At 45.7% G+C, this 71859-nt stretch overlaps 1 protein-coding gene across 3 annotated transcripts; it reads left to right on the top strand.

Moving 5' to 3' along the window:
• The first annotated feature begins 17952 nt into the window (after positions 1–17952).
• HEPH (hephaestin) lies at positions 17953–65535 on the top strand. Of its 3 annotated transcripts, none has more exons than XM_083484995.1 (21): positions 17953–18059; positions 23421–23625; positions 27527–27771; positions 28955–29170; positions 29768–29947; positions 31120–31374; positions 33392–33560; positions 37537–37676; positions 39242–39373; positions 41737–41822; positions 42723–42867; positions 45420–45632; positions 46692–46905; positions 49016–49164; positions 53363–53497; positions 54767–54873; positions 56082–56307; positions 59719–59858; positions 61676–61838; positions 62939–62971; positions 64415–65535. In XM_083484995.1, the coding sequence occupies exons 2-21, from the start codon at positions 23456–23458 to the stop codon at positions 64651–64653; spliced, it is 3357 nt and encodes a 1118-aa protein (XP_083341121.1). In that variant the 5' UTR covers positions 17953–18059; positions 23421–23455; the 3' UTR covers positions 64654–65535. The 3 variants fall into 3 exon arrangements, with proteins under 3 accessions (XP_083341121.1, XP_083341120.1, XP_083341119.1); XM_083484994.1 differs by having other exon boundaries at positions 41611–41822; positions 49025–49164; XM_083484993.1 differs by having other exon boundaries at positions 41611–41822.
• Positions 65536–71859: the final 6324 nt, after the last annotated feature.

The following is a 71859-nucleotide window of genomic DNA, read 5'->3' as shown; positions in this document are numbered from 1 at the left end:
ATGGAGAGGGAGAAGTTCCAGAATGAAACAGGTTTGACAGTGGTTAAGAAGGTGAAATACCTAGGGGTTCATTTGACATCTAAAAATTTGAACTTGTATAAAGATAACTATGAAAAATGTTGGTTAGAAATTAAAAAAGATCTAGAAATATGGTCAAATTTGAAATTGTCAATGTTAGGCCGAATTGCAGTTATTAAGATGAATGTATTGCCCAGAATGCTATTTTTGTTTCAAACATTGCAAATTCTTGACAAGATGGACTGTTTCAAGAGGTGGCAGAAGGACATTTCGAAATTTGTCTGGCAGGGCAAAAAGCCCAGAATAAAATTTAAAATACTGACGGATGCAAAAGAAAGAGGGGGATTTGCCCTGCTGGAGTTAAAATTGTACTATGAAGCAGCAGCGTTTTGCTGGCTGAAAGAGTGGATGCTCCTCGAGAATACAGATATCTTGGACTTAGAAGGTTTTAATAATACATTTGGTTGGCATGCATATCTATGGTATGACAAAATTAAGGTGCATAGGGCCTTCAAAAACCATATTGTTAGAAAAGCACTATGTAATGTTTGGATAAGATATAAAGATCTGTTGGAAAACAAAACCCCTAGGTGGTTGTCACCCTTGGAGGCTAAGGCGTTGAAAAAACTTAATATGGAAGCCGAATGGCCAAAGTATTGGGAAATTTTGGAACAAGATGGAGATAAGTTGAAGTTACAGAGGCATGAGAAATTGAAACCCAAAGTACGAGATTGGCTCCATTATTATCAAATAATGGAGGTGTATAAACAAGACAGGAAAATTGGCTTCCAGGTGGAGAAATCAAAATTAGAAACTGAACTGTTAGAACCCATTACTAAGAATTTGTCAAGAATGTATAATTTGCTGCTGAAATGGAATACACAAGATGAAACAGTTAAATCAGCTATGATTAAGTGGGCACAGGACATTGGTCATAACATTATGTTTGCTGACTGGGAATGGTTGTGGAACACCGGGATAAAATTTACGGCATGTAATGCCTTAAAGGAAAATATTATGAAAATGATTTATAGGTGGTACATGACCCCAGTCAAGCTAGCAAAAATCTATCATTTGCCTGATAATAAGTGTTGGAATTATAAAGAAACTGAAGGTACTTTCTACCACCTTTGGTGGACGTGCCCGAAGATTAAGGCTTTCTGGGAAATGATATATAATGAAATGAAAAAGGTACTTAAATGTACCTTCCCTAAGAAACCAGAGGCCTTTCTCTTGGGCATTGTCGGCCAATTGGTGTTAAAGAAAGATAGAACTTTTTTCATGTATGCTATGACAGCAGCAAGAATACTCATCGCAAAGTATTGGAAGACACAAGATCTACCCACCCTGGAAGAGTGGCAGATGAAGGTGATGGACTATATGACACTGGCTGAGATGACTGGCAGAATCCGTGATCAGGGGAAAGAGACGGCGGAAGAAGATTGGAAGAAATTTAAAATTTATCTTAAGAACTATTATAAAATTGATGAATGCTAAAATGTTGAGGTTTTGAGAAAGAAAAGGAGATTACAGCGACATAAGCTTAAGTTGAAGAAAAGAATAAGAAGAAACATATTTGTTAAAATTATTTAGAATTTGCTGAAATAATTTTGGAAATTGGGATGTAGGAAGGGGAGGTTTGGGGGAGTCCGAGAAGCGAGGGATATGAAAAAAAGGTTATGAAATTATACATGTATCTATGTCTTTTTATTTGTTTGTATTGTTTAAAAAACTTTGTAAAACTAATAAAAAAATTATAAAAAAAACAAAAATTGAGAAAGATGGAAAGAATTTGCTGAAACAATTAATTGAACTAGAATACAAAGAAGGGAGGTGCGAGGAGGTCGATGAAACAAGCAAATGAAAGGTAAAGATAGGGAATATTGGATCTGTGCTTTAGTGTTATTGTTTCTTTTTGTTGTATTGTTGTATTGTTTTTCTTTTTATGTATTGTAATGTATGTCCTGTTAAATTTTTTGTTGTCTTTTTTGTAATTTTTAAACTTTTAATAAATATCATTTAAAAAACAAAACACAAAATCACCAAGATCCACTTGGGGGCACTAAATAGCGGCTTTCCAGAGGCGGCCATTTTACCAAAGATCACAAGAGTGCCTCCATTTCATTTGGCTTTTGGAGGGTGGTGCAAAGGCTCTGGGATGTCAGAGCCCTGGCACCGCCTTTCCAATGATGGAAGCACAGAAAGTGCTTCCCATCTTTGGGAAGGAGGGAAAGTCTTTAGGACCATGCCAGAACCCTGGATCTTCCTTCCCAGAGCCAGATGCCCTGCTAGGTGCAGGACTGAGTTGCTGTTGCACAGCTAAAATGCCACAAAATTGAGATGATCCACTCCCCTAAGCTGGAAGTCTGGCAGTTTTTCTGAACAGGGAGCAGAGCAGAGGTGTAGTACCAAAGTCCGTCTGTCTCATTTATCTTTGGGATGTTGCTGCCTTCCCAAAGCTGGCTAAACCTGATAAATTCACAATTTGCGCAGGTATGTCCACTTGGGATAGGGTGGGAATGAAAAAAAATGGAGAGTAGATTTCTTCCACTCTCCATTTGTTCATTCCTTCCCACCTGGTCCTCCCAACACCCTTGAAGGAATAGGAAGCCGCCTCCCAAATTGCAGCCCATGTTGCTGCCCAACTCTCCCCAACATACAGATTTGTGCCTATGACTTCCTCTTGTCTATTAAGGAGCATTCTCTAACCTTACCTGTGATAGAAATGTGCTAATAAAAAATGTAATGGGTTTGGAAATGCTGGTCAGAGGTGAAAAAAGATTTAGAAATTTGGACGAACTTGAAGCTTTCCTTGCTGGGTCGAATTGCTGTTATTAAGATGAATGTATTGCTGAGGATGCTATTTTTATTCCAATCATTGCAAATTATTGATGAGATGGATTGTTTCAAGAAGTGGCAAAGAGACATATCTAGATTTGTCTGGCAGGGCAAAAAGCCCAGAATAAAACTTAAAATTCTTACTGATTCTTACTGATTCTTACTGCCGGACTTAAAACTTTACTACGAGTCAGCAGCCTTTTGCTGGCTGAAGGAATGGCTGCTTCTTGAGAACACTGATGTTTTGGATCTTGAAGGGTATGACAATGTATTTGGGTGGCATGCATATCTATGGTACGGCAAGATAAAAGCACATAAGGCATTTAAAAACCATATTGTCAGAAAAGCATTGTTTAATGTCTGGATAAGGTATAAAGACTTTTTGGAGAGCAAAACTCCAAGGTGGCTATCACCTATGGAGGCGAAGGCCTTGAAAAAACTCAACATGGAAGCTAATTGGCCAAAATACTGGGAAATTTTAGAACAGGAAGGTGACAAATTGAAATTGCAGAGTTATGACAAACTCAAAGAGAAGGTGCGAGACTGGTTACACTATTTTCAAATAAGAGAGGTTTATAACTTGGATAAAAAAAATTGTTTCCAGGTGGAAAAATCAAAGTTGGAAACAGAACTGTTAGAACCCAATGTAAAGATACTTTCGAGAATGTATAAACTGCTGCTGAAATGGGATACTGAGGAAGAAACAGTAAAATCGGCAATGATAAAATGGGCACAAGACATAGGCCATAACATCATGTTCGCTGACTGGGAGAAGTTGTGGACCACCGGGATTAAATGTACGGCATGTAATGCCTTAAGAGAGAATATTATGAAAATGATGTATAGGTGGTACATGACCCCAGTCAAGCTTACAAAAATATATCATTTGCCCGATAACAAATGTTGGAAATGCAAAGAGATTGAAGGTACATTCTTTCACCTTTGGTGGACGTGCCCAAGGATCAAGGCCTTCTGGGAAATGATATATAATGAACTGAAAAAGGTATTTAAATATACTTTCCCGAAGAAACCAGAGGCCTTCCTCCTGGGCATAGTCGACCAATCGGTGTTAAAGAAGGATAGAACTTTTTTATGTATGCTACAGCAGCAGCAAGAATTCTCATCGCAAAGCATTGGAAGACACAAGATTTACCCACCTTGGAAGATTGGCAGGTGCAACTAATGGACTATATGGAGATGGCGGAAATGACTGGCAGAATCCGAGACCAGGGAGAGGAGACGGTGGAGGAAGATTGGAAGAAATTTAAAATTTAGTTGCAGAAATATTGTAAAATTTATGAATGTTAAGGACATTGAAATGAATCGCAGGGGCTTTAGCAACAAAGTAAAATGTAAGATTGGATTAGCAACAGATAAATTAACAGGATATGAATTCACTGAATTAATTTTTTTAAAAAAAGGGATACAAGAACGGGAGACGTGAGGAAGTCCGGAAAATAAGCTAATTGAAGATGAGAAATTAAGAAAGAGGGAATTTTTGTTTGTTGTTATTATATGTGTTTTTATCTCTTTTTTCTTTTTCTTTTGATGTGTTTAATGTTTGTATTTTTGTATTGTATTGTTTTTTGTGATTTTGTATTTTCTTTGTTTTTTATTGTGAAAACTCAATAAAATATTTATAAAAAAATAAAAATAAAAAATGTAATGGGTTTGAGTTACTCGTGCGTAAACTGCCGCCGTTCTAGGCTTAATTGCCTTGGTTAAACAGTTCTGACTGCACAGCCCATCTCAGCGTGGCTGCCTCAGTCGCTAGCAGAATCTGTCTGTGGGCATTTCTTAAACCTTTTCCAGCATAGAAGCTGTCTGACTCCCAGTCTCCTCCTCCTCTCACTGCACGGGAGTCTTCTGCGCAGGGAGGGTGTGGGTAGTGGAGGACCTGTGCTCTCCTCACTGATGTCCAGAGAAGAATCCTGGAGCTCTCCCTCCGCTTCCCCCATTTGCCCCCCTTTATCCCTGGTGATGCGCTGATTTCCTTCCTCCTCTACCGAGCTGCTTCTCCCCCTGGTGCTGGGTCCTTCGCCTGCAGAATCTGGGAGCCTCCCCTTCGCCTCTCACTCTGATGTCAGTTCCCTGACATCCACCTCCCCTCCAGGACCCCCTCCACCCCCGGCCCGACCTGTGGAACCAATTTCTCCCTCTTCTTCGGCCGACGAGGCAGGGAAACCCCGGAAGGAACTGTCACCGTCCTCAGTGGATTTGAAACCCGCTTTCCACCTGCTCTGATTCCTATTAACGGAGTGGCCCTCCCAGTCCGATTCTTCTTCCTCCCAAGCCTCTCCTCCTTCTCCCTCATATTCCGAAAACCCCTCGAAACTCTCCTCGTCGTCTGTGGTTCCAAATTGCTCCTCCCAGAATCTCTCTAGGGGTTTGGGCTTGTCCGGGAACTGGCGGTGGAATACCTCCACCAGATACCTGTCATCTAGAGCTTCCGCTGGAACCCACGTGTTTTCCGACCCGGGCTCCCGTTCCCAAGCCACCAAGTACTCCACCTGGCGCCCTCGCCACCTTGAATCGAGTATTTCCGTGGCCGAGTGTTGGTGTTCCCTTTCTTCTACCTGCGGTTGTGTGGTGACTTCTCCCTCTCGCCCCGGGAATTCCCACCCCTCCCTGTGTGGTGAGAGTAGGGACCTGTGGAACACCGGGTGTATTTTCATGCTGTCAGGCAACTTGAGCTTAAATGCCACGGCGTTTACCTGCTGTGTTACCTCAAATGGCCCCAGCCGTCTGGGCTGCAACTTCTTGCACCCCCCTTTGAAGGGTAACCCTTGGGTGGACAACCACACCCAGTCCCCCACCCGTATGGTCTCCCCTTCCCTGTGGTGCTTATCTGCCTGCCTCTTGTAAACTTCCTTGGCCCGCTCCAAGTTCATCTTAAGTTGCTGGTGCAGGGCCTCCATTTCTTCCACAAACTGCTCCGCCGCGGGTACACTCCCGTTTCCCTCCTCACTCCCTGGGAAGGCCCTGGGATGGCACCCATAATTGGCCATGAATGGGCTCATTCCCGTGGACACGTGTTCAGCATTATTGTACACAAATTCAGCCAGCGCTAGTTTTTCTACCCAATCGTTCTGCCTCTCGCTGACGTAGCAGCATAGGTATTGCTGGAGTATACTGTTTGCTCTTTCCGCTTGCCCATTGGTTTCTGGGTGCCTCGCCGTCGAGAACCCCACCTCGACTTGCAGCAAGCTCATGAGCTTCCTCCAGAACCGGGAAGTAAATTGTTTACCGCGGTTGGAGATAACCGTCAAGGGGGCGCCATGCAGCCGGAATATGTGTTCCACAAACACACGTGCCGTCTCCTCCGCCGTCACCGCATGTGAGCAGGCTATAAAATGGCACATTTTTGTCAGTAAGTCAACCACTACCATGACCGCTGTCTTTCCCCGGGATTTGGGCAAATCGGTCATAAAATCAATGGACACCACCTCCCAGGGTTTACCCGGTGTGGGTAAGGGTTCCAGTAAGCCTGCGGGGACCGCCCGCTCCTCCTTTGCCCTTTGGCAGTGGTCACACCCCCGTACATATTCCCGTACATCCTCCCTCACCCTGGGCCACCAGAACTGTCTGGTGACCAGCACCATGGTTTTGTGCTGTCCAAAGTGCCCAGCGGTGGGGTTGTCGTGAAGTTGTTTGAGTACCTTTCCCCTCAGGGTCTCCCCCGGTACATACAGCGCCCCTTTATAGTACAGCACCCCTTCTTTCTCCTCAAACCCTTCTTGGACCCCTCTTCTGTTTCGGAGTTCCCGGATTTTAGTTTGTGTGAACACGTCGTTTCTAGTAAGCCCAGCTAGTTCTCGTTTCCCCCACACACCCATCGGTCCTCGGGGATAACGTGTCGTGTCTCCGGTGGCCCCTCTCCTTCGAAGTACTCCGGCTTCCGTGAGAGAGCGTCTGCTCTCACGTTTTCCTCTCCTGGCACATACCGGATTTCGAAAGAAAATTTGGAGAACTCCTGTGCCCATCGCATCTGTCTCTGGTTGAGTACTCGTGCAGTCCTCCAGTACTCTAAGTTCTTGTGATCGGTGCAAACCTGGATTCCGTGTTGCGCTCCTATCAGTAGATGATGTCAACGACGAAAGGCAGCGTAGATCGCGAGCAGTTCTCGGTCATACATGGTATAGTTTTGCTCCGACTTGCTCAGCTTCCTCAAGAAAAAGGCACACGGTTTCCATTCCTGCTTGCTCCTCCCTGGCTGCAAGAGGACCGCCTCTATGGCCCGGTCGGACGCATCGGTCTCTAGCCTCATGGGTTTCTCCAAATCTACGTGCAGGAGTTGCTCTTCCAACACGAATGCCTTCTTCAGTCTTTCAAAGGATTGCTGGGCTTCTTCTGTCCACACGAACTTCTTTTTGCTACTGAGACAATCTGTGATGGGTGCTGTCAAGTGGGCAAAGTTCTTCATGAACTTCCTGTAGAAGTTGCTGAAACCTAGGAACCTTTGCACATCCTTCCGTGTTTTTGGGGCCTTCCATTGCAACACTGCTTGCACCTTGCTTGGGTCCATCACTAGGCCTTTGTCAGATAACTTGTAGCCCAAGAACTCGACTTCTCTGGCGTGAAACTGACATTTTTCTAGCTTGACCCACAACTGGTGTTTCTGCAATTGTTGTAGCACTTCCCTAACGTCTTGGACATGTTGCTCCTCATTGTCCGAATAAATCAAGACGTCGTCCAAGAAGGCTACACAGTTCTTGTAAAGCAGAGACCCCAACACGTGGTGCATGAAAGCTTGAAAACAGGCAGAGCCTGACTGTAATCCAAAAGGCATAACCCCTAGGGGGGGTGAACATTGTGGTCTTTCATTCATCCCCCTCCCTCATCCTGATCAAGTTGTATGCCCCCCTGAGGTCCAGCTTGGTAAAGATTTTTCCTTTCCTCACTCTCGTCAAAATGTCGTCGATTCTGGGCATTGGGAAGGTCACGGGTTCCGACACCAAATTTACGGCTCTAAAGTCCACCAACAGCCTGGGTTTATTAGTGCCATTTTGTCCACAAAAAACACCGGACTGCCTCCCACTGCCTTTGATTCTCTTATGAATCCTCTTTTTAGGTTCTTGTCAATAAACTCCCGCAGGTCCTTCATCTCCCTGTCTGACATGGCATACAGCTTACCCACCAGCAGCTGCGCCCCCAGGAGCAAGTTGATTTGACAGTCAAAGGGCCTATGGGGTGGTAGTCTATCTGCCTCCTTCTCACTGAAGACCTCCCGCAGATCAGCATATTGCGGCGGCACCACCCCCTTCCGCTCCACCGCCATCCCAGCCACCCTGGCCACACTCATCCTTGGGTTTCCCCTCCTAGACAGTGTTCCAGGCAGTAGGCTGACCCAAAGCTGACTGTCCTCTGATGCCACGCCACCACTGGATCATGTTGTGCTAGCCAGCTCATCCCTAATATTATTGGAGGCCCCACTAGTGAGGCAACGTGAAAGGCGATGGTCTCCGAGTGCCTGGACACCCTCATTCTCATTGGTGGGGTCTGGTGTGTCACTTCTCCTCCTAGAAGCTCCCTGCCATCAATAGTGGTTACTTGCAAGGGAAAATCCAAAGGCAATAAGTGAAGCTGGTGCTCTAATGCGAAGTCTTTGCTGAAGAAATTGCAGGAGCTGCCCGAATCCAGCATCCCCTTCACCTTGACTGGGTGCCCATTCGGGAGTTCTAGCACCACTTCGATGGCTATAGCTGCCTTAGGGGGGTCTGGTTGGGGCACTCTTACTGGTTGCTGGCCTGGCTGCTGTGCCCGCTGAGTGGCAGCCAAGCACTCCCGTTTCCCTGTTCCTGTGTCTTCTCCACCTCCTCCTCACCCCCTGCGGCTCCCACCATTCCTTGCCAGGCTTTTCTTTGAGGGCAAGCCCTGGCAAAATGTCCTGGCCGCTGGCAGAGGAAACACTTCTTGGTTGTTTTTCCATCCTTTCCCTCTCTCTTGCGACTTTCACTGGAACTTGAAACCTCCCCCGCGCGCGCCCCATCTATTTCCATTGGCTCCACCGGCGGGGAAGGCTGCCTTGGTATTTCAGGAATGCGGTAGTCATGGCAACGCTGCTCTCTCCCTTCCCGCCTCTCCTGAGCCCGCGCTTCCTGCCTCACGCCAATCGCAAGCACAGCCTTGGTCAGCTGGTCTATGGACTGTGGGCGGGGTGCATGCGAAAGCTCATCCTTGAACGTTGGGGACAACCCCTCCTCAAATAACATTTGTATGGGTTCAGAGTCCAGCTGCCACCCGAGACGGTGAACTATCATTGCAAAGCGTGACCAGCAGTCTCTAACTGACTGGTTCCCCTGTTTACAGTTCATCAGTTCCCGTTTTGTCACACTTTGTTGTACATCACTGGAAAACATCGCGTCCATTGCCTGAAAAAATTTCCGCCGGTCCTGCATGGCAGCATTCTGCGTCGCCATAAAGGGCCTGATCCACTCTCTGGCCCTATCCTGCAGGTGCCCCACAATATAGGCCACTCGCGCCCCATCATCTTCAAAATCGTCATGCTGCAATTTCAATGCGTATTCTATTTCTGTTCTGAACGCGCTGTAATCCTGAGGCCTCCCCCCAAACTTGTGCACCAGTCCCGGTACCTTCCTTGCTATGGGGGTGGGCCTGACCTGGGCATCTTGAGACCGCCTTTCATCCAGCCGCGCCGTCAGGAGGGCCACATGCTGTTCCAACTTGCGGTTCCTCTCCACCAGCGATTGCCCTCCAGCAGCCCCTTCCGTGGCTTTCACTTCTCCTGTCTTACTCATGATACCGTCTGCTTGTTGCGCACGAGCAACTTTCAGGGACAGACAGATTGCTGTAATGGGTTTGAGTTACTCGTGCGTAAACTGCCGCCGTTCTAGGCTTAATTGCCTTGGTTAAACCGTTCTGACTGCACAGCCCATCTCAGCGTGGCTGCCTCAGTCGCTAGCAGAATCTGTCTGTGGGCGTTTCTTAAACCTTTTCCAGCATAGAAGCTGTCTGACTCCCAGTCTCCTCCTCCTCTCACTGCGCGGGAGTCTTCTGCGCAGGGAGGGCATGGGTAGTGGAGGACCTGTGCTCTCCTCACTGATGTCCAGAGAAGAATCCCGGAGCTCTCCCTCCACTTCCCCCATTTGCCCCCCTTTATCCCTGGTGTTGCGCTGATTTCCTTCCTCCTCTACTGAGCTGCTTCTCCCCCTGGTGCTGGGTCCTTAGCCTGCAGAATCTGGGAGCCTCCCCTTCGCCTCTCGCTCTGATGTCAGTTCCCTGACAAAAAATTACCTGTACTAAAGAATCACAGTTGTAGCAGTATGTAAAACATAATTAAAAATCTATCAGTTTTATGCCACTAACTACTAGCAGTTACCAGGACATCACCCGTTCTCCTCTACATACAATGTTTAGCTCCTGGTATATCACAATCTTGAGAACCACACATCACCCAGCCATACCTGCAACCCTTTTAATTTCTGGCCTGTGTTCATGTAGGATGCTCATTTCTGCTGGTCAGTTCCCTTGCCTTTTGACATAGCAGAACCGCATCTAAAATCTAATACCGGGCATGTAGGACCTGCTTTTCTTATAGGGTATATTCTTCCCGAGATATTTCCCATTTCAATTCCATTATTGCTGTTCTCATTTTTACATAGTGCTATGCTATCTTATATTTCATTGAACAAAAAGATAAAAATGTGGTTTTGTCAGGGCAGGACGGTGTGCTGAGGAATAAAGTCTGAGACAAATGTGAGACACCCAAAACTTCCTGGGGCCCTTGAAAGAGCAAGAAGCCATTTCCGCTTCGCCTCCCCAATCATGTCTATTAGGGAACATTAACTCACCTTACCTTTGATTGCTGTGGTACTTATTACTTCTAGAGCTTTAACTTTGGAGAAAAAGTGTTAATAAAAAATTATATGTACTACAGAATCACAGTTATAGTAATATGCGAAAGGCAAGGAAAAATCTATTGGTACTAGCAGTTACCAGGTGATAAGCACAGAACTACGTACAGGTGAATGGAGTTATTTTGGACGCTGTGCGATAGAGGTATATTGCAATGTTTAGCTGTTGGTATACCATGATCTTGATAATCAGACATTGTCTAGTGCTAGGCTATTTGTCATTCTAAAACCCTAAATGACCTCTGGTGGTGGAACCCCAGAACTGCAGAGATACTCCATTCAACAAAAAAGTACCTATAGTCATTTGTTTGGTTCAGGGCAAGATCCTGGGGGGCAAAATCTGAGGCCCCACTGAGCTGAATGTGCCCCACCCTACCACCTGCCATCATGGCTGAATAGTCAGGCTCCAAATAAAATTAAGGTATGCTTTGATTGCTGTGAGAGAGCCAGTGTGGTGTAGTGGTTAAGAGCGGTAGTCGCGTAATCTGGGAAACCGGGTTCATGTCTCCGCTCCTCCACATGCAGCTGCTGGGTGACCTTGGGCCAGTCACACTTCTGTGAAGTCTCTCAGCCTCACTCATCTCACAGAGTGTTTGTTGTGGGGGAGGAAGGGAAAGGAGAATGTGAGCCGCTTTGAGACTCCTGAAGGGGAGTGAAAGGCGGGGTATCAAATCCAAACTCTTCTTCTTCTTCTTCTTTTTAAATGTTGTAAAACATTATTTACCAAGAAATGAAATAAACCAAAGATAGAAAACTTACAGAAATACAGTTACAGCAAGTTGAAAGCAGCATACGTTTGGGCATTATCTCTGAACTGCCAAGCCTCTTCAGGGCAGGGGGAGCATTCCTCCTGTTGCCCTGAAGAGGCTTCACAGGGCTATTCCAAAAGCAGAACAGCAAGTGGGATCGCTGCTTTCGCTGCGCAGCAATCCCTCTTGCTGTTCTGGCTTCTGGGATAGCTGTGCAGCCTTCATTCGCTCCATAAGACGCACTCACATTTCCCCTTACTTTTTAGGAGGGAAAAAGTGAGTCTTACAGAGTGAAAAATACGGTAACTTTTGGAAGACATCTGAAGGCAGCCCTGTATAGGGAAGCTTTTTAAGGTTTTAGGTTTTTCTATGTTTTAATATATGCCGGAAGCCGCCTAGAGTGGCTGGGGCAACCCAATCAGTATTATTATTATTTATTATTATTATTATTAATTGCATCTGTGGACCCAGGTGTATGAACTGAAAACTTACAAACTTAGAAAATACGTAGCTGCAATTTCATTGTACCGTGTTGCATGGCCATATTATAAGCAAAAGTACAGTACAGTGGTACCTCGGGTTACATACGCTTCAGGTTACATATGCTTCAGGTTACAGACTCCGCTAACCCAGAAATAGTGCTTCAGGTTAAGAACTTTGCTTCAGGATGAGAACAGAAATTGTGCTCCGGTGGCGTGGCAGCAGCAGGAGGCCCCATTAGCTAAAGTGGTGCTTCAGGTTAAGAACAGTTAACCTGTACAGACCTCCGGAACGAATTAAGTACTTAACCCAAGGTACCACTGTATCCTAGCTAAAAAAGCAAACATGCATTTTCTGCATTCTTTGCCATTCTCTAAGGCACACATGCAACTTGGCTATGCATCATGAAAGGGCTCAGTCTCCCTATGTAGGTATATATCACACCATTCAACTGTTTCTGATTCTCTCACTACATGGGCAAATTATAAGTGTTCAGTCAGCTAGTTTCCAATGCTGGCATTTACCTGCCCACTGCACCAAAGTTACAGCATATCTTGACCTATTAAAAAACTAAACAATGCAAAAAGTAGAATTTTACAGGCTAGGACCAGTTTACCCTCATTAGAGCAATTAAAAATATGCATTAGAAACATCATGAAAACATGCACTTTTCATATTACAGTAATAATATTTCAGACCAGTGGACCCAATGAAATTGGATTTGGCATGTTCACTACTGCACAATTCTCCAGTTTGCAAATTGCAGTGCAAATATGCCTAGTTTGCTTTGATCAAGTATTAGGGGAGCAGGACAATACAGACAGATACAACCAGGCAAGATGTGCCACACTGAGATTTATGCAAACTTCTGCAACTCAGATGATATGCCTTCATATGAACATACATGGGCACGCACACGTACGGAATGTATTCATGCATTCCAGAAAAGAAACGTGTACACATCAGGTTACACTCACATCAAGGACAACAAATTAACTATTAGAAAACTAGAAGAAATAAAACAAAACTACTACCATAATCCTAAATGCAAGGGAGTACGTTTTGGATACATAAATACACGTATGTGACCACGGCTGCGCAGATGCTATTGGCCAGAAATGGAAAGTAGATAAAGTCCCTAACAGAGAAGAATGGCAGATTAAGTTGGTAGATTATGTTGAAATGGCTAAAATGACTGGAAGAATCAGAAAAGAGGAAGACCAAAATTTTAATAAGGAATGGGGAAAATTTATAATTTATTTTAAAAACCATTGTAAACAGCTAAAATCGTTGATAGGATTCAGAGTGGATAAAAAAAAATCAATGTTTTTTTTAAAAAATAAAAATATCAGATTTTTTATTTAAATCAGATTTTTTTAAAATCAGATATTTTTTATTTAAATCAGATATTTTTTTAATTTAAATTGGATTTTTAAAATAAAATACTTTTGGAGGAAAAATCTTTCTAAATATAGTCTTTTATTTAAGTTTCATTATAGTCCAAAGGCTATTCATCAGGAAATAAAAATTTGTTTAAGTTTTTCATGTGTGCTAAAACTCAGTCTAAGTTTTTTTTAATAGTTTAACCACATCAACAAACATGGATACACATGCTAAAATGTTATTTAGTTAAATAAATTGTTTTAATTGTTATTAAGGAAATGATTATTTTTCTCCTTCCAATAAAGTACAGCAGAATAGTTGTCCAAATATAAAATTAACTTATTAAACTTCACAATAATTTCATAATTATTGTTCTATGTATTTCTAATATTATAATCATATCAGTAATTTTTTATATAACTGTAAAAACTACTTTGAAAATTTATTATTCCAAAAATGAAACCTTCAGCTGGTTGTAAATATTAAGATTATACCAGCAAAAATGAATCTTTCTGTAAAAAATAAATAAAAACGATTTAAATCAAGTCTTACTGACTAGTGATTTAAATCAAATCCACCCTGGTAGGACTGGAATAACACTTGTAGTTTAATGGTGAATTTTGGACACAATGTAGAGGTGAAAGATTTGGATTATCATAAAAGAAGCAGGAGGAAATGTTTAACAATAGGACCCAGAAAGTGGAGGAGAGAAGTCCAGGAGATTCTGTGGAAACTTGTTTTTATGTTGTGTATTGGATATGTGATTGTAAAATGTTAATATAAAAAACCAGTTAAATATTTCTTTTATTTTTTAAAAAGAGGAATAGCTTTTGGATAGACATGCACAAGGTCACAAATTCAGCCTCCAGCAGCCTCTGCCAGTAAACAACACAGAGCTTAGACGAGCCAAGGTTATCAGAACACAGAGGAGGCTGCCTATTACATCTCTGCATGAGTTCCTGCTATGGTGTTCCTAACTTCCCTACATGAAGCCTTCTGGTGCGTTGGGGAAGGAAGCAGGCAGCTCTGCCCTGGGTCTGCAAGGGGCATGGCTGAAGTAACCCCACCATTCTAGAACTTTAGACACTTGGTGAAGGGATGGCATCTTGAAAAAGCACTTGGATAACAAATTAAATTTCTTTGCCGAACTCTGTGCTTATTTCGTAGTTGTTTTTGGAATTGTTACATTTCTCTTTAGCTTTACATTAACATTTTGACTGTGGTTTAATTCTGTGCGTGTGTGTCTTGTCACCTGTTTTATATTGGTCAGCTAACAACCAATAATAAAAATGATTAGAATGAATACAACTTAAAAACAAGATTAAAATACAACATTAAAACATTAAAACAATTAAAATGCAGCCTCATCACAGGAGGACCCCTGGAAACAGAGAAACTCAGATATATAATAAGCTAGACACCAAATGGCTCCTTAAACCAATGTTACAGTCACCAAAAAGAAAAGTCACAAAAAGTTGCCATTTCTAGGTGATGCAGCTTGAAAATCATATTTTTCAATGCAGCTTTTTTGTTCCTGAAATTCATTCCGATTGTGCAGATAAAATATAAGGAATAGAATTCTACAGGATGTGTTGCTAGTGTGCATTCATGGCCCAAGGATCCCCAGGCACGTGCATCCAGATGGTGGAGATGTCAGGCTCCATCCTGGCACCTCGGCATCTTCACTTGGTTGCAAGTGGCCAATAGCCAGGCGCAAAATGCACCTGGCGGATTTAAAATGTCTCCTGGAAAAATGTAAGAACATAGGAAGAGCTTGATGGATCAAGCCAATGGTCCATCTAGTTCAGTATCCTGTTCGCAAAGTGGCCAGATTCCTATCTACGGAACCCGCAAGCGGGATTTTGAGAACAAGATCAACTCTCCCCTCCTGCGGCTTTTGGCAACTGGTATTCAGAAGCATAGCTGCCTCCTACCAGTTCCCTTGCAGCAGATAGCCCTCTTCTCCTTCGTGAGTTTTGCTTAATCATCTTTAAAAAAGCAGTTTAGGGCTGGGAACCATGATTGCCGCCTCCCGCGGGAAGCTGTTCCACAGTTTAACTCTGCGCTGTGTGAAGTTAAGACTTTCTTTTCTCCGCCTTCTCCCAACTCTTCGCTAGAGTTCTAGTGTTACGGGAGAAGGCAAAAAACCTTCCTCTTTCGCAGTGGTACCCAAACCTTTTTTTAACAAGCTTCCAAATTGCCCGCCCTCCTTTAAAAATCAAATTGCCTCCCTGTGCCGCGTGTGCCGTAAGTTGGGAACCATTCTAGCGCTACGCGAAGAGGCAAAAAACCTTCCTCTATCGAAGCGGTTCCCAAACTATTTTTGGCCAAGCCCCGCTTAGGCATCTCTAAAATCCCACGACATTTAATTCTTATCGTGCAAAAAGTGAAATCCTATTCACGTAGACGAAGCCTAAAATGCCATTAACTTGGTCTAAACAAGCTTCCAAATTGCCTCCCCCTTTAAAAATCAAATTGCCCCCTCCGTGCGGCGTGTGCCGTAAGTTGGGAACCGCGGCTCTACCCGCTTTCTCCATGCTGTGCATCATTTTATAAGCTGCTTTTAGTTGCTTTTAACACTGTAACATACTCCGGGACTTCGGGTTATAAGTATCATAATAATAATAATAATTTCTATCAGGTCGCATCTTACTCTCTTTGAAGGTGGGATAAATTTTTAATTTTTTAAATTAAAAATTCAACGAATTCGTCTGACGCAGAAGCGCCAGAATACAGTATTGGCCGCCTGTTGCTTCTGGACATTAAAGTCCGAGTTCGGAAGAAGCACTACAAGTCTATTACGGCGCGCTCCCGCGGAACCCTCCATCCCCAATCCACCCCGCCGCTCCTCACCGGGCTCCAAGTTATCATGCTGGCGTTCCGCGAATCCTCCATGATAGCCCACAGCTTTATCAGGAAGGGGGGCAGCTGCAGAATTCCGGGGGCTACGGGACCTGCAGTGATCCCCGCGGCAGCCGCGGCAGGAACAGCTGGCGCCTTCTGCATGGTACCGAGAGAGAGGCTGCTCTTCCCCGAGCGGCGTGCAAGCAGAGGGAATACCTTTGCCGGCAAGAGAAAGGAGTTCAACTTTGCATGAAGGGGGCGGGGCCTCGCGCTCGGCCGCCCACCGGCTGCCCCTGGAGGGGAGGCGACACAAACTCGCGCGCACGTGCAGGAAGAGCGGTCCGGCTATTCAGAAAAAGGCAGGTTTCGGAAGAAGGGGCGGCGCGTCAGCGTCAGCGGTGTGCCGCTTGCCGACGCTGGGGCCGCGAATGCGCTCTAAGCGAATCACTTAGCTTTCCTGACGTATACATGTCTGCAGTCCTTTCACTTTCTCTTTCCCTTTCACGTATTAATTTATTTCGAAGAATTTATACGCAAAAAAACCCCGACCTCGGTGCATTTTACAAAATAATAAAAAAAAGCAATTGGATTAACAACAAAAAATTAAAACTTTCAAACGTTAAAATAGCATATCTGAACAACCTGGACGTAGCCAAGAGGAGGAGCTGCCCTCCGCAAGTAAAACTACATACTTCTTTGACTGAGGTTCTGCTCCCCACAACATGAAGCCTGCCCCCCAACATAAATCCTGACAGCACCCATGCTAAACAATAAATACTTTTAGCAGGTGCCGAAAAGAGTATGCTGAAGGATATCAGCAGGCAGCAGGGAGTTCCAGAGTGCAGGCGACACCGCACAGAAAGATCAATTTCTCGTAAACGCAGAAGGGATTTTGAGTGGCGCCTGTAATAGCGCTAGTTCTGCGGATCGAAGCAGTCAAGTGAACACGCATGCTGTAAGGCAATTTTATATATTATTTAATTAATATAACCATGCTGAACATTTGTGTGGAGGTGAAAAATGTTTCCCCCCACCCACTCTCCAGGAAAGATAGTGGTTCGCTTCCAAATCCAAATTCAAGTCCACTTCATATATCCTGGCTCCAGAGATCCATAAAGGGTAACATAAAAAAATACTGAAACCAACCAAAAATGTTTATATGAAACCCTTTATTGTAGGTTCTTCACTGTATGCACGATGAAACCACTTTCTTTCCTTTTGCTCTTTGCTTGGAAGGCTGGGAGTTTTGTTTCAGTTTAGTTGTGGGTTTTTGTTGTTGTTTTTGTGGGGGGGGGGTTTGCTTTTTTAAAGCTGCTGTTTTGCTCAGACCATCCCTGCCCATTTTCTGCCATAGTTGGGCAAAGGGCTCTGCCAGCCACTGCCTGCTGTCGAACCAGATTAATTCATTTATTTTTTGCATTTATATATACCAGCTTTCCTCCAAGAACCAAAAGGTGGCATGCACATTCACACTTCAATGCCATAAAGCAACATCCAGTCATAATTGACCTGGGAGTAACAAGCTGCACAAGCAGCTTGCCCTTGCCATCTAAAGCCTGAAAATGAAACAAATGTAGGCGGCAATGCTAATGACACTGAATTGATCAACATAAGGCTGTTCCTTGCTCAGCAGCCAATCAGCTTGCAAAACATTTATTCTATTTAGTGCATTCCGAAAGCATTACATGTTCCAGATAGGCCAATGGCTTGGGTCCAGGGATCAGCTGGTTTTATGGCCTAGACTTTGCCCCCTCTTGGCGTCTGTAGCTATCATATGGCTTCTTTGGAGCTTCAGGAAGAAAATGTTCGGGGAACAGTTCTGAAACCCTTCCCATGGTCTCAGCTTCTAACCAGCTCTTCCTCCTGTATCAAAGTAAGGGATCTGTGAACTTATTTAATTGAATACTTAGCAAGGGGGAGGTTGCTTGGGCCGCAATCCTAGGCACACTTACTTGAGTGTAAATTCTGGTTGGGCTTACTTCTCAGGAAGCATGCAAATTGCACATGTACAAGTGGGTCACATCTCTCAATGGGACCTGAGGTATGATGTGGGGAGGGTAAGGAGGGGAATTATTTCTGAAGCTGGTAACTTCTAAGACGGTCTTCTTCGCCATCCTGGTCCACCTCCAGGTTTTTTAGGCTACTTAGGGTGGGAGCAATAGTTCTGGACACCTGGAATGCTCTAGATTAGGCAGAAATTGTGGCAAGGTTTCAATACTTCCTGAAGATTCACTTATTTAAACAAGATTTCCCTTGCTCATAACATTAATAACACTGCTCTGTTTTATTATTTCTTGAAATTTAATTTAATTTTTAGTGATGGATTCTCTGTTTTGCTGATGTATTTCTTTGTATTTTTTATTATAACTTTGTGTATGTGTATATGTTTGCCTATAATTTTCTTTTATGGGCTTTCTGTGTTTTAAGTAGACCACTTAGGGATTTTGTTTATCAAGCAGTATTTAAAGACTGGGAGCATCTTCTTCATAGTTTCCGGACGTCAAAAGTGTTTTGCAGTCTCTGCCACTGAAAAGAGACAAACAACAGAGCTATTATTAATAATGGCATGTCCTTCACCTTAAGCTCCTAGGATATGTTAGTGCTGCCATATGTCCTGACATTTTGAAGGAAGTGCCAGAAAACAGCTCAATGACTTTCGAGTGCCAATTGTCACTTTTTGAAATACAGTGGATACTCGGGCTGCGAATGTGATCCATGCGGGATGCACGTTCGCAACCCGCAGCGGTGCGTCTGCTCACGTGCGGGTTGCAATTCGGCACTTCTGCACATGCGCAAAGCGTGATTTAGCGCTACTGTGCATGCGCGACTGCTGAAACCTGGAAGTAACCCATTCCAGTACTTTTGGGTTTCGGTGGTCTGTAACCCGAAAAAGCACAACCTGAAGTGTCTAAAACCCGAGGTATGACTGTATGGCAACCCTAGTGTTGCTGCATTAAAACACAATATTAAAAACAACTTAAAACAACTTAAAGTCATAAAAACAAGTTGGGTTTTAAAACACACATGCATACAATAGTTAATAAGTTAATCAATCGTTAAAAACTTCCCTAAACAGGGTTTCCTTGAGGTGTCTTCTAAAATCAGATAGTTGTTCATTTCTTTGACATCTGATGAGAGAGGGTTCCACAGGGCGGGTGCCACTACTGAGAAGGCCCTCTGCCTGGTTCCCTGTAACATCACTTCTCGCAGTGAGGGAATCACCAGAAGGCTCCTGGAGCTGAACGATAGGGGTGGAGATGCTCCTTCAGGTATACTGGGCCGAGGCCATTTAGTGCTTTAAAGGGCACCAACACTTTGAATTGTGCTCAGAAACGCACTGTGAGCCAATGTAGGTCTTTCAGGACCGGTATTATATGGTCTCAGTGGCCACTCCCAGTCACCAGTCTCGCTGCCGCATTCTGGATTATTTGTAGTTTCCGGGTCACCTTTAAAGGTAGCCCCACATAGAGCACATTGCAGTAGTCCAAGTGGGAGATAACTAGAACATGCACCACTCTGGCAAGACAGTCCACGGGCAGGTAGGGTCTCATCCTGCGTTCCAGATGGAGCTGATAAACAGCTGCCCTGGATTGACCTCCATGGACAGCTGTGAGTCCAGAATGACTCCCAGGCTGTGCACCTGGTCCTTCAGGGGCACAGTTACCCCATTCAGGACCAGGGAGTCCTCCACACCTGCCCGTCCCCTGTCCCCCCAAAACAGAACTTCTGTCTTGTCAGGATTCAACCTCAATCTGTTAGCCACCATCCATCCTCCAACCACCTCCAGACACTCACACAGGACCTTCACCGCCTTCACTGGTTCCGATTTGAAAGTGAGGTAGAGTTGGGTGTCATCCGCATATTAATGAACAACCCAGCCCAACCCCAACCCCCGTTGATCTCTCCCAGTGGCTTCTTATAGATGTTGAAAAGCATGGGGGAGAGGACAGAACCCTGAGGCACCCACAAGTGAGAGCCCAGGGGTCTGAACACTCATCCCCCAACACCACTTTCTGGACACGGCCCAGGAGAAAGGAGCAGAACCACTGTATCCAGAACATGCACTCAGAAAACTGGGTCTTCCCAAAAGGATGCCTGGTGTAAGCTTCCTAAAAATCACTGCAACCCTCCCCATCCCTGTTGATGTGTATGCAGCATCTACTCTTGGGTTTTCTTCTTTTAATAGACTTGCAGCAGTTTCCTTTTAATTGAATATCTTTATTATTTACAAAAAATTACACTGGTCAAATACAAATAGAATAACACAATCTTTTCCTCTTTCAGCCATCTGGCCAGAGACCTAATGCTGACTCATGCTCATTTATACACTGACCCTTGTTGATCACATGCCCTTTATAAAGGCTCCTGTTGCTGGGTAGATTTTTCTGTTGCCTAGCAACCTGTTCAAGACCAATTCTCAAGTTCTTTCTAGAATATTCCAACATCCCTGCCCATATGACCTGGGTTGCTGTGCGTAAGAGAAACCTGGTGGACAAGCAGCAGCTAAGACAGGCCCATCTGCTTCATCCAACCAAGTCTCTGTTACACATGCCATGTCAAGTCCTCCATCCACGATCAAGTCATGGATGGCAGTGGTCTTATGAATCATCGACCTGGCATTGCACAGCAGCACCTTAAGATCATGTGGGTCTCCCTTAATGATTCCAGCATCCTTCCGGTCAAGACCAGACCTAGAGGCAGGGGTAGTCTTCAAACGACGACTAAACCTGCCTCCTCAGTAATGACATGGTCTGGTCTTAGCGTGACTCCTTCTCCTGCCCATGATCTCTGAAATCAGATGTCACAGTGCATCCCCCCGCCACGATGGAACCTGCCCCGGCCATTCTGTTGGCTGGGACCCACAGCCAGGCAGCCCTGACCCTCTCTCCTTCAAAACAAAGTACAAACTATACAATAAAACAGTAGAAACTATTTTTTTTTAAAGCATTTATGCTACAACTAAACTAGTCCCCAGTCCCAACTACCGTAGATTCCGGCGTATAAGACGACTTTTTAACCCCTGAAAATCCTCTTAAAAGTCGGGGGTCGTCTTATACGCCGGGTATGGGTTTGCTGGGCAGCGGCAGCGGGCTCTATGCCGGGAGGACGCCGCCCAGTGATGCTAAGCCGGCTTCGCTTGGCAGCTTCCTCCCAGCGCGGCGTGCCACCTGCCGCCCACTGATGCTGCGTATTAGGCAATTGGGCGTATAAGTTGACCCCTCAAATTGGCAATTTGGGGAGTCGTCTTATACGCCCTGTCGCCTAATATGCCGGAATCTACGGTAAATGTTTATCCCACCCACAACAGAGCAAACAAAACCCCAAAACATTTAAAACGCCACAGATTTAAAACTATTTAATAACATTGCAAAGCATTTTCGGTGGCAGCAATGTCCCAGTGGCCTCTCAGGAGCCTTTTAGCTGTTCTGGGTAAATGTGGGCCCCGTCCCCGAGGCCAGGTGGAAACGGGCCTTGCAGCAGGGAGCAGGTCTTCCTTCCAGCTCTCACGTCAGCTTCTAAATACCAGTTGCTGGAAGTCACCAGCGGGGAGAGTGCCCTTTGGGGCATCTGGCCTGTGGGAAGAGGATGCTGGACTAGATGGGCCACTGTCTTGATCCAGGTGGTCTCTTCTTAGATTCTTGTGGGCTTAGGTGCTTCTGTGTTTAATCAGAAGCCTTCTAAGCAAAGTGAGTAATGAAAACAGCAAGTTTCTTACTTACAAGGCTTCCAATGAAGTGGAGAGACAAATGACCTTGGAAACATCTGGCAGTTGTTATCTGACTCCAACTTGTTTGGGATCATTTCTGAGGAGGAAATATATTCTTATCACAGCAGAATGATTTGGCCTCCGATTTGTTCCTCCACCGTGGGGTTTGTTTATCTATTTGGAGCATTCGTACCCTGCTCTTCTTCCAAAATGGCTCCTGAAGTGGTTTGCCTACAGTCAAAACAAGACAATTCCCACCCGAGGGCTTACAGTCTAAAAGAGCAGCACATACAAGGGGAAAGGGACGGGGGGGGGGGGGAGAGAGAGAAAAACTGGACAATGATTACACATTAAAAATCATTTTCAAATCCATAGGGCCACTCAGGTCCTCCTCAGAGTGGAAGTCATTGGCCCATAGAGTCCAGCATCCTATTTTCACAATGGCCAAACATTTAGGATTCACGCACAGGGGCTACTGCACCTGGCTCAACAACTGAAGAAAGCTCAACAACTTTGGCTAAAAAGGTGGCTGGTACTCTCCTACATAAAAATAAATAACAGCAGGTTAACTTCAAATGTAGCTCTGGTCTTGTTGCCTGTATCAGTAACTAAAAATATGAAACCAGGCAAGTGATGATTGTTGGGGGTTTTTAACCTTCATGCTATAGGCATGCAAACAAATGTTTTCGTTTCATTCCATATAATTATTTTTGCCAACAACAACAACAAAATTGTTAGCAGGCTTTAGTCATGTTTGGAATGGGCTACTGCTTTGAATTGGGCACTGAGAGTCTATCCCAGACTTCCCTAACTTGGTACCCTTCAGACGTTTTGGCAGGCTGATAAGTCCATCCAAAGGCAGGCAGGGCCAGAGTTTGGCTGCTGCCCAGGTGAAGGCCCCAACTTTGAAGCATTTAGAGCCTATCTGGGATCAAAGGAACCAAAGGGCTGTGGGACACGTTGGTAATGGAACCTGGGAAGACAATACAGACTTTTTTTCCAGGTCCCCCATGAAGGGTGCTGGTGGTGGGTAGACTAGGAGACTGAAATCTGCATCCTAGTTGATACAATTAAATCAGCCCCTGCTCCACCATCAAAGAGAAAGAGTCCTTGAAGCTGTATGTCATCTTGACATTATCTGGCACTTAATTAAATGGACAGTAGTGGGGTGGATTACATGCCGAGAACATCACCTTCTCTTCATTCACCCACAAACACCATCTGTTGGAAAATAAAATCTGCAGATTTATATGGCCTTGTACCGTCTCCTGCCTTTCTTTCTTACAGAAAGACTGTCGCTTAGCAGCAGAAAACAGGAGTTGAGTGTGCAAGGTTCTAGGTTCAATGCCCCAATGTTTCCAGGTGGGCTGAGAAACAGGCCACGTCAGTAAGCCTGCAGAGGGCTGTCCGTCAGCAAGGCCAGTACCAAACTGCTTGAACCTATGGCCTGACTCAGTATAAGCCAGTGTCCTCTGTTCCTTCTTCACTCGTGCTAAGATTTTGTTTTTATTTCCTCCCTTTTTGAAGACCTTGACACCTGAACTGACCTTCCAAGAGCTGATATGTTGTCCTGTAAACAAACATGGCACACTGCATTCCACCTCCACCTCCTTGTTCATGTCTTGGCTGAAGGTGCCACCAGAGTCTACTACCTGGGCATCCGTGAAGTGGACTGGAACTATGCTCCCTTGGGGAAGAACACCATCACAGGACAAAGCATAGCAAATGATATGTGAGCTTCATTTCTTGGTTTACTAGGTCCTGGCTTAATAACTTAGTTAACTCTAGCCACTTCAGAGTTTCATATAAAAAAAATGGAGGATAATACATTCTTGATATGTATCTGGTCTTGGTTGGTTTAATGGTTAATGCCACATTACCCAAGAAACAGGAGAATTACCAAGCTTCAGTAGTGTAACATACAAAATACCAGGATGTGATTTAACCCATGACTCTTCAGATGCTGGATACAGTTTCCATCATCTCTGACCGTTGGCCATGCTGGCTGGGGCTGATGGGAGCTGGAGTCCAAGATGTCTGGAAGGTCCCAGGTTGAGAAAGGCTGGTCAAACCTATGCACCCAAATAACCTGAAGGTGATGGGGAATCAGTCATGTATTGCAGCAATAATGAGACATCTGTAAGTTCTGCTCTGGTGGTTTATTGGCAATGCTGCCCCTCTCTCTCTCTCTCTCTCTCTCTCTCTCACACACACACACACACACACACACACATGCACAAGCAGAAATTTCTGTGTGTAGCACTGACGCCACTGCCATGGCATTTAAGAGCTGAGGGGGACAATATCTTCTGTCGAATGTTTGCCAGCAGATTGAGTTTCCCTGCTTGAAAAGTGGGTGCTGAAACTCCAAATTCAAAACAGTAATAAATAATTGTATTTATTCAAAATCTGATTAAAACTATTCATTTTAATTATTTCAACAAAACTGAATAACTTGATCCAGTGATACCAGCTTTTCAAAGTCTGATAGACATTTATAGCTGCAACACCCCTTTGCCATCCCCATGCTCCTCAGGGAACCCCCATCCTGGTATTGCTCACTTTGGGAGCCACTGGTCTAGCCCAAAAATAACCTTCCTGAATCCATCTGTGAAAATATTAAAGGAGATTAACACACACACCCCAAAAGCAATGTAATTCTGGATTTTTTTCAGTTCCCTTTTTTATACCGTATTTTTCGCCCTATAGGGCGCACTGGCCCATAGGGCGCACCTCATTTTTTGGGGGGGGGGGAATGAATAAAAAAAAAATTCCCCCCCAGCCGCGGGGCTGCGGCGGGGGAAGCCCAAGCTTCCCCCAACCCCAGCCCCCAGAACAGGCTGCTATCCGCAAGCCTTGCGAGCCCGGCAGCAATTCCCGCCGTGCTTGCAAGGCTTGCGGACACCTGCGTGAAGCACGGGGCACCCTCCGGAGGGCGCCCCATGCTTCGGGCTGCAGGCTGCTGCCCGCAAGCCTTGCGAGCCCGCGGGAACTCCCTCCGGGCTCGCAAGGCTTGCGGATAGCTTCCTGAAGCCTGGAGAGCGAGAGGGGTCGGTGCATACTGACGCCTCTCGCTCTCCAGGCTTCAGCGAAAGCCTGCATTCGCCCCATAGGACGCACACACATTTCCCCTTCATTTTTGGAGGGGAAAAGGTGCGTCCTATAGGGCGAAAAATACGGTATATTAAAAAATCAAGCATTTGCACAGCTGGTTCAAGGGGCACCCTGCTGGCTGGGAGTCCAACATCTGGAAGTGTGAACGAGTTGTACATGTCCAACCACTCTTCAGGTACATGTATGTTTTAGACAACTTAGAGAATGGCTACACCTCTGAACATTGGTATACAGGACTTTTGGCTGGTGTAGGTTGTTATGCAAGGGACAGAAAATTGTATCTACTAGAATTCAATTTTCTGTATCAGTAAAAGATACAAGAGATTGCCTTTCCCACGGGGGAGGGAGATGGTTTCACCTCTGTCCTCTCCCCACTTGTCTGGAATCATCATAAACTACCCCCCACCCTACCCTCTGCATCCAATACTCAAAATCTCCATAGTCTGACATTCATTCATTCATTTTATTTGTATCCTGCTTTTGCGCGCGCGCACACACACACACACACACAAATACCATGCTAAAAGTGGCTTGCAACAAAGAAACAGATGCATTTCGAACAAACACTGCAAAAACCAATAATATAGTAAAACAACAGCAAATATAATAACATATCAAAAAAACCAAATTCTAATACTATACATATAACAAGATTCCTTAAGCAGCATGCATCACCCGAAGCATAACAAGGTAGCTTCACACTTTCACCTTAGTCCTAATAAACACCCCTCCCATGATGTTGCTCACAGCCCATCTCCTGCAGCAGTTTCCAAGGGCAAAGGGTGGGGTAGCTGGAAACACCCCTCCCAAGATGTCGCTGTGCACATTAATGGCTGTGCACCTCTCACCTTCAAATAGAGATAAAAAGCACGTCACTGCTTGGCTGGACTTAGGACTCCCACTGGTTGCTTTAACTTTGATAAAAGGGACGTGGGTGGCGCTGTGGTCTAAACCACTGAGCCTAGGGCTTGCCAGTCAGAAGGTTGGCGGTTCGAATCCCTGTGACGGGGTGAGCTCCCGTTGCTCGGTCCCAGCTCCTGCCAACCTAGCAGTTCAAAAGCATGTCAAAGTGCAAGCAGATAAATAGGTATCACGCGGGTGGGAAGGTAAACAGCGTTTCCATGCGCTGCTCTGGTTTGCCAGAAGTGGCTTAGTCATGCCAGCCACATGACCCGGAAGCTGTCTGTGAACAAACGCCGGCTCCCTCAGCCAACAAAGTGAGATGAGCACCTCCAGAGTCAGCCACGACTGGACTTAACGGTCAGCGGTCCCTTTACCTTTACCTAGTAACCTGCCAGAGCAGAATTCTTGCCAAGGGGTATGTGACTGCTTATCTGATGTAGTAAAGCACAGCTGAGTTTCTTAAGCAGAACAAGAACATACTCAGGATTTATTAAACCAATGGTTTAGTTTCATTAATTGCACATTTATTTAAAACCCAATTAAAACTTTTTAGTTTGAGTGATTCAGCAAAACTGATAAACTTGATCCAGTGATGCCAACTTTTCAAAGTTTGATAGCCATTTCTACCTCCATTGCCTCCCTGCCAGCTCCTTGTCTCTTAGCGTCAACTAGGAATCCCGCCCCCCTCCACCCCTGGGGAAGGTACCATCCAGTCTGGGAACTGCTGTACTAAACCCGTTTTTAAAAGTGGGTGGGATATTTTTAATATACAGTGGTACCTCAGGTTACATATGCTTCAGGTTACATACGCTTCAAGTTACAGACTCCACTAACCCAGAAATAGTACCTCGGGTTAAGAGCTTTGCTTCAGGATGAGAACAGAAATTGTGCTCTGGCGGCGCAGCAGCAACAGGAGGCCCCATTAGCTAAAGTGGTGCTTCAGGTTAAGAACAGTTTCAGGTTAAGTACAGACCTCCGGAACGAATTAAGTACTTAACCTGAGGTACCACTGTATTTCTTTCCCCTCTTGGTTTTAATGTATCTATGTTGGTTTTTTTGGTTGGTTGAGTGTAAGCCACTCTGGGTTGCTCTGGGCAAGATAAAAGGTAAAGGGACCCCTGACCATTAGGTTTGGTTGTGGCCGACTCTGGGGTTGCGGTGCTCATCTCACTATTGGCCGAGGGAGCCGGCGTACAGCTTCCGGGTCTTGTGGCCAGCATGACTAAGCCGCTTCTGGCGAACCAGAGCAGCACACAGAAACACCGTTTACCTTCTCGCTGGAGCGGTACCTATTTATCTACTTGCACTTTGACGTGCTTTCAAACTGCTACGTTGGCAGAAGCTGGGACCGAGCAACGGGACCTCACCCCGTTACGGGGATTCGAACCACCGACCATCTGATCGGCGAGCCCTAGGCTCAGTGGTTTAACCCACAGCGCCACCCGCGTCTCAGGGCAAGATAAAGTGACTAATAATAAACAAATAAAACACACATTTTCTTCTCTCTGCCTTGCCTTAAAAACAACCAGCTGTGCATACAGATAACAGGAGAGATGTATCAGCACATATGAAAATTGCTACCAATATTGTCATTGCTGTTCCCCCTTCCTTTTCAGGATAGCCTCTAGCTTTCTCCAGCCTGCCGAGAACAGAATTGGCAGCATCTACAGGAAATCTGTGTATAAGCAATACTTAGATGAAACGTACACATCAGAAATACCCAAACCCTCCTGGCTGGGATTCCTTGGGCCCATCATACGAGCCGAAGTGGGTGACACCATCATTGTACACCTGAAGAATTTTGGCAGGCGACCATTCACCATTCATCCTCATGGTGTCTTCTACAAGAAGGACTCAGAAGGTAAGTATTTTGATAAAGGGCAATATATAAATTGAATAAATAATAATAAACAAGTTTCCTCTCACCTCTGCTTTCGTGGATGTTTCAACATGAGTTGGCATGTTGCATATGATGCTTTTATTTATCTATATATTTATATATTGCATTGTTACTCCACCTTTTTTCCAGGGAGCTCAAGGTGTACATGGGATGCAATGACTGGCCCAAGGTGATCCAGTGAGCTTTTGGGCTGAGTGGGATTCGAGCCGTGGTCTCCGAGGTCCTAGTCAGACACTCTAACCACTGGCTCTCTAATCACTGGATGATTTAAAAGCAATTCATAGTGGGGTGTTAAGTTTGAGAGGCTGCTGTCAAAATGGAAGCTCTTAAAGTATACTGTTATAGGTTGGAGTGTTAATGCTGTGAGCCCCTCCACCCCATGCTCAGATTGTATATAAAAAGGTAAAGGGGACCCCTGACCATTAGGTCCAGTCGTGACCGACTCTGGGGTTGCGGCGCTCATCTTGCTTTATTGGCCAAGGGAGCCGGCGTACAGCTTCCGGGTCATGGGGCCAGCATGACTAAGCCGCTTCTGGCGAATCAGAGCAGCGCACGGAAACCTATGGTACCTATTTATCTACTTGCACTTTGACGTGCTTTCGAACTGCTAGGTTGGCAGGAGCAGGGACCGAGCAACGGGAGCTCACTCCATCGCGGGGATTCGAACCGCCAACCTTCTGATCGGCAAGCCCTAGGCTCTGTGGTTTAACCTACACCGCCACCCGCGTCCCCAGATTGTATATATGTGTAAAAACAAATATCCTATCAACACAGTCTGTTTATCTTCATTCCAATGGAACTGAACCCTGGCTAAGTACTGGCACCCCTGCAGTCTCTTGAAACTCAGAAGCTGGGGTTGTGTGCAACAGTACAATCCATGGAAGATTAGGCTGCCGGTAGCTTCTAGCCATGATGGCTGTGCTCTGAATACCAGTTGCTGGAAATCGCCAAAGCGGAGGGTGCTCTTGCAATCGAATCCTGCTTGTGAGTTTCCCAGAAGAGGCGTCTGATCAGCCACTGTGAGAACAGGATGCTGGACTAAATGGGCCACGGGCCAGATCCAGCAGGCTCTTCTCAAGGCTAATGCAACTGTATTAAATGGAAATTGTACTGAATGGATACTGCAATTTCTCAATTTTTCCAGGATCCCTATACCCTGATGAGTCCTCTTCCCAAGACCTTAAGAAGGATGATGCCATCCCCCCGGGCAGGAACCACACATATACTTGGACTGTTCCTGAGGATCATGGTCCAACGGATGATGACCCAGCCTGTTTAACATGGATCTATCATTCTCATGTTGATGCAGCAAAAGACATTGCCACTGGCTTAATTGGGCCGCTGCTGATATGTAGAGAAGGTAAGGCTGCCCTTGGGAAAAGATTGCTTAATTTCATAGCTTATTTTTGAAATTATATCACAAACAGTGCAATAGGCCACAAGTACCTTTCCTGAATTGTTCATCAGTTCAGGTGTAAATTGACTGAAACAAGCTTCTAGACCATATTCAGCCTGGTAGTTTAAGTGAAAGAAAGAGGTCAGGGGTTGTAACGTGCCATTTGCAGAACTGGAAATGAAAGAAGCAAGGCCCAAAGGCCTTGTTTTAGGATAAATATATATAATATGTTGTTTTATTTTCTTGTTTGGGTGCTATTGGTTTTTGAACTCATACAGAGGTGGCAAGATATCAGGGCTCGGCCACAGTTCCATTTGTCCTGCCACTTTCCTCCAGTTAGAGGAAATGGTGGCATTTGCTGCCTGGAGGAGGGACGCTGCTCACCACTGTGTGAAGCCAGCCCCACAGTCCTTCGCCAGACTTGCTTTGAGAGCAGAAGTGTGTTCCCTCAGGGCTAAGAGAGGTGGGTTTTCTTGAAAGTAGGAAGAAATCCAGCATGCTCCCCCCACAGCATCAGGCCTCCTGGCTCCTTCCATTCACTCCTATCTTCTCCTGGCCCAGGGACTCTGAAGAGCGTTTCTCAAAGGCGGCATGACGCGGACCTGGATTTCTTTCTGATGTTCAGCGTGGTTGATGAGAATGAGAGCTGGCACCTGGATCAAAACATTGCCTCCTTCTGCGGAGATCCAAGCACTGTTGATGAGGAAGACAAGGAGTTCAGGGAGAGCAACAAGATGCATGGTGGGTGCAGTTGGGCAGGACCTTTTCTTGACCTCTGTTTATATCCAGGTAGGGACAGCTGTAGCACACCCTCTCTGGATCAAATAAACTCAGAGGTCCTACAGAACAGAGATGTATTAACTTCAGGGCTGCCAAAGAATTATAACTGATTAAAATGACTGACTGACTGATGGATTGTCTTCCCTTCACCCTAAGTTCCCAAGGCATGTTACAACATTGAAACAACACTGAAAACAGTTTGAAACAACTTACAATCATAAAAATAAAGTGACTCCTAAAAAATATACGCCTCAGGTGTCAGATAAAGATGTGTGTATTCAGCATTCTCTGGAAGTTGTATAGTAAAGTGCCAGGGGAGCCTCTGTGAGGAAGGAGTCCTGCAGCTTACAAGGCCCCCTCCCCCTGGGATACCCCTCCCCAAGCCTCTGAGAGTGGAGGAATGTGTTAGTCACTTCTCGTGACTTGACAGTAGGGAACACAATACAAGGGTGGCAAGTGGGATCTCTCATCATCCTTAGCAACTGTATCTCGTCCACAGGTTTGCCACTGGAGCACCAGTGAATGAACATCACGTAGACAGGCCATTCTGATAACCTTCCAACCTAGCCTCCTCAGCCACAGCTTTTGTTCTTTCACATGTACAACTTGCTCCCTCATATGGGTACTGCCATAGGGAAACTCATGCCTAATACTCTATGAAAGCAAATGTGAGTCTGGGAACGCTGTATTGGGAAACAACACAACCCAAGCCACTCAGTTATACAACTTCACAGGAGTTACACAACCATTGGCGAGTCACAATGTGCCTCCAAACTGCAAAACAGAAGGAAAATGAAGCAAATCTATTAATATTGCGGCATTACAAAAAAAGGGGGAAAAAGTAGGCGGAAGGTATTTAAATTCTGTGCACATTAACAGGATACATTGAACCTGTGGACCTCTGTCTTTGCTTTATTCAAACCTCTGCTGTTGTTTGAAACCACCATTTTAAACTGCCCTTCTCTCACCCTGACTTTATGCAAATCCAGGATTGTAATGAGGCACTGTAAATTCTCCAGTTGCACAGTAACAGCCTTACATTTTTATGAATATAGGATGCTACATATATGTACACCCACACACTGATACGAAACCCCATTTTCATGTTAACATCTTGATCTCTATTTCTGCAGCAATTAATGGTTACGTGTTTGGGAACCTCCCTGAGATGACCATGTGTGCTGGGGATCATGTGTCATGGCATCTTTTTGGGATGGGCAATGAGATTGATATCCACACCGTCTTCTTCCATGGACAGACCCTGATTGTCCGGGGCCACAGGACTGACGTGGCCAGCCTCTTCCCAGCCACTTTTGTGGCAGCAGACATGATCCCTCGACACATTGGGAAATGGCTGCTGAACTGCGCAGTCCATGATCACCTGCAAGGTAAGGAAGTCTCCCAGACTGAGTTCCCCTTGCAACTGTGATCACTAGTTCTTTGCTGAATTCCTTGCCCATGACAACAGAAAGTGGGTGAAATATACTCAGAGTTGAGTGTGAATTTCATGCTCTTTATTCAGCTCATAGTAGCATTGAATGAAACTTTTCCCCAAAACTTCTAGCTATATATACATTATTTAGACAATGGGCCCCGCGTGATTGGCTAATTCTGGGCTGCTCCTGTAGGCCAATCAGGTTGAAGATTCACTTCATCTAGAAGCCTGATTGGCTGCTCCTGCAGGCCAATCAGGTCGCTGATTCACTTCCACCTGGAGCTGGATTGGGTGGCTCCTGATCTAGGTATATGCCATGCAGTAGTTTTGGGGAATCATACCTCCAGGGATAATTGAGCGGAGAGGGCTCATCCACACTTACCTTTCATTCTGTGTTTTCTGGGCAAAGGTCCACTCTTTAAAGCGCCACGTCCAGGCACTTTTTTTTTACTTTTTTACTTCTTTTGCCCTGGCATATTTCCCAGTAAAACCCACTCTTTATCAGAGCGATCGGGTTTTCTGCAGATTTGCTGTTTGCTCTGATTCTTCTGTAGGGGACGCGGGTGGCGCTGTGGGTAAAAGCCTCAGTGCCTAGGGCTTGCCGATCGAAAGGTCAGCGGTTCTAATCCCCGCGGCGGGGTGCGCTCCCGTTGCTCGGTCCCAGTGCCTGCCAACCTAGCAGTTCGAAAGCACCCCCGGGTGCAAGTAGATAAATAGGGACCGCTTACTGGCGGGAAGGTAAACGGCGTTTCCGTGTGCTGCGCTGGCTCGCCAGATGCAGCTTTGTCACGCTAGCCACATGACCCAGAAGTGTCTCCGGACAGCGCTGGCCCTCGGCCTCTTGAGTGAGATGGGTGCACAACCCTAGAGTCTGTCAAGACTGGCCCGTACGGGCAGGGGTAGCTAGCTTTACTGATTCTTCTGTAAAGAGTGGGTTTTCCTGAGGAAAACGCAGGACAAAAAAAGGATGGGGGGGGGGAGCTTGAATGCAGCACTTTAAAACATGGACCTTTATCTAGATAAGGTAAGTTTTAAGTGCTGTGTGGGAACCAAGATAGGAATATATGTGTGATGCCAGCAATCAGTAAGGGTACAAGGATGGATTTTCCATATGGGGCAAAGCATGAAAGCTGCATATCTCTTACTACATATGATCGAATTGAGAAAAATTGGTCTCTAATAACTATGATTAAGTTAATCTACTACAAAAGAATATATGTAAACCAGCCTATGGTGGGAAAAATTAGTAATGTTTTGGAACAGTAAGTTTAATGGTAGTGTTCCACCTAATGCTTCTTTTGACCCGCTGTAACATTATGAGTATAGCATGTTTGCATCTTGCACAGGGGTTGTGTTCCAGCGGTGGCGTGTATATGCAAAAATATGTATGCTCGAACCACCCCCTTGGAACGGCTCCTCATGAACAATCTTACCTTCTGGAGCTGGTGCACCACATGGACATTGCCCCACAAGCAAGGCAGGGAGCGTTTAAGCTTTCTGCTTTGCTAACTGTGTTTTAGGAGGCTCTTCTGAGGTCTTGTGGGTCCATCTGAGTTCCCACAAGGTCTCCCAACTGAGCCCAGCAGGCAAGTCTGAGAGGTTAGACGCTCTTTCTGCACTAGTAAAGCACAGCTCAAAAGGTGCTTTTAAGCTCTCTGCCTTGCATGCATTTAATTTGCACAGTTTCAGCCAGCCTGGGTTCAACCTTTTAACGATGAAACTGTGCATGTTGATCACTCTCAAGATGTGATCATACTGTATTTCTTTATGCTTCTTCCCTTGTGTATATAGACTATAAAAAAATGTTTTTTAAAAGTGAAATAGAGTTTGGAAGTTGAATCTGTGGTGGGGAACAGGATCTTACTGTTGGGCTGCTCCTGACCTCCTCTGCCTCCATCACTCTCAACCTGCAGGCTGTTTTGACAAGCAGGCCAGTCTGAGTGTGTTGTGCTCTGTTGTGCTTCCTACAGCTGGGATGGAGGCTCTCTATGAAGTCAGGAACTGCTCCTATCAGAATCCAGAGCCTGCCCTGAAAGGGAAACTTCGCAAATACTACATAGCGGCAAAGGAAGTTCAGTGGAATTACGGACCCTCAGGGTTAGACCTGGGCACTGGGGAAAGCCTGCTGCAGCCAAACAGGTAAGGGGGATTTTATTTGTGGATTTCCTGCTCTGCTTGAGAATGCATTTACACAGTGCTGAAAGGGGGTCCCCATCGCACAGGAGACTTTTCAACAGAGTAGCTAAACCTGCACTTTTCAAGGCGCTACAGTGTGGCACTTTGCCCCCAAGAAACCAAAATATTGTTTGAACCAAGCTTCTTTGTAATGTGGTAGGTCAGGTTTTGAATTTGGGTACTCATACAGCAAATATAAGGGACGCGAGTGGCGCTGTGGTCTAAACCACAGAGCCTAGGGCTTGCCGATAGTTCGAATCCCCACGACAGGGTGAGCTCCTGTTGCTCGATCCCTGCTCCTGCCAACCTAGCAGTTTGAAAGCATGTCAAGTTCAGGTAGATAAATAGGTACTGCTCTGGTGGGAAGGTAAACAGCATTTCTGTGCGCTGCTCTGGTTCGCCAGAAGTGGCTTAGCCATGCTGGCCACATGACCCGGAAGATGTACGCCGGCTCCCTCGGTCTATAGAGCGAGATGAGCACTGCAGCCCCAGAGTTGTCCACGACTGGACCTAATGGTCAGGGGTCCCCTTTACCTTTACAGCAAATATAAAGCAGCTTAAAAATGGTTAACCGTAGCAGTTGGTCCACCTGTGGTCTGTTTGATAACAAGGCAGAAATTTGTTGGCTAGTCCACCTCCCTCCTGTAGTTAGAAATAGCAGCAAGTGGATAGACACCTGGGCTTCTTTGGGAGGAAGGGCAGGATAAAAGTCTAATAATAACTAAATAAAAATAATGGTGATAATACCCCAGACCCCTAATCATGAGAATTGTAGTCTTCTGCAGATCCTGAGAGCTCCCTATCCCTTTTAATTCCCTGTGTCCCTAGGTTGGGAGGTAGATCATCAAAACATTAAAAGAGCCTTTTGGATCAGGCCAGCGGCCCTTCTAGTCCAGCATACTATTCTGACCAGATGCCCCACAGGGAAACCTGCAGGCAGGACCTGAGCACAAGATCACTTTCCTGTGGTTTCCAGCAACTGGGAATCAGGAGCATAGCAGCCTCCAGCTGAAAACATCCTGGCTGGTAGTTATCAGTTGCCCTGTGTGAGGAAGTCCTTATCTGTCCTGAGTCTCCCAACATTCTCCTTCATTGTCAGCCAGTTCTAGTGTTAATTTGTGAGAAGAGGATAAAAACTTCTCTCTCTTCACTTTCCACAGGCCATGCATAATTTTATAATCTTCTATCATGTCACCTCTTACTTGGCCCAGGTGCTGCAACCTTTCTGCATTATAGACCTGGGTATAGTGTTTTTTTAATGAAATAAGGGGATGGATTATGCTTCCTTGGGAAACAGAACACTGGGTACATGTTTACAAAGCAACAGCTCTGTGTCCTTGGGGATAGTGGGGCTGCTCTACAGTTGCTTTTTTGATGGTGTTTTAAGATTACTGAACAGTTGCACTTTCTCATCCCATCTGCCAGCTGCCCTTTATCTGGGCATAGCTGTCAACTTTTCCCTTTTCTTACAAGGAATCCTATTCAGAATAAGGGAATTTCCCTTAAAAAAAGGAAAACATTGACAGCTATGTGTCTCAGTTTCTTCATTTAAAGCTGGGGGTTCTGGATGAGCCTCTCTACTCCAATCTTGATTTGGGTGAGAGCTCCTTCTCTTAATTGTCTTACTTTTGGATCACTTGGTACACACAGTGTTCTGTCAACACCACCCAAGGTCACCTTGATTTCAGCTAGTTATAAACAGCACGATCACATCTAACGTGCATTTAACTCGCACCATTTCAACCACACACAGCTGAAGGACCACTGGCTAAAATTCCACAATTTAAATGCAAGCAAGGCAGAGAGCTTTAAAGCTCTTTTAGCATCAGGTTTTCCCTTCACGAAGAGAGTTTTCAGCTCTCTGCCTTGCTTAGGCAGCCCCCACTGGTTCTTGCAAGATCTCACAGGGCCTGATTCAGCAGGCTTTTCTTATGTTCTTATGACATTATCCACCTCTGGCCTGAGCTGACTAGCAAAGGGGAAATGCTCCCTACTTCCTAGGAACCCGACTTTCATGGAGTCAAACTATTGGTCCATCTAATTTAGGGCTTAGCCACACCTCTGTTCGCCCAGCTGCTTTCCTCTGGAGAAACCCAGTCTTTAGCACTAATCAGAACAAACAGTACTCGGGTTTTCTGTGGTTTGCCTTTTGTTCCAATTTAGTGCTGAAGAACAGATTTTCAAGGGGAAAGCAGCAGAGCAAAGGCAAAACCTCTTGGACCTGTGGCTAGAAAGTGCAGGACAAGCAGAAAATAACAACAACAATAACAACAACAATAATAATTTATTATTTGTACCCCGCCCATCTGGCTGGGCTTCCCCAGCCACTCTGGGCGGCTTCCAAAAAATATATATTAAAATACTCTAATACATCAAACATTAAAAGCTTCCCTGAACAGGGCTGCCTTCAGATGTCTTCTAAAAGTCTGGTAGTTCTTTATCTCTTTGACATCTGGTGGGAGGGCGTTCTACAGGGAGGGCGCCACTACCGAGAAGGCCCTCTGCCTGGTTCCCTGTAACTTGGTTTCTCGCAGTGAGGGAACCGCCAGAAGGCCCTCAGAGCTGGACCTCAGTGTCCGGGTAGAATGATGGGCGTGGAGACGCTCCTTCAGGTATACAGGACCGAGGCCGTTTAGGGCTTTAAAGGTCAGCACCAACACTTTGAATTGTGCTCGGAAACGTACTGGGAGCCGATGTAGGTCTTTTAAGACCGGTGTTATGTGGTCTCGGCGGCCGCTCCCAGTCACCAGTCTAGCTGCCGCATTCTGGATTAGTTGTAGTTTCTGGGTCACCTTCAAAGGTAGCCCCACGTAGAGCGCATTGCAGTAGTCCAAGCGGGAGATAACCAGAGCATGCACCACTCTGGCGAGGCAGTCCGCAGGCAGATAGGGTCTCAGCCTGCGTACCAGATGGAGCTGGTAAACAGCTGCCCTGGACACAGATTTGACCTGTGCCTCCATGGACATCTGTGAGTCCAGAATGACTCCCAGGCTGCGCACCTGGTCCTTCAGGGGCACAGTTACCCCATTCAGGACCAGGGAGTCTTCCACACCTGCCTACATCCTGTCCCCCTAAAACAGTACTTCTGTCTTGTCAGGATTCAACCTCAATCTGTTAGCCGCCATCCAACCTCCAACCACCTCCAGGCACTCATAGAGGACCTTCACTGCCTTCACTGGTTCTGATTTGAAAGAGAGGTAGAGCTGGGTGTCATCTGCATACTGATGAACACCCAGCCCAAACCCCTTGATGATCTCTCCCAGCGGCTGCATGTTGAAAAGCATGTGGGAGAGGACAGAACCCTGAGGCACCCCACAAGTGAGAGCCCAGGGGTCTGAACACTCATCCCCCACACCACTTTCTGAATACGGCCCAGGAGGAAGGAGCGGAACCACTGTATGACAGTGCCCCCAGCTCTCAGCCCCTCAAGACGGTCCAGAAGGATGTTATGGTCAATGGTATCAAACGCCGCTGAGACTCATGCTTTCTAGGCAAGGAACAAGCAGAAGTGTGGATGAGACCTCAGTGTGGTCTACACTCATTGGCAGGAGATGCTTTCTATCATCTCAGACATGAGTTTTCCCCTGGCCCACCTGGACATGCCAACTGAATCTGGGACTTTCTGTTTGCTAAGGAGATGCTCTGCTACTGAGCCTCTCTGGCCCTTCTCCCCAAAGGCAATTAGCTGGACTTTTTCTCACCCGCCTGCACTATCAGCCTTTATATGTGACACATAAACATCCTTTCCACCTCCCTAAAAAGACAGCGTTAACGATGAAAACAGTCTTCTTTTGCCAAGTCTTGCATAGTTCAGCATCAAAGCTACTGTGGATCTTGGCTGATGCAGCTGGATTTGCAGAAGCAACAACAAAAGCTGCAAAATCTAAAGATTTGGTTGTTGTTGCATCCTGGAATCACATGTTTGCTTCTTTGTGTTTAGTTCTTCAGAGCAGTTTTTCAAGCAGAATTCCACTAGGATTGGGGGAACATATTGGAAGGTCCAATACACTGAATACATGGATGGAACTTTTCAGGTGGAGAAGGGGCGGACAAAAGAAGAAAAGCATCTCGGAATACTTGGTAATACATCAAAATTAACTTTCCTGCCCAGCCAGATATATGGGCTATGACTTGTTACATTTTGAGAGGCACGGTGGGAAGTTTTATCTATTTATCTGGAAGATTTGTAACTCACTCTTTCTGTCTTAACAGAGACACTCAATGCTGCTCACATCAACTATAAATATTTTATGATCTGGGAAACAGGGATAGTCATTCAAAAGCCAGTGCAGTGTTACAAAAACCTAAAAACAAGAGCAGTCCCAAAGATGAAATGCCTACTAGGAAAAAAATGGTATTCACAAGGCAGTGGAAAACCACCAAGGAGGAATCAGTCTACCCTCCCTAGGCAGGCAGAGTCCCACAATCTGGGTACAATAAATGAGGGGCTCCCATATTTTGTTGCAAACAAAATCAAATTTTTCTGTGTACATGATTGACTATCAATACACACTGTTTTTTTTTAATCTTAGATTTTTCAAATGCATTCTGCTGGTTCCTGTCCACACAGCAATAGATAGTTTCTGATACAATGTTTTCTGGCCCTTACCCCCAGTCATTATTCTCCTGTCTTCTACTACCTTTGCCTGTTCTGGGCATGCATGGAGGTATTTCTGTACCTGTCCACAAATGCATTTTTAAAAGTTTTTCTTTTTTTAACCAGAAATGTGCAAGTGCAAAACAGCAAATGTTACCAGCTCCTAGTTACCATGCTTCACTATGGGCAAAATGTAGGTGGTAATGGCTACTAACTAAGATGGTTTTAAAAGAAGATTAGACAAACTCACGGAGGAGAGGACTACTAGCCATGTCTACTAGCCATGATGGCTATGCTCTGCCTCCATGGCCAGATACAGTGAATGCTTCTGCGTCCATTGCTGGAAGCCGCAGGAGGGAAGAGTACTCTTGCCCCAGGTTCTGCTTGTGGTTTTCCCAAAAGAGACTTCTGGTTGATCACTGTGAGAACAAGATGCTGGACTAGGTGGGCCGTTGGCCTGATCCAGTAGGCTCTGCTTATGTTCTTATGGAGGCCTGTGCTATTTTGGGACACACGTTTCCTTTTTCGCTTTTAAATATAGAACAGGGGTCAGCAAGGTTTATTTTGCCTGGGCAGGATCGGTCCCGGGAAGATCCCTCTGTGGGTCGGATTGCACATGCGCCCGCGATTTTTGGCATCTGCGTAGACGCGATTTCCGGTGCCGCAGAAGCAAGTCCCCGCCCCACGCTGCGCCGGTTTAGCACAGCGTGCAAGTGGGCGGCTCGGTTTGGGGGCGGCTTGTGGGCCAGTCAAACGACCTCTGCGGGCTGCTTCCGGCCCATGGGCCTTCAGTTGTTGACCCCTGATATAGAGCTCTTGCACAATACTGATATTTAGCTATGCCAGAATTCTCGTAAATAGGTGCTTTCTGCATGCAGTGTTCAGTGGACATAAGGCATGCTCATGCTGTTTGAAAACAAAATGGCTCGCTGAGGGGGCAAACTTACAGACCAGCTTTAGTTGTGATTCTTGCATTGCAGGGGGTTGGACTAGGTCCCTTCCAGCTCTACAATTCTATGACCTATGATTCCTGTCTTTCTCCCTGCAGGACCAGTGATCAAAGCTGAAGTCGGAGATACTATCCAGGTTACGTTTGCAAACAAAGCCTCTTGGCCTTTTAGCATTCAGCCCCATGGTGCATTTTATGAAAAGGAATGGGAAGGAACTGCTTACCAGGATGGTTAGTTCTTACATGCACATTTTCATTTTAGCAACAGCTGTATAAAAACTGTGCTCTTCACTTGCTTAGCAAGACCAGGATAAATCGCTTGGGGTGAAGAAGTAGAGGTTGTTTTCAGTTATTTCAGAAAGGGCAGGTTTCACAATGCTTTTAATGCTAGAGCTCCCTATGAGAAAGGGTTGCAGTGTTGGAACTTTCCAGTTTGGAGTGAGGTCTAATTAAGACCTCCTTTTGTGCCACATATTTTAGGATCAGGTCTCTGCTTTAAAGCTCCATGTCTGACAGTTTCCCCCCTCTGGTGCTTTCCCCACAAAAACCCACTCTTTACTGCTGAATCGGAACAAACAGCCATTTGGATTTTCCACGGGATTCTGTTTGCTCCGATTCAGCATCAAAGAGCAGGTCTTTCTGTGGAAAGCTGCAGAGCAAAATTTTTTGAAAGTGCTTGGACACTGATTTTTAAAGTTGGACATCTGTCTGGAAAGCGTGAGGCTTGATAAGTGTGGATGAGCCTTAAGAGATGGCATGATAGAAATCTGCATAATTGTGCATGGCATTTCGGAAAAAGTGGATGGAGAAAAGTTGACACATAGGGCTTATCCATGCTCCCACTTGTCCCATGTGTAGAAAGTATGAGCCCGAGTGGTTTTCCTCTTGTCCTGTGCTTTCTGGGCATGGGGCCGAGCCACCTGCAATGTGTCACTGCCAGAGGAATTATGATTCTGAATAGCAGTTGCTGTGAATCAGGTGAGGAATCCTTTTTCAGCTAGAGGGGTGATTTCTCATATGGACAAGTTTCCAAGGGACCTGGCTCAAAATGGGAAGAAGCCCAGGAGCAGAATCTAAGCTCAAGGGCAGTCCTCTCCCCTCCTGCAGTTTCCAGCAGCTGGCGTTCAGAAGCATTGGAGGAAGGGCATGGCTATCCAGCCTAGTAGCCATCAATAGCTCCCCTGCCCATTTTTGCCTCCAGCCCCACCCACCACTGATATGTGGCCCCTGGAAACCTGCCTGGAAGAAAATGCAGTCCTCAAGCTGAAAAAGATTCCCCACTTGCTGGGGGAGAGAGCAAGGCCCACTCAGAGCATGGGGTCTGGGAGCACGAGGGTTTCTCTTTCTCCACCCCACCCTTCCAGTTGTAGGGCGGCTCCGAGGCTTTGGATAGACACAAACTGAACCCCAAATAAGATGCAATTGTACTGTGTTCTTGTTGCAAGCCATGCTGACAGCTTGGTTATGAAGTGGGGGAAACGAGCCAAACCACAAAAATTAAGAAGACACAATGCCACGAAAAGGTAGACAAAACAACAACTCAAATTGTCAAGGGATTGGAGAACTCTTCCTAAGCGTAGGTGTTAAAGTTTCTGAGGCCTCTGAGGGTAAGGCAGGTGGGGAGATAGTGGAGGTACAGTGGTACCTCAGGATGCGAACCGGATCCGTTCTGAAGCCCCATTTGCATCCTGAAGCAAACGCAACCTGCGCATCTGCATGTGCGCGGGTCACGTTTCGCCACCTCCGTTACGTCATTTAGACCATCTGCGCATGCACATGCGGCGAAACCCGTAAGTAACGCCCTCCGTTACTTCCAGGTTGCCACGGAGCGCAACCCGAAAATACTTAATTTGATGCACATTTATCCTGAGGTATGACTGTATATAGAATGATGGATGGTATGGAAAATGTAGCTTGAGAAATGAGTGTCTGCCTATCATAATTCTCAGACTCAGGAGATTGCTGAACAGCACTGGTCAGTAAGATCCAGAATTACAAGAGAAAACATTTCTACCCAAACATGAAATTAACCCCCTCACAGCACTGTCTTTCACCAACTTGGCACCCTCCATATAGTTCCCATCAGCCTTGGCCATCTTTGTGGGGACTCATGGGAACTGGAGTCCCGCAGTATTTGCAGAACACTAAGCAGGTTTTCCCCGGTTAATGCTATCTCTCCCCAGCTGCTATAAACGGCTTTAAAATTTCATTTATTTGTTTTTTGTTTTTATATCCCACCTTTTCCTTCAAATAGCCTGAGGTGTGGTGTGCATGGTCTCCCCATCATCATCAAATCCCCACAACTGTGAGGTAGGTTTGACCAAGAGGCAGTGACTGACCCAAGGTCACCCAGCGAGCTTCATGCCCAAGTGGGGATTTGAACCCTGGTCTCTCCAACACTCTAACCACTACACCATGACTAGCTCTAATGATACAAGGAGTTGCATAACCCTTCTTGCTTTTCAAAGGCTTATCTAGGAACGGAGCTGCTGTGAAGCCTCTGGGGAGCTTTGTGTACCACTGGATGGTCCCTCAACATGTTGGGCCTACAGCCAACGACCCTCCTTGTCTGACCTGGATGTATTCTTCTGCAGCAGATCCAGTCAGAGACACCAATTCTGGCTTAGTGGGGCCCTTGCTTATATGTCGGCCTGGGACTCTTGATGAACATAATAAGCAGGTATGCTTTGCTGCTTTGCCGTTGTGCCATTGACCAGTATCAGCAGAAGGGACTGGAGAGGGGTAATTTTTTGAGACTCAACCTACATTAGTACTCCCATGAGACCACCATCAAAACTGCCAGCCCTACAGGGTAGGAATTCCCTGGCTCCCTACTTGATTGACAGTGGCTTGTGGTTAGGTGGGTAGACTTGGAACATGATGGCGATTATTTTATTGCTTATATCTCGCCTATCCTCTCCTGAGTCCAGGGCAATTAATAGCAAAGTTACAGCATTAAACACAAAGCAAAAAGTTTTACTTATTTACTTACTTATTTATAAGTACAGTGGAACCTTGGTTTTCAAGTGTCTCAGAAGTCGAACGTTTCAACTTTCGAACTCCGAAAACCTGGAAGTAACTGCTTCGGCTTTTGCACGATTTTTGGAAGCTGAACATGACACGTGGCTTCCGTTTTGAGTTTCCCTATTGTATTGAGTGGTTTTTGAACATTTTGGAAGTCGAACAGTCTTCTGGAATGGTTTACGTTTGAAAACTGAGGTTCCACTGTATATTTGTATGCCGTTTTGTCATTAAAAAATCTAAGCCATTTACAGCAATAAAACCATACAATAAAACCATTAAAAAGTTAAAAAACAGATAACAAATAACTATTGTGGTAGGACGTGTTATTAACTGCCAGCATAGGCCTGGCGGAATAGAAAAGATTTCAGCAGAAATTTAAAAGTTGACAAAGAAGGCATGAATCCCCAGTGGCAGGGAGTTCCAATGACACTCAAGGCTTAGTTTCTCACTGTTGTCAAATGAGCCTCACCAACTCGGGGAATGACCAAAAATGATTAGTGCATGAGAATAGGTATTTCTCAAAAGCCTAACATCCTGTGTGTTGTTGCTATCCTAGAAAGGTGTTGAGAAGGAGTTTTATCTCTTGTTTGGTGTGTTTGATGAAAATCTAAGTTGGTATCTGGATGCAAATCTGAAGTACTTCTTGAGAAAGGACCATCCTTTTCAAGATCAAGACTTCAAGGAATCCAACAGGATGCACGGTATGTCATCACTCCCAATCTTAGGGAATGAAGACGCAGTTGAACATTGGATTACCTAGAAATTAATCGGAGCACCTATCTGAAATATCTACTCTGAGCTGTCACCTCAGAAAGGATGTTATAGAGTTGGGAAAGCTTCAGAAAGGGGCAACCAAAATGATTAAGGGGGTGGAGCAACCCCTCTGTAATCAGAGGTTGCAACATTTGGGACTTCAGCTTAGAGAAAAGGCATGTAAGAGACAACATGGTAGAAGTTTGTAAGCAATCCATGGCATGGAGAAAGTGGATAGAGGAAAGTCCCCCCCCCCCATAACTCCAGAACGCATGGGCATCCAGTAAAGCTGAATGTAGGAAGATTAAGGACAGATTAAAGAGAGGACTTCTCTCAGCGCATAGCTGAACTGCAGAACTTGCTTCCAGAAGAGCCAAGGATGGGTCTCTAACCTATAGGTTTAGACAAATTCATAGAGCAGAGGACTACTGATGGCTACAAACCTATAGTACTCTTTTTGGGGGACAGGGGGCGGGCAGGTGTGGAGGACTCCTGGGTCCTAAATGGGGTAACTGTGCCCCTGAAGGACGAGGTGCGCAGCCTGGGAGTCATTTTGGACTCACAGCTATCCATGGAGCCACAGGTCAACTCTGTGTCCAGGGCAGCTGTCTACCAGCTCCATCTGGTACGCAGGATGAGACCCTCAGACTGTCTCACCAGAGTCGTGCGTGCTCTAGTTATCTCCCTCTTGGACTACTGCAATGCGCTCTGTATGGGGTTACCTTTGAAGGTGACCCAGAAACTACAACTAATCCAGAATGCGGCAGGGAGTGGCCACTGAGACTATATAACACTGGTCCTGAGAGACCTACATTGGCTCCCAGTGCGTTTCTGAGCACAATTCAAAGTGTTGGTGCTGCTCTTTAAAGCCATAAATGGCCTCAGCCCAGTATACCTGAAGGAGCATCTCCACCCCCATTGTTCAGCCCAGACACTGAGGTCCAGCTCCTAGGGCCTTCTGGCGGTTCCCTCACTGAGAAAAGTGAAGTTACAGGGAACCAGGCAGAGGGCCTTTTCAGTAGTGCCACCCACCCTGTGGAATGCCTTCCCATCAGATGTCAAGGAAATAAACAACTATGTGACTTTTATAAGACATCTGAAGGCAGCCCTGCTTAGGGAAGTTTTAAATGTCTGCTGTTTTAACGTGTTTTTAATATTCTGTTGGGAGCTTCCCAGAGTGACTGGGGAAACCCAGCTAGATGGGCAGCTTATACCATATTTTTCGCCCTATAGGACGCACTTTTTCCCCTCCAAAAATGAAGGGGAAATGTGGGTGCGTCCTATGGGGTGAATGCAGGCTTTCGCTGAAGCCTGGAGAGCGAGAGCGGTAGGTGCGCACCGACCCCTCTCGCTCTCCAGGCTTCGCGGATCTCTCCTCAAGCAGTGGGAACGCTCCCGCTGCTTGGGGAGAGTTGCCGGCATCCCGAAGCCTGCGCGCGCTGATCTCAGCGCGTCCAGGCTTCACGGATCTCTCCTCAAGCAGCGGGAACGCTCCCGCTGCTTGGGGAGAGTTGCCTCCATGCCGAAGCCTGCGCGCGCTGAGATCAGCGCGTCCAGGCTTCGCGGACCTCTCTGCAAGCAGCGGGAGCCACCGCTGGGCTCCCACGGCTTGCAGAGAGCTGCCTGTTTGGGGGCTGGGGTCGCGGGAAGCTCGGGCTGCCCCAGCCCTGCGCCTGGGGGAAAAATAATTTCCCCCCCTTTATTTCCCCCCCAAAAAACTAGGTGCGCCTTATGGGACGGTGCGTCCTAGAGGGCGAAAAATACAGTAAATAATAAACTGTTATGATTTTCTTCCAGTAGCACCTTAAAGACCAACTAAGTTAGTTCTTGGTATGAGCTTTCGTGTGCATGCACACTTCTTCAGATACACTGAAACAGAAGTTGCCAGATTCTATAGGTATACCCCTCCCCACCTTCCCACTATATAGAAGGATCTGGCAACTTCTGTTTCAGTGTATCTGAAGAAGTGTGCATGCACACGAAAGCTCATACCAAGAACTAACTTAGTTGGTCTTTAAGGTGCTACTGGAAGAATTTTTATTATTATTATTTTGACTATGGCAGACCAACATGGCTACCTATCTGTAACTGAAACTGCTATGATATTATTATTACAAGCCATGATGGCCTTGCTCTGCGTTAACAAGTTGGAGGCAGCAATGCTTCTCAATGCCAGTTGCTGCAAACCACAGGAGGGGAAAGTGTAGCTCTTGCGCAGCTTGCTGGTTTCCCATTGGGACATCTTGTTGGTCACAATGAGAACAGGATGCTGGATTTGATGGGGCCCCTTTGGCCTGATCCAGCAGGCTCTTACAATGTTCTTATTTATTTCATTTATTTCTTTTGTAAAATTTGTACTGTACTCTGCTTGGTTGCAAAAAAAAAAAAGCCTCCCCAAATTCAAAGCAGTATATGAAAAGGTATGGTCTATGCATGAATCAAATAAATAAATGTCTCCTTTTTTGTTTATTTTCCTTTGGGGTTCCCCCCTCCCTTAAAGCCATTAATGGGTTCCTGTTCAGCAACATGCCTCTCCTAGATGTCTGCAGGGAAGAAACTGTCTCCTGGCATCTCTTGGGCTTTGGCAGTGAAGCCGACGTCCATGGCGCAACCTTCCAGGGAAATACGGTCTTGATGAATGGGATGAGGCGAGATGGAGCCAGTCTCTTCCCTCACACATTTGCCACAGCCCTCATGCAGCCAGATAGCGAAGGTAAATGCCTCAACCCATTTGCAACCTTTCTTTCTCAAGGGAGACATAAGTCATGCCCAAACCATATATTTTATGCATGCTTAAAAGCACAAGGTTTCCCTGAAAAAATCCTGGGAACTATAGTTTGTTAAGGGTCTTGGGGAATTACAGCTCTGTGAGGCATGGGCTACATTTTGCAGGATGCTGGGGGGGGGGGGGAGGAGTGTGTGCTTCCAGTGCATGGTGTGGACCAGTGTAGTCAGTTTAGAAGCAAGTAAACATTTTCAGTCTAATCATAACCTTTACCGTCCAAGGAAAGACAGTTACGCAAGCTTTCAATAAAGGCCATGTACAGACACTGACCTTGGATATGCAAGATCTCCTAAATCCCTGGAGATGAATTTTTCAGGGTCTTGTTTTGCTTTCAAGCTTGAGGCACAGTGTGGTAGAATCACAGAATTGTAGGGCATAGTGCAATTGATTTGGAACCTGGGAGAGCAGGGTTCAACTTTCCACCCAGCAATGAAGCTTAGCGGGCTCTCTTGAGTCACACCCTCCGCCTCAGCCTAACCTACCTCACAGAATCGTTGTGAGGATAAAATGAGGGTTCATTAGTTAGACCCATGGCTTGATATAATAGAACACAAGTCTGTCCTGAAAATGCAAACCCAAGGGGGGGAGGTGACATGAATGAAGTTTATAAAAAATTATGCCTGGCAAAGAGAAAGTGGATAGAGAAAAGTTGCTCTACCTCTCTCATGACACAAGAATTTGTGGACATCCAATGAAGCCAAATGTTGGAAGATTAAGAAAGATGAAAGGAAGTCCTTTGCAAAGCAGACAGTTAATAATAATATTATAATAATTTATTATTTATACCCCACCCATCTGACTGGGTTGAACTGTGGAACTCCCTGTGGTGGACTACAAAGCCCATCAGCCACAGCCAACACAGCCATATGGCACTGGGGGGGGGGGACATTCCTGTGTTGGCTGAGGCTGGTGGGAGTTTTGATTGAAAACATCTGGAGGGACCTGTCTGCAACCATCTTGCACATCTCTGTTTATGCTGCCCACTAGGGACTTTTGAAGTATACTGTCAGACTAGCAACCACTACCAGTCTGGGATGAGAGGACGTTACTCAGTTCAGCAGTGTGGGAAGAACACACTGTTTCCTGACCAGCAATATGAGCAAGTGAGGACCCTCTACATCATGGCAGAAGAAGTGGAGTGGGACTATGCTCTGGATCGCCGTTGGGCACTGGAAAGATATAACAGCTCTGCGGAGGAGAGGTAACTGGTCTGCTTCAGAAAGGAGCAGGAGGACTAGATAGTCCATTGGCCTGATCCAGCAGGCTTTTCTTCTGTTCTTCTGGCTCCTCTCCACGCCAAGTTGGCTGAGTTAACTAACTTTTATTTGCTTGCTTTACAGTATGGATTTGTATGCCACCTTTCAAAACAAAAGTTTCCATAAGAGGGCTTATAGTATCATAATATTAAAAACAAAACAAAAACACAAATACCTGCAATTTTATAAAGATACAGCATAAGACAATTACTAGTCCATACCCACAAAATAATGTTACAGTTTAAAAACAGAGAGCTTAAAAACCCAGCTTGTCCTTTTAACCCAAAGGGGCAATGAGGTTGTCAGACCCCAGAACTTTCCTGAAGTTCCCAGGTTTGCTCAGCCATTACTGGGGGGGGGGGGGATGACTTGAATCTCCAGGTGGTCAAGTCCACCTAAAATATTATTATTATTATTATTATTATTATTATTATTATTATTATTATTATTATTATTATTATGGCTGTGAGTGCAGCTTGCAAGCTTCAGCCTAGTAAAGGTAAAGGTAAAGGGACCCCTGACCATTAGGTCCAGTCGTGGCCGACTCTGGGGTTGCAGCGCTCATCTCGCTTTACTGGCTGAGGGAGCCGGCGTACAGCTTCCGGGTCATGTGGCCAGCATGACTAAGCCACTTCTGGCGAACCAGAGCAGCGCACGGAAACACTGCTTTCGAACGGCTAGGTTGGCAGGAGCAGGGACTGAGCAACGGGAGCTCACCCCATCGAACCGCCGACCTTCTGATCGGCAAGCCCTAGGCTCTGTGGTTTAACCCACATGGGTTGGGGTAGGGGAGCCCGATGCCTGGTCCTGCAAGAGCATCTCTCCCCTACCCTCCAGGGGCTTCAGAAGTATTGCTGCCTATCTTATAAATATTATAGTTATTGCTGCACACAAAAGGGATGGCGTGCCCTCTGGCCTTTTAACATGCTTCCTAGCTCTTGCCCTGCTATTGCTCTCCAGAAGCACCATATGGAAGGCAGAAGGTTTTTGAGGCTTTAAATGTGCGGATTGCAGCAATATGCCTAAGGAAAGAGGTGGGGAACCTAAGGCTGGAGGGAAAAGGAGGCCCTCTCTGGACCTCAGCAGCCAGGGCTCCAACCACCCCCTCAGTGGCGCACACACCTGAGTGCTTTTGCCTGAGTGTCCTTCAACAGAATGCCTCCCACTTGCCGGAAAAGAGGCTGGGAAGACATGTGGGTGGGTAAAAGCTTCCGACTTCTGCACAGCTAAAACGCAGCTGATTTCAGAAAGATAACAGCAACATCCATTTTCAGGGCTGTCTTAAGCATATCCGGCCGTGGTGCAAAGATCCCTCCGGCACCCCACCCCGCGTTTTCCAGAGTTGTCGACCTTTTCCCAAGCCTCTGCAGGGATCTCTCTCCTCCGCAGGGGCTTGGGAAGGAAGCTGCATGTCCGCCAGCCATATAGTTGGCAGGGTGCAGCTTCTATCCTAAGCCTCTGCGGGGGTCGCTCTCCTCCTGCGGGGGCTTGGGAAGAAAGCTGCACACCTGCCAGCCATGTGGTTGACGGGGCGCCGCTGGTGGGTGTGCATGAGAGAGAGGGGAGGCCGCCGGCAAAGCCGCGCAGCTTCCCCACTCACTGGAGCACCCCTGAGAAGCTAGCGCCCTGGCGCAACGTGCCAGTAATCCCAATGGAAAAGATGGCTCTGGCCATTTTAGCTCTAGCCACATCCACTTTTGCCTCTCTGGCCCTGCTGATCCCTGAGATGTGGCCCCTTGAAAGCTGCTCATGTGGGAACGCAGCCCTGAAATCCCTGGCTGGAGGGATCTCATGAAACCATTCCACCACCAACACCAAGGGCATGCACCAGGATATTATCACTTTTAGTTCCCCTGCTAGTACATAGCTGACCTGTACCCAGGTCCCCCTATGCTAAGCCTTTTCCAGGCATCTCCCGAAGCCTTTCATCTCAGCGGGTTTCACATCTCCAGAAACCAGATTCCCTAGAGCCATGACCTGCCCGGCACAGACAAAATGTGTGTTATTGTTTTATTAATGCCAACAGAGCATCATTAACGCACAAAGGAACTTCAGCATTCACAGGTATAGCGACGTGTTTCTGAGTGGCAAGAACGGACTCCTTGGCTCCCGGTACAAAAAAGCAGTGTACAGGGAATACACGAATGGGACGTTCAAGACCCCAAAGAGCAGGACGGATGGCGAGGAACACCTAGGGATCCTGGGTAAGGAGAAGGATTGTACACAAAGTAGGTGCTGCTCCTCTCACTTCTCCAGGAGTTAGTGATGGCCACCAAATTAGATGGGTTTAAAAGATGGCCTACTGACCTGATCCAGCAGGATCTTCTTTTGTTCCTGTGTTCCATTTGAGCAAGTCAGGGGCTTAACCTGCAAGCAAGTTTGTTAGATAGCACAATCAGAAACAGGCCTTTGGCTACAGGGTTCTTTTTTACTTATTTTTGCTTTTACTTTTTTTTTTACTTCCATAGAAAAGGGTGAATATAAATTAAATGCATCGGGGGGGGGGTGTGCCAATTGTCACTTTGATGAAAACAGCATTGCATGGACACTGAAAAAAAATGTGCACAAAAATCCCACAATGAACACCCGTCCAGATGACCTGGTCTACACGTGCAGCAGAGTTAGATGTTTGAAAGCTAGAAACAGTAGAGTGCACTGCACTGTTTCAGACAGCAGGTGGGGGTATAACTTATGAATCAGCCCCTTTGTAAAAACATTCTCTGCAAATGAATTTTAATGCAGTAGGGTGTTAAAGGACTCTTTTGTTTTTCACAGCAATAGGCTAACTCAGCTATACCGCTGGAAATTGTTTCTAGATTTACCAGTTTTCTAATTAACAAGTGGTGGGTTTTTTATGGTTTGGTTTAGTTTGATACTCTAGGAGAGTGTTCAAAAAATAGGATGCCTTGTGGTCTGAGGTGGTACATTGCAATCCCCGGCCTCAGAACCCTGCCATTCTGTTAACACATCATATGTCTGCATGTGTAAACCAAGCCCGGTCACTGCTCTTTTTCCAGCTGGAGCTCACCGAAACCCAGTTCTGGCACCTCTTAGGTGGGCGCCATTGCCATTCTAAGAGAACAAGGAGGGTGTTCGTGGTGAGTTCTGGCACCTCTTTTTCTAGAAAAACAGCACTGGAGGCATAAGGGTTTGTTATTCTGACTGGTGTGTAATTGGAATGCGGAGTTAAAGTAAATTATCAAATCATCAATTCTAGCGCGCAGGGGACCGTCTCTCCTGGTACGCCCCGCGGAGGATCTTAAGGTCCACAAATTACAACATTTTGGAGGTCCCAAGTCACAAGGTGGTTAGATTGGTCTCAACTAGGGCCAGGGCCTTTTCAGTACTGGCCCCGACTTGGTGGAACGCTCTGTCACAAGAGACTAGGGCCATGCGGGACCTGCCATCTTTCCACAGGGCCTGCAAGACAGAGCTGTTCCACCTGGCCTTTGGTTTGGACTCAGTCTGACCCTTATGTTTCCCTCCCCTTATGGTTTTGGTCTATGGGCTATCATTAAAATGAGGCTGCTTTTTAAATTGTACCTTAACCTGTATTTTAAATTGGTCCCCCCATTATGTTTTTATTGTAATTTTACCGGTGTTAGCCGCCCTGAGCCTGGCTCTGGCCGGGAAGAGCAGGGTATAAATAATCTATTTATTTATTTTAATTATTATTATTATTATTATTTGAACAATTGGCATTATTAATTGTATTATGATTTGGTATTATAAATTGGTATTGACAACGAGGCTTTTATTGGGTTATTGTAACTGAAAAGTAATAAAAATTATTACATAAAAAAGAAAAAGAAAAATAGCACTGGGCCTGATGTACCTTGGACTTCAAATTATCATCATAATAGACTCCCATTATAAATGTAAGAACTGAGGATGTCTAGGCACTTGAGGGTCTTCTCCCCCATTGTAATGCCTCTCCAGATGTAGATGGGAGTCTCTCTGTGGCAACATTCACAACGCACATTTAAAGCAGTATCTGAGCACCATGCCACTTTAAACAGTCACGACCGCCCCCCCCCCCAATATTCTGGGAGCTGTAGTTTGTTAAGGGTGCTTAACGTTGGTAGGAAGCCCCTGTTTCCCTCCCAGAGGTACAATTCCCAGTGTGGTTTGATAATGCAGCTCCCATAATTCTTTTGGGGAAGCCACTGACTATTTAAAATGGTATAATAGAACTTTAATGGCATGATGTCAATGTGGACTGTATCTTTGGAGTGCTGTGTTCTTTTGATAAGTTTTTCTGTTTTTCCCTCTCCATGGCTCTTCAGTATACTGTGGGTAGCGATGGAAATTTATTATGTGCTGCTTATTATGGGCTGTTCGGTCCATGCCCACTCTTTTCTGCCCATGCCTTTCCCGCTCTCATGGGAAAATAGCTGGGTCAGTATAAATAACTACCGCAGCTTAGTCACAGTGCAAGCCATCAGAAGAGATGGGTCTGACGATAATTGCAGGGGAGCACAGCTGTACTAGGCACAAAACAAATCTGGGGCCCAGACTCTCAGCTTTTCTATTTCCTTCTTCTTTTTAAAAACGGTTTTATTAACGTTATTATTGCAATTCATTGCCATAGCTATTATATATGAAGCATTCTTGTTTTCTAAGAAGAAAAAAGAAAACAAATTAACTAGAAAAGGCGGGGGGCGGAGAGAACATGAGATGTGGAAGGCGGAAGGGATAATATAACAAAAAATTCTATGGGGCAATTAATAAAAGGAAAAATGTCATCATTTACATTGTCATCCAGAAATGTAAGAACTTCGCAATACATTTTGTTTTCTTAATTATTTCAGATTGCATTTTTCTTTTCTTTCTTCGGTTTTTTTGGTAATTGGTTTTTCAATTTCAATTAACAAAATATAGCCATACTAGGAAAAGGAGGCTTAGTAGATGTACAGAAAAGAAAGCTAAATAGCAGCTGATGGTTGTATTTTTAAACATTCCAAGAAAGACAATCAAATGAAAGTATCTCTCAATAAGTTTCCTTGAGTCTGTCGAGAGTGAAAACCATGTTTGATTGCCTTAACAAAGCCAATAAAAGGATATATAGAAAGCGTTAGTCCTCCCATTGCACTGGATCAATATTCCTTTTGTGAAATGTTTGTCCATAAGCATGAAGTCCCATACTTGCAAACTTCAGCCTTCAAAAAGATTTGCATTTAAAGTTTTCCAGATCTTTATGATCACTAATCTAACTGCCAATAATAAATGGAGGATGAGGTTCATATTGGTTATGTTCTTAATCTGAGGAGTAAAATAAGTGCTGCATGTTTCTTATACATAAGTTATATCATTGCGATATTTTGCCAGGTTTTCCTTGGCTAATTAGTTGTAGCAGGGGGATCTTTGTTTCCCCATTTCTGCAGCTTTCCTTTTGTAAAAGCCTCTTCCCCTTGAAGAATGAGAATTCTGAAGCAAGATATTCAGGCACCACTCTAACCAGTTCATTCAGGAGAAGTGAGCCTCCTCCTGCCTTTCAGTCTTTTAGCTAATTAAATTTGTTTGCAAAGATGATGCATGGGTGTGTAGCAAGGTTTTTTTTTGGGGGGCAGGCTTTTTTGGGGGGTGACAGAACCTCAGTTAGCTAAGCATTTTTATTGATTTTTATTTATTGGGGGGGGCAACTATCTCTCGCTGCCCCCCCCCCCGGCTATGCCCATGTAAAGGTAAAGGGGCCCCTGACCGTTAAGTACAGTCGCAGACGACTCTGGGCTTGCGGCGCTCATCTCGCTTTAGTGGCCGAGGGAGCCGGCGTACGGCTTCCGGGTCATGTGGCCAGCATGACTAAGCCGCTTCTGGTGAACCAGAGCAGTGCACAGAAACGCCGTTTACCTTCCCGCCAGAGTGGTACCTATTTATCTACTTGCACTTTGACATGCTTTCGAACTGCTAGGTTGGCATGTATAGTAGGCTAAATCAAACACACTCAGGTAAAAGCAGGGAGGGTTGTGCAGAACTGAGAGGCGTGGCCTGCATTGAGGCCTGGAGAGTTGCTTTCTCTCAAAGCAGCAGGTTAAAATAGTGCTTGCATATTTCACTTCAGAACTCTCATTACTTAGTGAGTGGGGACCTACTTTGGGAAGCAAGCAAGTGGGGGGGTGGGTCTGGGTCCCAAATTCACTCTGAACCTAGTATAGCAGTGCCCCCTGCACATCTTCCAATAGCTTGGACTGTGGAAACATTGAGATAATTCTTTGTACTGACCCAGCAATAGCCACAGCTATTGCATGAGCACATGCACATCACTGTATCAGCACTGTTCTGCCACCCACGTATTGCTTTCAATGCACTGCTTTCAAGTGTACATCTTTTTATGTTGTTCTCATCCATTCCCAGTCACTGTCCCAACAGCGTTTGTTCCCTAAAGCATCTCCTTGCCTCTAGGTCCGTTCATCTGGGCAGAAGTGGGAGATGTCCTCAATATTGTGTTCAAGAACAACGCCACACGGCCTTACTCCCTTCATGCCCATGGAGTCCTGGAGAAGAACAGCAACAAAGGCTCGGAAGCAGCAATGCCTGGTGAGTCTTAGCCCTCTGCTGTGAGTTGCCTTGTCTAGACCCCTGTGTCATGTATAGCGGCCAAGCTTCTTATTAACTATCCCCTGCAGTGCTCACATAGACCACCTGGAGTCCATCCTCAGGCACCCGTATGGTTAGAGGCTGGGTGGGCTCCCTATTATTTTGCACAGTCTGGGACCCATACCAATAGACTCGAGTGACAAGAAAGGAGATTCCGATGAAACATCAGGAAGAACTTTCTGACAGCAAGAGCTGTTCGACTGTGGAATGGACTCCATTGGAAGGTGGTAGACTCTCCTTCCTTGGAAGTTTTTGGTTTTTTTGTTTTGTTTTTTTGCTCCTGAGCTTTCCCCGTAAAAACCTGCTCTTTAAAGCCCAATGGAAGCAAACGGCAACCCAAAGAAAACCCAAATAGCCATTTCCTCCCATTAAAGGAGCCAGTTCGCTCCTTTAGACAGCGGCATATCATGGAGAAAGCTCCAGAGGGAAAGGAAGGGGGTGTGCTCAGATACAGAGCTTTAAAGTGTAGGCCTGTGCCTGGAAAGAGCAGGGCAAAAGGTAATTGTGGGTAAGCCCCTGATTTTCAATAAGAAACATTTCATAATTGGATATCTAAATTGTAAGATATGTTTAGAAACCTGATACAAGTTTTAATCTTCTTCTAGTCTATTGTTATTTTATCTTTTCAAAAATTTTAAATTATTGTTAATTTTCCACATTGGTAATTGTATTATCTTTTTTTTTTTTTGCAAACCCTTTAGAGGTTTTTTTAAAAAAAATATAATTAAGTGCTGTATAGTATAAGGGACATGGGTGGTGCTGTGGTCTAAACCACTAGGGCTTGCTGATCAGAAGGTCGGCAGTTCGAATCCCCGTGACAGGGTGAGTTCCTGTTATTCGGTCCCAGCTCCTGCCAACCTAGCAGTTTGAAAGCACATCAACGTGCAAGTAGATAAATAGGTACCGCTCTGGCGGGAAGGTAAACGGTGTTTCCACGCGCTGCTCTGGTTCGCCAGAAGCAACTTAGTCATGCTGGCCACATACCAGGAAGCTGTACGCTGGCTCCCTCGGCCAGTAAAGCGAGATGAGCGCCGCAACCCCAGAGTCGGTCACGACTAGACCTAATGGTCAGGGGTCCCTTTACCTTTACCTTTACAGTATGAATATTATGAAATAAATAAGTCTCTGAGATTCCAACAGAAGTAGAAGGTGTCAATTTCTCTCTAATAATAATAATAAAATTTGTGTCTGTGTCTGTGTCTGTCTCAGGTGAAATTGTCACCTATCGGTGGGATGTTCCTGAAAGATCTGGCCCAGGACCTAATGATTCTGCCTGTGTCTCTTGGATCTACTATTCCAGTGTGGATCCTGTAAAGGTTTGCAGTTTTTCTCTAGCTTTTGTGAGAGGATTATACCACCATGCAAAGGAGCTCCCCACCAGGATGTTTATTCATACTAAGCTTAAACTTTGCAAGCAAAGACCTGTGCTCTCTGTACAGGTTTCAGGAACAAGGCTGAAGAGGAGGAGGAATGGTGAAGGTCACCCCCCCCCTTTCTCCTGTAGCTCCCAGAGAAGAGGGTGGCAGTCTCGAATTACAGCAGGGCTGTGAGGAAAACAACAACTTAGAGAGAGGAAAACAGAAGAGTTGTAAGGTGTTAGGAGATGGAGGAGGGGAGGCAAAACAGTTAGCTGACACGTCACTGGACCACATAACCAACCCTTCTCCCAAAACGCGACATTCGTTAAGGGTGCAGCACAAAGGACACAGAGACAGTTGACCATGGATGGACGCCATAGAGGCAGGTGTTGTTGCTAGAAGGGAAGGAGGGAGGAGCTCGGTGCAAGCAATGCTATCATTGAGGAATGACTGGATTCTTCGTCTTTCACTGTGATGACTCAAAAAAAATCTTAAGAAATAACTTTCTTGTTTCCTCCCTGCTTCTTGGTGCCATTGGGAGAGGGAGAGAATTCCTCACTCCTGGCAACAGGGTTGCCATATTTCAAAAAGTAAAAACCAGGACACCCCAAAGCTGTTAAGCTTTTGTTTTACAAAAACGCCAGAAAAAAGAGAAAAAAGACAATGTGCCACCTTTCAGAAATCACTCCCAGGTGCAAATTCCACCTTTGAAATCCCAGTAACGTCTGGGAAAATCCAGACATATGGCAGTTTGGGAAACCCTGGTTTATAGAAATCCTTGGTTGTAGCCCGTAAAATGTACAGTGGTACCTCAGGATGCAAATGGGATCCGTTCCGGAGCCCCATTCGCATCCTGAACGGAACGCAAGACGCATCTGCGCGCCTGCGCATGCTGCGTTTCGTCGCTTCTGCGCATGCGTGTGACGTCATTTTGAGCGTCTGCACATGTGCGAGCGGTGAAACCCAGAAGTAGCGCACTCCGTTACTTTCAGGTTGCCGCGGAGCGCAACACGAATGCGCTCAACCCGAAGCGCATTCAATTCGAGGTATGACTGTACTTTGGAGGAGAATTATTTTGGTTCCAGAAGCTGCCCCAGCTAACAGGAGTCTATAAGTAAAACTGCTAGGATAACCTTCCTAACTTTTCTCTGCCCTTTTACCCCCAGGATGTGTTCAGTGGTCTCATTGGCCCCCTAAAGGTCTGCCGTAAAGGGACGCTGGATTTAGATGGGAGAAGGAAAGGTGTCAACAAGGAGTTTGCACTCCTCTTCTTGATTTTTGATGAAAATCAGTCCTGGTACCTGGAGGAGAATGTGCAAAAGTATGCCCAAGGGGACTGGGTTCATTCCCACCGAGAGGATGAAGAGTTTCTGGAGAGCAACAAAATGCACGGTGACTTTGTGTTATTACTTTTTCGTCCTGCATGGCTGCCTGCCTTTGCCCTGGATTGCAAAGTGTTGCCTATAATTGTCTGTATTAAAAAAACAACACCTGGGCCATCTATTTCCCACTGGTACCATCTTTTCAAAAGTAATGTTCATAATTATTTATTTGGGTTTCTCACTGGAAAGGCTATGGGGGTAGGGAAAAGAAAGGGACCTCTCTACCGCCTTTCAACCAAGGTATTATGTGTTTTCAGAACCCACCTTATTCTGATGACTGTAATCTGTGTTAACTGGTTTTAGTATTTCATTTTAAACTTTAGCAAACTGTCTTGGGACCTGCTGGTGAAGGGCAAGTAATAAATAAATGATAACAGCAGCAATAACTATAATATTTATAAGATAGGCAGCAATACTTCTGAAGCCCCTGGTCTTGCAGGACCAGGAATCGGGCTCCCCTACCCCAACCCATGCAAATAAGAGACCAATAAGGGACGCGGGTGGCGCTGTGGGTTAAACCACAGAGCCTAGGGCTTGCCGATCGGACGGTCGGCGGTTTGAATCCCCGCAACGGGGTGAGCTCCCATTGCTCGGTCCCTGCTCCTGTCAACCTAGCAGTTCGAAAGCATGTCAAAGTGCAAGTAGATAAATAGATACCGCTCCGGCGGGAAGGTAAACAGCGTTTCCGTGCGCTGCTCTGGTTTGCCAGAAGCAGCTTAGTCATGCTGGCCACATGACCCGGAAGCTGTACGCCGGCTCCCTCGGCCAATAAAGTGAGCGCCACAACCCCAGAGTCAGTCACGACTGGACCTAATGGTCAGGGGTCCCTTGCAACCTTGCCACCGCTTCCGGACCTGTTCTGGGGGCTGGGGTCGGGGGAAGCTCAGGCTTCCCCTGCCCCAGCTCCGTGGCTAAAAAGGAGAAGCCTGAAGCCCCCGGAGCGCAGCGCGAACTGCCACTGCGCTCCGGGGGTTTCAGGCAGCTATCCGCAAGCCTTCAGAGAGCAGGGGGAGTTCTCGCTGCGCTCTGAAGGCTTGCGGATAGCCGCCTGAAGCCTGGAGAGTGGGAGGGGTCGGTGCACACCGATTCCTCTTGCTCTCCAGGCTTCGCTTTGCTGGAGAGGCGCTGCACAGTTTTCCCTCTCTGCGCAGCGCCCCTTCAGCGAAGCGGGAGGAGAAATGGAAGGGGCTCCGTTTCTCCTGCCGCTTCGCTGAAGGGGCGCTGAGCAGAGAGGGGGAGAATTCCCCCCCCCCGTTTCCCCCCTCCTATGGTTGGGTGCGTCCTATGGTCCAGTGCATCCTATAGACCGAAAAATATGGTAAATGGGCAAGGGGCGGATCTGAGGGAAGCCCACTGTTGGCTCCATCTGCTCTGCCCTCTGGCACAGCCCATGTTCCAGCCTGCATCCTCATTAGCCAAAGCCAAGTACAGGCTAGGATACAGTTCCTGATAGGCGGAGGGGGCTTAAGCCCCCACTGCCTATCAAGAAGGGGACCGCTGTTCCAGTTCCCTCATGGGGAGCTGGGTGAAGCCTCTGCCATCTTGCAATGCTTCCTCACCAAAAGGGGTAAGCGGACGTGTTCGAATTCTGCTTGCATTCAGTTGGGCACTGTGAGAAGAGGATGCTGGAGTAGGTGAATCGTTGGCCTGGTCCAGCAGGCTCTTCTGATGTTCAGAGGGTAGAGGGGGAGGCCCACAGCACTATGGTGTGATGAGGTTGGCCACACCAACTAACTGTTGTGTTGGGGAAGCTGGGCAGAGAACTCAGGAGAATGTTTTGTGTAAGGTTCAGTTCCACTTTGTGCCCTCACCCAATGTTTCAAGAGTCGAGAAGGTGTTGCTTAGCACCCTGCACTCAGGACCATTAAACACACCTTCTGAAGAGGGAGGACTAAGGAAGGATCTCAGACTTCACAGGGGAGCGCCCTTTTATTGGAAAAGTGCAGCAGCACAGACTTCAGAACCTGCCACTTTCAGCCATTAGCTGTTCTCTCTAATTGTTGCTAAGTTGTGAAAGAAAAAAGCCTGCTGTGTAGCAATTTGCACATGATTAGTTCCTGGAAGTAATCCGTGAAAGACTCAGAAGTTGCTAGGATTTGACTTTTGGCTGTACCTTAGATGCCCTTTCTAAGTTAGAATCCACTGCTAATGTTAATGAAACCAGACCAACTCAACCCCAAACCTCTGAACCCTGCCACTAGGGAGAGCAGGGGTGTTGCAGGAAGGACACACAGGAGCAAAGCACCTGAGATGACTTCTGTAAAGAAGAGAGGGAAAGTCGATGTGGCATAGTGGTCAAGAGTATTGGATTAAAACCGTGGAGACTGGGGTTCTAGTCCCCACTCGGCCATGAAGCTCACTGGGTGACCTTGGGCCAGTCACTGTCTATCAGCCTACCCTACCTCACAGGGTTGTTTAGGGATAGGAAAGGAAGACATAAACCCATGTATACCACATTGAGCTTCTTGGAAGAAAGGTGGGATATAAATGTAATGTAATGTAGCTACATTATGGGATGCGGGTGGCACTGTGGGTTAAACCACTGAGCCTAGCGCTTGCTGATCAGAAGGTTGGCGGTTCAAATCCCCGCGACGGGGTGAGCTCCCGTTGCTCAGTCCCTGCTCCTGCCAACCTAGCAGTTTGAAAGCACGTCAAAGTGCAAGTAGATAAATAGGTACCGCTCCGGCGGGAAGGTAAACAGCGTTTCCGTGTGCTGCTCTGGTTCGCCAGAAGTGGCTTAGTCATGCTGGCCACATGACCCGGAAGCTGTACGCCGGCTCCCTCGGCCAATAAAGCGAGATGAGTGCCGCAACCCCAGAGTCGGTCACGACTGGCCCTAGTGGTCAGGGGTCCCTTTACCTTTACCTAGCTACATTATAGGGAGAGGCAACTAAAACTGTTACCGGAGTGGCTAGACAACCTTTCCTAGGGAAGGTTCCTCTTTATTCCCAGATAGGGTGGTCAACCAGATCCCATTGTAGGGGGGGGGGGGATACCCCACCCACAGAAGCATCCCAAGAGAATGTAACAGTTCCTGGTGTCTCAGAAGAGAGGATCTTAAGATCAAATATTTCAGCCTTCCCCAACCTAGTAGCCCCCATAACTGTTTTGGACTACAGTCCCCACCAGCCCCAGTCAATAACTGTATCCCTGTGGGTATAAGATGGACAAAAAATGTAAGTTATTAGGATTTTCTGACTTTTAGGCTTCAAGGTGAGTTGCTACCGTCTTTATGGCTAGCAGCTCTGTGCCGTTACAAGGCGTGTAACCTGCCAAAATCAACTTTCCCCATGTTTCTGCTTGTATAAACCCATGGAAAACCAACAGTGCCCCCTAGCAGCAGTTTGCAATATTTCATGAACCAAAGAGATTCTGTTCTATCAATAAGCAGACCTTTTCTTCCTTCCTTCCTCCCGCTTAGCCATCAATGGTAAACTCTATGCAAACTTGCCTGGGCTGACAATGTACGAAGGAGACTGGGTGAACTGGTACCTGCTGGGAATGGGCCAGGAGATTGACATCCACACAGTTCATTTCCACGCTGAGACCTTCCTTTATCGGGTGAGCATTTGAAGCTGTTGCTTGAATAACCTTATGACGCTATGTAATGTCAGTCTGCTGCTACAAAGCAGAGCTTTCCCATGTAATGAATCCATGCAGTGCTCTGCCCCTATATGTAGAACTGTGGGGTCAGTGTCTTTCTCAGCTTCACCCCGTCCCACGAAGTTAACATGAAAAGTTTTTGTTTAAAGAAAAAGCAAGAGGTGACATGACAGGCATTTATTAAATTGTACAGGGCATGGAGGAAAAGTGGTCAGAGAAAAGTTTTCATAACACCAGAATTCCTGGATGCCCAGTAAAGGTGAATGTTGGGAGATTCAGGAAAGTCCTTGTTTATGCAGCACACAGACTGTGGAACTCACTCCCACAGTAGGCAATGATGGCCACCAACCTGGAAGATGACTCCAGGGACGAATGGCCAAGTTAATGGAGAAGAGGGCTATCAATGGCTATTGACCACAGCAGCTGTGCTCTGCCTCCATAGTTCTGGAGGCAGCCATGCTTCTGAACACTGGTTGCTGGAAATAAAGGAAGGGAGAGTGGCTCTTGTGCTCGGATCCTCCTTGCAGGTTCCCCACAGTGGTTGGCCACTGTGAGAACAAGGTGCTAGATGGGCCATGGGCCTGATGCAGCTGTAGGCTCTTACGTTCTTATGACAATCCCTGTGTTGCTTCTAGAGGCAACTAATGAGATACTTACCTTTTTTATTTTTAAGCCGGGGGGAACGACAACCTTTTTTATTTTATTTTTCAAATCCCACATTTATACCCCAAGGTGGCATACATTGTTCTCCCCCTCCTGATTTTATCCTCTGTAGTGTAGGTTAAGCTGGGAGGCAATGACTGGCCCCCAAAGTCACACTCAGTGAGCTTAATGCCAAGTGGGGATTTGAACCCAAATAAATGCAGGTGGCGCTGTGGTCTAAACCACACAGCCTAGGGCTTGTTGATCAGAAGGTTGGCGGTTCGAATCCCCGCGACAGGGTGAGATCCCGTTGTTCGGTCCCAGCTCCTGCCAACCTAGCAGTTTGAGAGCACATCAAAGTGCAAGTAGATAAATAGGTACCACTCTGGCGGGAAGGTAAACGGCATTTTCGTGCACTGCTCTGGTTCGCCAGAAGCGGCTTAGCTGGCCACATGACCCGGAAGCTGTCTGCGGACAAATGCCGGCTCCCTTGGCCAGTATAGCAAGATGAGATGAGTTGAGTCGTCTGCAACTGAACTTAAAGGTCAGGGGTCCCTTTAAAGGTAAAGAGACCCTGACCATTAGGTCCAGTCGTGGCCGACTCTGGGGTTGCAGCGCTCATCTCGCTTTATTGGCCCAGGGAGCCGGCGTACAGTTTCCGGGTCACGCGGCCAGCATGACTAAGCCACTTCTGGCGAACCAGACCAATGCACGGAAACGGCGTTTAGCTTCCCGCCGGAGCGGTACCTATTTATCTACTTGCACTTTGACATGCTTTCGAACTGCTAGGTTGGCAGGAGCAGGGACCGAACAACAGGAGCTCACCCCGTCGCAGTGATTCGAACCACTGACCTTCTGATCAGCAGGTCCTTGGCTCTGTGATTTAACCCACAGCGCCACCTGCGTACCAGGGGTCCCTTTACCTTTACCTAAAAATCAACAAGACTGCAGAATAAATGTACTTTTTTTAAAAAAAAAAACACCAAAACAACTTACCTTATAGGTAGAAGTCACATGATTCAACTTTCCTGGCCCAGCAACCCAGCTCTTCTTGATGCAGGCAGTAGCTTTGCAGGGGCAGCCCTCCCTGTTCCAAAGTAATGTTTGCTCTCTGGGTCCTCCCCACATGACAGAGTGGCAAGACGTACAGAGCAGATGTGGCGGACCTCTTCCCCGGGACCTTTGAAGTGGTGGAGATGCTGGTTGGCAATCCTGGAACATGGCTGCTTCATTGCCATGTGGCCGATCACATCCATGCTGGAATGGAAACCCTCTTCACAGTCTTCCCTAAGCATGGTAAGGAGAGAGCAGGTTGGTTTTTATCAACATCATTATCATTATATCATTACCATTACCATTATTTTATTTAGAGCCTTTGTCAGGGTTGTACCTAGGGGCTGGTTAGGTTGCCCCCACCAAGGGTGCAGGTCTGGGGGGGTGGGGAGGGGCACACAAAAATTGTGCCTCTCCACTCTGGCACCGAGTGGCTAGAAACCCGCCTTGCCTGTCCATGCACTAAGACGGATGGACTGATGGAAGAGCAGGAGGAGGAAAAGCAGAGCAGAGCCAAGGACGAAGTCACAAGAGGAGTGCAAAAGCACAGTTAAGCCATAGAAATCTCTCCCACAGGCGGCAGTTGATGCCAAGCAACCTAGATTGCCTTGAAAGATTATTAGACAAATTCGTGGAAGAGGAGAGGGCTATTGATGGCTATGCTCTGCCCTCTACAGTCGGAGGGAGGAAATGCTTCTGAAAACCATTTGCTGGAACTCACAGGAGGGGAGGGGCTCTTGTGCTTGAATCCTGCTTGCAGGTTTCCCACAGGCATCTGGTTGGCCACTATGTGAACAGGATGCCGGACTAGATGGGGCCATTGGCCTGATCCAGCAGGCTATTCTTGTGTTCTTAATATTAGAATGTGGTGCTACAGACACCCATTTTATCTGTCTTGAACACAGGGATCTCTTGTGCTTATTTGTTTTGTCTCATTTCTTACCCACCCTTCACCACCGGGTCAGAGGGTGGGTAAAATATGCAATTACAAAACAAATAAAACAGTTTGCAGCCCAAGAAGGAAGTGTAAAAACTATTAAAAACAATGTGAACATTTAAAAACAGTTCCCCCATAAAAATATTTCCAGTACAGTGTCCCAGTGCTTGGGAAGGGCCACAGTTTGGTGCTTAGAAGATCTTCTTTGAATGCAGAAGGTCCCAGATTCAGTCCCCAGCATCTCTAGGTAGGACTGGGAGTTGTCCCCTGCCTGAAACCTTAGAGATCTTTTCCCAGCAACTGTTACATTGGATGGACGTCATTCGTCTAAGTAGAACACAGCTTCCTGTGCCATCCTTTTGTGCTTCCCATTAGCTTCCTACTAAATTGTGTACTTTCTTTTCAGATTCAGTGCTTCTGAAGACCAATTCCTATACAGGTATGGCTGTCATTGCATCTCAGGTTTATACCCCTTTTGAGCATTCTTGAATAAGGACAATTCCCGATGTGAAGCCTATCAAGGCACCCTTTTTGTCCACCATTATTCTCCTTTCATTCCTCAAGTTCACCCAATGGTCCAGTGCTGCTGGCTCCCTGCAAACCCCATGCACTGCACAGGGTTGATCAGGTTACCATTTGGGTTTCTTCCAATTCCATGATTCTGTGAGTGCAAACTGGGAGTCAGTGTTCTCTGTGTGCACTCTACCCAGCTCCCTTCTTCCATAACCACTGCAAATTATCTTGTCAGCTTTAACCATGGTTTGCTGTTACAGTGAGGGGGGGGAGTATTTGATCCCCTGCTAACTTTGCCTGTTTGGCCTCTGACGAAGAAATGACCAGTCCATAATTTTAATGGTAGGTTTATTGTAGGTGTGAGAGACAGAATAACATCAGGAAAGCCCCCAGAAACCAAGAAGACAAAAGTCAGAGATTGATGTGCAGGGGATCAAATACTTTCCCCCTGTCACTGTACATCTTCACTGACTCTGACTAGCTAACGCTAGGAAAATTCCCTCTTAGCCATGGTTTGCAAACTATGTTGAGACTTAAGATGGAATTCCATGGCAATCTGAGTTGCAGAGGTCTGGTTGCGGCCTGGATATATACTACAGGGATAGACCTGAGTGAAGCCAGGCCTGTTGCCACAACCTCTGTCTCACACACAGCCTCCTAATTGGTCCATTTGAAAGGGTTTGGGTGCCAAGCCACATGGCCACGGGGGGGAGGTTCTAACATCCCCCAGTGGTCGTGCTGTGCTGAAGATGGCCCACACATTGGGCCGTGGCTGCACCAGGCTGCAAACTGCTGCTTCCCAGGTAAGCAGCCATTAACCTTGTCAGCTTTAGCCACAGTTTGCTATTACATCTTCACTGACTAACTGCATCTAATGCTAGGAAGATTCCCTCTTAGCCATGGTTTGCAAACAGTGTTCAAACTCTGGTTAAGATGGAAGCCCAGTTAGCCGTTGTGATGGCTGACATCTGTGCAAACGTAACACACTCCATGGAATTCAAATTGTAATACAATACAATAATTAATAAATAAATAATTTCCAGCGATCGAAGTGGTCAAGTGGGCTAAGGACTGGTTCCAAGTTGTTCCAAGTTCTTTGCATGGTACAAGTAACAGGTTGAACTTTTCCTGGTAATGAAAAAGATTCCTCTACTAGCCTTATTGCTCATCTAGCTATCTAACTGTGTGGAGGTTTTGCAGACTTAGTACCTGTTTTTCCTTGGAAAATGTGAATTTGCCCTTAAACTGAAAAGACAGCAGAGTGGTTGTTTGCTGCTGTCATTCTGTACTGTTAACTTCCGTTAATGCAATCTCATTTCCTCCCCACCTGCCCACAAAAAGTGACCTTTCATCATCCATTTGTCCTCAGAGACACCTCCTGAAGATGAAGACAATGGCCATCACTTTGTTTTGTTCGGGTCAAAACTGGCACATAGCCAAGTAGAGGCGACCATTATTTTCCTTGCCGTCACCGGTGTCTTGCTGTTCCTCATTGCCTGCACCTTTTTGGGAGTGATAATTTACCTGCAGAGACAAAAGAGGCTGAGACGCAACAGGAGGTCCATACTAGACGAAGGGTTCAAGCTTATGTCTACAAAAAAGCACTAACATCTGGAGAGGAGTGGCGGAGGTTTTTGTGGCCTTTGAGCTGCATACAAGGAGGAAGTGCCTTGAAATGCCTTTTGCAAAATAAAAATAAAAATAAATCACTTTGGGAGCTATGTTTCAAAACCACCCGTGATGTTGTCCTCTTAGGGAAAATAAAAAAGGAAACATCTCCAAATGCCACCCAGTGCCTAGTTTTCTACTTTCTATTCAGGACTCAAAGTAAGCCACAAGAAGTTTAATCAGGCACATTTATACAATAATCCTGTAATCCTCCAGAACTTGGGGAGTCAGCTGACAAGCAAGGATCAATCCGGAGCAATTTTTCATATTATAAGAAAGGAGATTGCACTATACATCAGGAAGAGCTCTGCAGCAGCAGAACAGACACCCTTGGAAGGCATTGGACTCCCCTTCATTGGGTTTTTTAGAGAGAGGCTGGATGGCCATCTGTTTGGGACCCTTTAGCTGTGATTCCTGCATTGCAATGGGTTGGACTACATGACCCTTGGGGTCCCATCCAACTCTATGATTCTATGGAACAAAGCTCCTGGATCTGCAGCATTCCCTTGGTCTTTTTTTGCTCAGGGAAGCCACCCATCCTGCTGCTCTCTCACCTTCTGCTCCTATTTGGGGTTTTTCAGACAGTCTGCTTGGCTACTATCTGCTCCAGCAGGCCTAACTGACCTTATCAGCCAACTGAAGAGAAACAACATGTGTGGGGAGGAATCTTCCCAGGGAAGCATAGGGGAGGAGGGAGCAAATACTCCATGGGACTGTTTTCTCTATGGGACTGTTTTCTAACGGCAAATTCTTTTCCCTGCTTTGATCTGCTTCTATCTCTTCCCATCCCTTCATGAACAGAAAGTAAAAACAAGGAAATCATACAGTGTGACTTCTGTTTGTCTCTGCTGGGGAAAAAGAGGTGATTTTTCCTAATTGGCCATTGCAGTAAAATAGTCATGACTGCTAATTAAATGAAATGGAGGAATCAGTGTTTGATGGCTTGTGATTGTATAAACATTAGATGGGGCAAATGAGTGATGGTGCACATTAATTTGCTGTTCTAAGTAGCAGGAGGCTTGCAATTTGTAAGCTCTGTTCACCCCCATCCAGACAGGGCTTGAGGCAGAAAGTGGGCAGAATAGCAGCAGTGACTCTATGTGAAGTAGGCTACCTTCCAGCCACACAGAAGCTAGAAGCTTCTACACACACACATAGACACACACACACCTCCATCCAAGCAAAGAAGAGGTATTAGCACAGCTGAGGCTGAGCGCCTCTTGGAACAGGCGCTCTGATCCCTGTTCTCTGTTCAGAGTCCTGAAAGTCTTGTTTCTTGGCTGCTTACCCCCACTTCTTAACTTTATTTTTCAGTTTCCATATATATAACAATTCCCTTATACCACCACCCAACAAGAAACATCCCATGAATATGCAATGTACAGTCAAACATTATGTTTGCAATTAGTTTAAAATTGATTGCATCAGTTAGTTGTCTTCTACTCTCCATATTGATCCAGAGTTGAGTCCTGCTCATTATTTTCCTTTCCTTCAAGAGATTTCTTGCAGGATCTACATACTCTCATTGGCTTTGCCTTGCCAGAACTGATCCATCACTGGCAGCTGAGCTTGTGAATGGATCCCAACTTTGTATTCCAAGTGATGTGTAGAACTCTCCTCTACCTGTGATGCTGTTAGATATACCATTTCCCATTCAAACATGCAACAAGAAAATGTCGCAAAAGGGCTTGATCTTTCAGCAAAGAGGCAAGGGGCACCAAATTTTGGCACCGCACAGGGTGCCACTGAAATTTGAGATCCCCAGTTCCTCCACTGGTATCAGGCTATTATGTACTTATATCCTCCTCGAAAGGAATTGGGTCTTCAGGCACTGCTGCCATTTGTCAGAATGGACAAGATAGATAGAAACTTTATTTGCATTAGCCACTAGCCATAGTGATAAGATAAAATATACTGGGGATAGAGTTAAACAGTTGACTATACAAAATACGTTCTGGAGTTTTACATCAATACAAATGACAAAACTGATACATGATCCTTTAGCCACAGACCAAACATGTGAGCCAATAGGCTTTATTTTGATTTTTTTAAAAAATGCTGGGCAGTGACCTGTCAGGAGTAAGCATAGACCAATGTTATCAAATAGTATGGGAAATAGCCTTATTAGAAAAACTAACCAACAAACTGAAACTGACACAAGGACAAATAGAAGAAGACGCCTTCACCCCTGTATGGTTACCCTTTATCACATACAGAACCCAACAAGACAACAAGAACTCGCAACACCATGCGAATCAGCATGGCTAACCAGATCCAAACACACACACACACACACACACACACACACACACACACACCACTCATACATGGAAACAAAGTTCACCACAGCCAATCACAAACAAACAACCACACCCTAGGCCAACCCAACCCCTCTCACCACCAAAGGAATACAGGCAAATAGTAAAGAGAACCCACACAAGTGACGCTGACATAAAACCCCACACATACACTACGTGAAACAGAAGCCATGCCCCCCCTCCACCTCTTTCCCCGCTTTTCTTCCTAATGTAACACTAATGTCTCAACAAATGTAACTGATCTGTAGAAAACGTAACTTGGGAAAAGAGACATTGCACATAATTTTGTAAACCAAAATATATATATAAAAAGAGCTGAGCAATGTTAAAAAAATTAACCAAATATTAGATCTTATTCTAATTGTACCTGCTAAATGTTTTGCAGTTTTTGCTGTCACCTGGATATTTTGAGCTGTCAGAAGAAAAGACATAGTGGCAATGGTTGAGTAACCTGGTATAGTAGAGGGGTAATAACCTCACTCCTCAAATCTTTATAAAGAATATCATCTAGCAGTACATGAGCTACTGATTCAATACTGCCATCTCCACATGGACATAAATGCTTTTTCAGTGGAATTTTTTTAAACCGACCCTGCAGAACAGCGGAATGCAGTATGTTCAGTCTTGCATAAGTGAAAGCACATCTGTATTTTGGGACTGTTAAATTTTGCAAGTAGGGTGCAAATGTGTCAAGAAGACTAGGTGGGAAATAATCATACCATGGACAAAATTTCCTTTACCGTGGCCAAATTAATCTGTCATTCGATATATAAAGTGCTGTCTAATTAAATTATCTGCTTTGCAGAAGCCCAATGATAATAACTGTTGTGATGAACCAGAGGAGTAAAGCTTTTGGATGACAATTTTAGTCCAGTTGCTCTTGTGACAGTCTTGCGATACTAGAGGTAGTAGACCAGTGGGGGTTAAATTCAGCCAAAGCCAATAATTAAATGTCCTGTGCCAAATCTGTAATTCAACAAGTTCTCTGCACCGACTGCCAAGGAATTTGACGTGCATGAGTTTAGCCATGGACTTGCCCTGGTCTGGCCACCACAAACTCTTGTGTAAAAGAGAAATTTGTTTTGGAAAGTAGTTTGAAAGAAAATTTTAGTCAGGAACTGGAGCACAAAGGTCTTCTGTAGAAATAATTAATATAATGGTGTTTACTTGATGAGCACAGCACTGTGTACTGAAATGTTCCTAAGCATACATCTACACCATTTTCACATTCACACATCATTCAAAACCAGTATTAGAATAAATCCTTTTAGCATCTGATTAAATCCTCTTTGGTAATGGAGGGACAGCCTGGAGAGAGAGGGACCTGATCAGCTCATAAATATGGATCCGGATTCTGCAAGACAACATGGGAAACAGTCTATAACTGGCCGCTAATTCAGTTACCAGCCATAGGAAGAAAAGGGGGGGGGGGACTGGATGGTTTTGTTGCTATATAATTAAAATGGTTTTTTTGGGGGGGTGGCTGGGGCAGAAGTTACGTACATAAATGATACAGAAAACCCTGTAAACATCAGCCTCACCATTTAATAAAGTCCTCTGGGTGCTGGAGTGGAAAGACTAAGCCATTTGATAAAAATAGTTTTATCAAATGGATATTAGCATTTGATGGGCTCAATTATCCACATTTACTAGCTGGCCAGAGAATCGGTTCCACTGGATTTCCATTTTTCACAGAAGCAAGCAATTCATTATGCTGCAGGTGTCCTATGAACTGTATATACAAAACCAAAGGCTGGGTTGCTGAGTGCTTCTTTATACATGAAAGAGCTACATTGGATGAGCAACCTTTATATCAACAAACAGGCCCCTTCATCTGCAGTCAAACATTCTGAATCCAGAAGTTCATTAGAGAAGCAAGGTTATCTCACCACAAGGTAAAATAGTGGAAGGGGGAACCAAAAATGACTTACATTCTGGCTCATCAGACCCATACTGACCTTCTCTGACACATCCCACTTTTTGGGGATTCTGGCGTCTCCATTGCTGCCATTAAACACACAGTAGAATCCTGACTGCTCCTACAAAGGAGTTTTCAGTTCCAGGAGTTTCTGTGGCAAGGCTCCTTCCATACACACATAGGCCCCCTGGGCCAATTTGAACCAACAAGACCATCATATACCTTAGCTGTATATTCCTGCATTGCAGGGAAATGACCCTTTGGGTGCTTTCCAACTCTACTATGATCCGAGAGCATTAAAAGTAGAGCGAAGGAGTGGGGGGTTTTGTTAAGTCAATGTTCTCTTCAAACAATGCAATTCTCACCATGTTATTATTACTTTAGATTTGATTATGGTATTCCACACTGAGAGTAGACCCACTAGGCTTAATGAAACCAAGTTAGTCACACCCGTAACTTCAATGCATCTACTCTGAGTAGGACTAGCGTCAAGTATCACCCTATTGTTTTTCACTTTATCTGTCATTTACTGCCCTGGAATTTCAATCAATGGCCACAGCAGACTTAGAGGGTGCACACTACTGCAATACCTGTAAATTGTTACCTATCCCTTTCTGGTCAGAGAGAGATAGATGATATTGCTCACTACAGATTACCAGTATATGTTGTTGTCATAATTTAGATTTCCTGGGGTGGGCTGAAACAATTTAAAAATTACAATATAAAAATAAGTTGAAACAAATTGCTGTAACATGGTATGTTTAAGTTGTTGCATTGCAACCATTTGACTCTATTCTCTTGACTGTAATTTGCACGGAAATGTATTAATTGTTTTGGTGGATTTTTTTGTCTTGACTGTTGCTGAAGGATCTCCAGCTATTTAGTGTCTGTGGTGACACACAGCCTGTACTTGTCCATCTCTTTAGTTATGCAAAGGCCTATTCTCCCAACAAAAGTAAAACTGCTAAGTCAGGGATCACTAAACCTTTGGGGCCCATAGTCCCATTTGCAAACTGAAGAGCCAACGGTGGGCACCACACACAACACACCTTGAGAGGGCATCTATGAGGTAAGATGGTCCCACAGATAAACAGTTGTTAAGGTTGCTAAGGATTTTGTATACTAATAGGAAAACTTTGAACTTGCTCCAGTAGCAAATCGACAACCAGTGCAGCACTCTGAGCAGGGGGTTATATGCCAACAAGGCCTAACTCCACTAAACAATCATGGTGCAGCATTTTGCACTAACTGCAGCTTCTAGATCAAGCACAAGTGAAAACTCCTATAGAGCGCATTGCAGTAATCCAGTCTTGCCATAACCAGTGCATGAACTAGGGGGGTATTGGGTGATGACCAGTGGCTTTTAGCAAATGAATCTGACTGAGTGATTCATCAGCTACATCATGTCAATGCAGGATGTCACTCACTTTGGACATGTGCCGTGGATTTTGTTCAATTAACTATACCAGCTGTGATGTTTAAGTCACCTTTATTTCAGTCAAAGCAGCAGCCTCTGGGGAATGAATTCAGAAGGCCTCCAAGAGCAGGTCAAATTTTATAAGCTTCCAGATTAACACATCTAAGCACATGCACACTTTCTATGTCACGTAACAGGCAGAGGTTACAATTAGGCATCTACGCAATGGCCTTATCAGAATATCAAAAGGTAGTATAATAATAATAATAATAATAATAATAATAATAATAATAATAATAATAATAAATCATCTCACCCTCCCCTGCCAAGACCAGGCTCAGGGCAGCTAACATCAAAATATATAATACATTAAAATATGAAATCAAACGATCAATTGAAATACAGCTTAAAACCAGAATAAAATCACAGGAACAGAGGAAGAACTAGGCCATAAACTTATCCATCAATGCCAGTAAATTCCTTCACACATCTTCATAGAAATCTTGGCTCTTTTTACAACACTGACTCCCGAACATCCTTCTAACACTTTCTTTTACTGCCCATACATCGTAGACTATCTGTCAATGTATGTATATACCGATCATTTCCCCACTACACTTGCATCAACTTTGGCCAAAGGAGCTACCTACGGGTAGCTAGTGGTACTTTGCACCTTGGTGCATAAAAGAAGACACATCCTTGAGAAATGTACGTAAGTTGTGTTTTCACTTACCAAACCAGCCACATAACACTGGAAATTAGAGGAAAGGCATTCCAGGATCAAAAGCTGTTTCTTACAGGTAGCATCTCTCATTTCACACATTTATTAAATTTGTAGCTCTAGATTGCACCCAAGATTCCTGCTGTTGATCTTCATGGAGAAAGACTGCCCATGTAGGTTCCTGTAAATGCTTCTCTGACCTGGTGCCTCTGCCCTGCACCTCCCAAAATGCCGTATCTAGGTGCCCTTCTTTGTTGCCAGGGAATAGCTTGTTGATTTGTTGAGAAGCAAAAACAGTGCAATTGTATTGCATTTATGACCTTTCAAGGAACTGAATTGCTAAATTGCATTATATTTAATGGGAATCTTTGCCTTGGAAAAGCTCATTAGTGGCCTATTAGCCTTTGTACAACCTCTGTGCCTGCCTTCAGCACTAAACAAGGATACTTCACAGGAGACTTTTCCTCCTGCTAGACACAGCTACAGCTTCTCAAAGGAGCAGCTTCATAGATTTCAGTTTTCAGCAAGATTGATTTGGGCCTATGCTGTGCAACATTAACATCTAAAACTACAGATACAGTGGTACCTCTGGTTACGAACTTAATTCGTTCCAGATATCTGTTCTTAACGTGAAACCGTTCTTAACCTGAGGTACTGAGGCATCTGTTCATAGTCTGCATTTTAATCAAGGCTTATATTTTGATCAAACACCTGTATTCTTAAAATGAGCTTAAAATATATTTTAAAATATCTGTATCTCTCATGCCAGGCA

This window comes from Podarcis liolepis (genome assembly GCF_965112155.1).
Source record: "Podarcis liolepis genome assembly, chromosome: Z".
In the NCBI taxonomy this organism is placed as follows: domain Eukaryota; kingdom Metazoa; phylum Chordata; class Lepidosauria; order Squamata; family Lacertidae; genus Podarcis; species Podarcis liolepis.
This window is presented reverse-complemented; position numbering and strand designations above follow the sequence as displayed.

Bases quoted from the DNA above. Each gene is read 5' to 3' on its own strand.
- HEPH (XM_083484993.1), top strand. From the start codon at position 23,456: ATGTTGTCCTGTAAACAAACATGGCACACTGCATTCCACCTCCACCTC. The intron at 56,308-59,718 runs GTGACTTTGTGT...CCTCCCGCTTAG, and splicing joins GGAGAGCAACAAAATGCACG to CCATCAATGGTAAACTCTAT. The intron at 59,859-61,675 runs GTGAGCATTTGA...CCCACATGACAG, and splicing joins CTGAGACCTTCCTTTATCGG to AGTGGCAAGACGTACAGAGC.